Source organism: Quercus lobata, chromosome 4 (genome assembly GCF_001633185.2).
Source record: "Quercus lobata isolate SW786 chromosome 4, ValleyOak3.0 Primary Assembly, whole genome shotgun sequence".
In the NCBI taxonomy this organism is placed as follows: Eukaryota; Viridiplantae; Streptophyta; class Magnoliopsida; order Fagales; family Fagaceae; genus Quercus; species Quercus lobata.
The window spans coordinates 57,525,824-57,597,912 of NC_044907.1; the positions used below are offsets into that span (position 1 = coordinate 57,525,824).

At 33.2% G+C, this 72,089-nt stretch overlaps 2 long non-coding RNA genes across 4 annotated transcripts; one reads left to right on the forward strand and one right to left on the reverse strand.

Moving 5' to 3' along the window:
- Nucleotides 1-5,186: 5,186 nt before the first annotated feature.
- On the reverse strand, nucleotides 5,187-9,208 carry LOC115987228. Its single transcript, XR_004091017.1, has 3 exons — nucleotides 7,814-9,208; nucleotides 6,320-6,383; nucleotides 5,187-5,442 (listed from the first exon to the last, which is right to left on the reverse strand). It is a non-coding gene; the product is annotated as an uncharacterized LOC115987228 (long non-coding RNA).
- On the forward strand, nucleotides 6,876-9,469 carry LOC115987227. 3 transcript variants are annotated; one of them, XR_004091016.1, is made up of 2 exons: nucleotides 6,876-7,711; nucleotides 9,215-9,469. It is a non-coding gene; the product is annotated as an uncharacterized LOC115987227 (long non-coding RNA). The 3 variants fall into 3 exon arrangements; XR_004091015.1 differs by having other exon boundaries at nucleotides 6,877-7,706; XR_004091014.1 differs by having other exon boundaries at nucleotides 6,878-7,694.
- The last annotated feature ends 62,620 nt before the right edge of the window (nucleotides 9,470-72,089 follow it).

The window sequence follows — 72,089 nt, forward strand, 5'->3', positions numbered from 1 at the left end:
ACGGAATATCTGGATTTGCATAGAAATTGAATATTTTGAAATATATAAATTCAACGAGAAATTACGTACATTATATGTACGAAATGTCTGGATTTGCAGAAAAAACGAAAATCCAGAACAGCGTACATTCCACGGGAAATTGTGTAAATTAAATGTACGAACTGTTTGGAATTTCGGATAAATTGACTACCCAGAACTGCGTAAATTCAACGGGAAATTGTGATCATTAACTGTACAGACTGTTTGGATTTCAAATAAATTGAAAATCCAGAACTGCGTAAATTTAATGGGAAATTATGTACATTAAATGTACGGAATGTCTGGTTTTGTGGAGAAATTGAATATCAAAAATTTCGTAAAATCAACGAGAAATTCGGTACATTATATATGTACAGAATGTATGAATTTGTGGAGAAATTGAATATCTAGAACCGCGTAAATTCAACAGGAAATTGTGTACATTATATGTTTGGAATGTTTGGATTTACAGATAAATTGAAAATCCAGAACAGCGTAAATTCCACGAGAAATTGTGTACATTAAATGTACGGAATGTTTGGTTTTGTGGAGAAATTGAATATCGAAAATTTCGGGAATGTCTGGATTTGCAGAAAAATCGAAAATCCAGAACAGCGTACATTCCACGGGAAATTGTGTAAATTAAATGTACGGACTGTTTTGATTTGCGGATAAATTGAATACCCAGAACTGGGTAAATTCAACGGGAAATTGTGATCATTAAATGTACGGACTATCTGGATTTTCAAATAAATTTAAAATCCCGAACTGCATAAATTTAATGGGAAATTGTGTACATTAAATGTACGGAATGTCTGGTTTTGTGGAGAAATTGAATATCAAAAATTTCGTAAATTCAGCGAGAAATTGTGTACATTATATATTTACGGAATGTATGAATTTGTGGAGAAATTGAATATCTAGAACTGCGTAAATTCAACGGGAAATTGTGTACATTAAATGTACGGACTGTCTGGATTTGCAGAAAAATTGAAAATCTAAAACTGAGTAAATTCATCAGGAAATTGTGTACATTAAATGTACGGAAAGTCTGGTTTTGCGAAGAAATTCAAAATCCAAAATTTCGTAAATCTAGCGGGAATTGTGTACATTATATATGTACGGAATATCTGCATTTGCAGAGAAATAAAATATCTTGAAATATATAAATTCAGCGAGAAATTACGTACATTATATGTACGGAATGTTTGGATTTGCTGATAAATCGAAAATCCATAACAGCATACATTCCATAGGAAATTGTGTAAATTAAATGTACGGACTGTTTGGATTTGCGGATAAATTGAATACCCAGAACTGCGTAAATTCAACTGGAAATTGTGGTCATTAAATGTACGGACTGTCTGGATTTTCAAATAAATTGAAAATCCTGAACTCCGTAAATTTAATGGGAAATTGTGTACACTAAATCTACGGAATGTCTGGTTTTGTGGAGAAATTGAATATCGAAAATTTCATAAAATCAGCGACAAATTGTGTACATTATATATGTACGGAATGTATGAATTTGTGGAGAAATTAAATATCTAGAACAGCGTAAATTCAACAGGAAATTGTGTACATTAAATGTAAGGACTATCTGGATTTGCAGATAAATTTGAAATCCAAAACTGAGTAAATTCATCGGGAAATTGTGTACATTAAATGTACGGAAAGTCTGGTTTTGCGGAGAAATTGAAAATCCAAAATTTCATAAATTCAGTTGGAATTGTGTATATTATATATGTACGGAATATCTGGATTTGCTAAGAAATTGAATATCTTGAAATATATAAATTCAACGGGAAATTATGTACATTATATGTACGGAATGTCTAGATTTGCAGAGAAATTGAAAATCCAGAACAGCGTAAATTCCACGAGAAATTGTGTACATTAAATGTACGGACTGTTTGGATTTGCAGATAAATTGATTACCCAAAACTGCGTAAATTCAACAGGAAATTGTGTTCATTAAATGTACGGACTGTCTGGATTTTCAAATAAATTGAAAATCCGGAACTGTGTAAATTTAATTGGAAATTGTGTACATTAAATGTACGGAATGTTTGGTTTTGTGGAGAAATTGAATATCCAAAATTTCGGGAATGTCTGGATTTGCAGAAAAATTGAAAATCCAGAACAGCGTACATTCCACGGGAAATTGTGTAAGTTAAATGTACGGACTGTTTGGATTTGCGGATAAATTGAATACCCAGAACTCCGTAATTTCAACGGGAAATTGTGATAATTAAATGTACGGACTGTCTGGATTTGCAGATAAATTGAAAATCCAAAACTGAGTAAATTCATCAGGAAATTGTGTACATTAAATGTACGGAAAGTCTGGTTTTACGGAGAAATTCAAAATCCAAAATTTCGTAAATTCAGCGCGAATTGTGTACATTATATATGTACGGAATATCTGGATTTGCAGAGAAATTGAATATCTTGAAATATCTAAATTCAAAGAGAAATTACGTACATTATATGTACGGAATGTCTGCATTTGTAGATAAATCGAAAATCCATAACAGCATACATTCCAAGAGAAATTGTGTAAATTAAATGTACGGACTGTTTGGATTTGCGGATAAATTGAATACCCAGAACTGCGTAAATTCAACAAGAAATTGTGATCATTAAATGTACGGACTGTCTGGATTTTCAAATAAATTGAAAATCCTGAACTTCGTAAATTTAATGGGAAATTGTGTGCATTAAATGTACGGAATGTCTGGTTTTGTGGAGAAATTGAATATCAAAAATTTCGTAAAATCAGCGAGAAATTGTGTACATTATATATGTACGGAATGTATGAATTTGTCGAGAAATTGAATATCTAGAACCGTGTAAATTCAACGGGAAATTGTGTACATTAAATGTACGGATTGGATTTGCAGATAAATTGAAAATGCAAAACTGAGTATATTCATCAGGAAATTGTGTACATTAAATGTACGGAAAGTCTGGTTTTGCGGAGAAATTCAAAATCCAAAATTTCGTAAATTCAGTGCGAATTGTGTACATTATATATGTACGGAATATCTGGATTTGTAGAGAAATTGAATATCTTGAAATATATAAATTCAACGAGAAATTACGTACATTATATGTATGGAATGTCTGGATTTGTAGAGAAATTAAATATCCAGAACTATGTAATTTCTACGGGAAATCATGTACATTATATGTACGGAATGACTGGATTTGTAGATAAATTGAATATCCAGAACTGCGTAAATTCAGCGAGAAATTATGTACATTAAATGTACGTAAGGTCCAGATTTCTAGAGAAATTATATATCCATAACTGCATAAATTGAAGTTGAAATTGTGTACATTAGCTGTACGCCATGTTTGGTTTTGCGGAGAAATTAAATATCCAACATTTCGTAAATTAATTGGGAAACTGTGTACATTATATATGTACAGAATGTCTGGATTTGCAGAGAAATTAAATATCCAGAACTATGTAAATTCAACGGGAAATTATGTACGTTATACGTACAGAATGTCTGGATTTGCAGATAAATTTAAAATCGAGAACTGCATAAATTCAACGGGAAATAGTGTACCTTATTTGTATGGAATGTCTACGGAGAAATTGAATATCCAAAATTTCATAAATTCAGCGGGAAATTGTGTACCTTATATATGTACGGCATATTTGGATTTGCAGAAAAATTGAATATCCAGAACTATGTAAATTCAACGTGAAATTATGTACATTATATGTAAGGAATGTTTGGATTTGCAGAGAAATTGAAAATCTAGAATTGCGTAAATTCAACGGGAAATAGTGTACATTATTTGTACGGGTTGTCTGGTTTTGCGGAAAAATTGAATTTCCAAAATTTTGTAAATTTAGCGGGAAATTGTGTACATTATATATGTACGGAATGTCTGGATTTGCAAAGAAATTGAATATCCAAAACCATGTAAATTCAACGGGAAATTATATACGTTATACGTACGGAATGTCTAGATTTGCAGAAAAATTGAAAATTTAGAACTGCGTAAAATTCAACGGGAAATAGTGTACATATTTTGTACGGAATATCTGGTTTTTCGAAGAAATTGAATATCCCAAGTTTCATAAATTCAGCAGGAAATTGTGTACATTATATATGTACGGAATGTCTAGATTCGCAGAGAAATTGAATAACCAGAACTATGTAAATTCAACGAGAAATTATGTACATTATACGTATGGAATGGCTGGATTTGCGAAGAAATTGAATATCCAGAACTGCGTAAATTCAACCGGAAATTATGTACGTTATATGTATGGAATGTCTGAATTTGCAGATAAATTGAAAATCCAGAACTGCGTAAATTCAACGAGAAACAGTGTACATTATTTGTACGGAATGTCTGGGTTTGTGAAGAATTTGAATATCCAAAGTTTCGTAAATTCAGCGGGAAACTGTGTACATTATATATGTTCGGAACGTCTGGATTTGTAGAGAAATTAAATATCCAGAACTATGTAAATTCAACGGGAAATTATGTAAATTATATGTATGAAATGTCTGGATTCGTTGATAAATTGAATATCCAGAACTATGTAAATTAAGAGGGAGATTGTGTACATTAAATGTACGAATTGTCTGGATTTGTAGAGAAATTGAATATCCAGAACTACGTAATTTCAACGGGAAATTGTGTACATTATTTGTACGGAATGTCAGTTTTGCGGAGAAATTGACGATCCAAAATTTCCTAAATTCAGCGTGAAATTGTGTACATTATATTTGTACGAAATGTCTGCATTTGCAGTGAAATTAAATATCCAAAACTATGTAAATTCAACGGGAAATTATGTACATTATACGTACGAAATGACTGGATTTGCAGATAAATTGAATATCCAGAATTGCGTAAATTCAGCAGGAAATTATGTACATTAAATGTACGGAATGTCCGGATTTGAATTGAAATTGAATATCCAGAACTGTGTAAATTTAACAGAAAATTGTGTACATTATATGTACAGTATGTCTAGTTTTGGGGAGAAATTGAATATCCAAAATTTCATAAATTCAGTGGGAAATTGTGTACATTATATATGTACGGAATGTCTGTATTTGCAGAGAACTTGAATATCCAGAACTGTGTAAATTCAATGGGAAATTGTGTACATTAAATGTACGGAATGTCCAGATTTGCAAAGAAATTGAATATTCAAAACTACGTAAATTCTACGAGAAATTGTGTACATATCATTTACGGAATTTCTGGTTTGGCGATGAAATTGAATATCCAGAATTTCGTAAATTCAGTGTCAAATTGTGTACATTATATATGTATGGAATGTCTTTCTTTGCAGAGAAATTGGATATCCAGAACTGTGTAAATTCAATGGGAAATTGTGTACATTAAATGTACGAAATGTCCAGATTTGTAGAGAAATTGAATATCCTGAAATGCGTAAATTCAACGGGAAATTATGTACATTATATGTATGAAATGTTTGTATTTGCAAAGAAATTGAATATCTAGAATTTCGTAAATTTAAGGGGAAATTGTGTACAATAGATGTACAGATTTTCTAGATTTGCTAAAAATTTGAATGTCCTAAATTGCTTAAATTCAGCGGGAAATTTTGTAAATTAGGTGTCTGGATTTGTTGAAAATTGGAATTCTGTAAATACGTTGATTATACAGAATTGCATAAATTTATCGGGAAATTATGTATATTAGATATACAGATTTTCTGGATTTGCAGAAAATTTGAATTATGCAGATACGTTGAATATACATAATTTCGTAAATTCAACGAGAAATTGTGCACATTAGATATACGAAATTTCTGGATTTGAAGTAGATTTGAATTCTGTCGAGTTGCATCTAAGTATTGAACACGTGGTGTGTGTTGTATACACAACGAACCTACATGTCACTAACTGTCATGAATAGGGGCAATTACACGTGGTAGATAATACACCCTATAAAGCTTGAGTATGTATCTACCTTATAAGCCTTGAATGCATACCCATACTCCAAGGACAAGATGCATCCATGGTTTGGGAGGGGTTGACACCTAATCACGGATGTTCGTCATCCGAAGTGCATGAGAAACCTTTGAAACATATTGTATGCACAATATATTTTCATCATGCAGATTAGGAATGTAGACATGTCCACACCTAAAAGGTGTGGCCCAAAGCAAGATACAAAAATGTAGACTTATCCACACCCAAAAGGTATGGCCCAAAGCATAGTGCAAGAAATGAAAACCTAATCTAGGAAAGTAGCTAGACAAGGTTCTAAAAGAGAGTTTAAGGAAAAAGTGTACCTCTTGGAGTGGCTAAACCCTTAGGGTCTATAGATCTATATCTTTTCATTTGCTTCTCTAAAGCCTGATGTGTGCTTCGTCCATCACATGCAAACAAACAAGCATCAAACAAAGGAAGTAGTGAAGCAAAGCAAATAAAAGCATTATATCAACCACATACGAGGGTATGGGCATAAACATATTAAAAGCATCGCACATACAAGGCATTAGACATCGCACAAAAGGATTTTGAAAAGTAGGAAGGATTTCTTGCAATTTTAGAAAGATTTGGGGAAAAATGCCATTTTGGCAATTTTGAGGAAAAATATGGGTCAAAATATGATTTTGAGAAAGTTTTAGGTAAATATAAATATATGACAAGTTTGTTGAAAAAAATGCAAATATAACTAAGTTATGGACCAATATGCAAATATGACATAGTTCCATGACATAATGCGGACATGGCAAATATGATGGCATATTGAATTATTTTGAAAAAGCTAGCCATACACCCTTTTTATTAATATTTGGGCTAAAACTTACTAAAAAGTGAGATGGGTTAATTCTAAAGGTGGACCTGGGCTAGGCTCTAAAAGCTGATGGGCTTGAACTAGTGAATTGAGAGAAGTTCAGAGATCTGAACCCATATCATCCTCGGATTGGGCCTAGGGCCCTCATCTGGCCCAAATCTTACTTAGGGAACCGGTTCGGACCCAGCTAAACGGGTCTGGCCGACCCGCTTCAAAAATCTTTCCCTAACCTACCGTTTACCTCTGGATCTTGAACTTCCAGAGCCTTCACTCTCTCTCACACCCGAGCCTCCATGGCCCAGTACCCGAACTCGTCACTCCGATCACCAGCACCACCACTTCGGTGGTCTTCTCCATCTCCGAACCAAGTCTCTCAACCTCGAAATCTCTCTCTACTCCTCGGATCTGAACCGTCTCTCTGTCTCAGACCACCATGGCCGAAGCCTCTCAAACTCATCACCGCCAACAACGGCGGTGGTTTCACATCTCAGTCTCAACTTCTCTCTAAAACCGAAACCTATAACCTAGCTCGCTCTGGATCGGTCTCACCCTCTCTTCGATCTAAACGAGGCACAGCCTCCTAGCTCCGTCGTGAAGCCCAGCCGCCACCACCACGATGGTGGTTCCCAACCTCTCATCCTTTCTCTCTCTAAACCCGAGCCTAACCCTTCATTTTTATCCGATCTCTCTCTCTAAAACCTAGAACTCAACTTCTCGATCTACCACCTAGGAGAGCCCCAAACGGCGCGTGGAACATGAATCGGTGTTGTGTAGGTTGTTAAAGCCTTCACGGATCTGCCAAGGACCGTGGCCGCGGTGACGCGTGAGATCACATGTGGTGGCGCGTGAGCGCGTGAACAACACAGGTATGACCGAGGGTAAGGTACTGAGATTTTTGTGCTCATGTGCTTTGTGTTTGTGAGGCTTTGTGAGCATGTATTAGAGAGTGTATACACACATATGAAACAGAGGTTTTCGGATTTACCTTTCGTTTTTTGTGATTTTTGGTTGATATTTTTCTCTATCCTGCTTGCTGTGTTGTTGCTTCCCTTTTTGTGATTTAGCCTTTTGTGATTGCTCCGGTTGATGTTTGGCTGCAAAGAAAATGTAGAGAAAATTGGAATCTAAACAAAAACAAAAGTGGGGAAAAAGAATGAGATAGGGATAGAAGAAACTTATTGAAGTTCTTTGTTCTGTCTTCCCTTATAACTGAATTTCTGCACTATTTTGAATTTTTCTGGTTTTTTTTTTTTTTCCCTGTGTTTTGGTGGGATTTTTGGGTTTTTCTCTCTGGGTTTGTCATGGAGGAAAAGGGAGAGAAATGAGAGAGGCTAGAGAGGATTTTCTCTCTGCCCGTTGTAATGAATCAGGAAATAGAATTTTGTATTTGAGGGTATGGCATTGAGGGCGTAGGAGTGAGTGTCCTGGCAGAGTTTGTTAGAGGGGAATGCTCTGGCAGGTCATCAAATGGCAATAATTTTTTTAAAATTGTTTTTGATAAATCTGAGCCTTTCGATTGGTGGGAAAATGTGACATAAAATATCAAATTAATATATATATATATATACATATATTTTTTAAATTTTACGCCTCATGTTAGTCAAATAGATTTTAACTATTGAAATCTATTTATGCATAATATTGGACCTATTAAACTGAACCACTTAACCCATCTCTGCGCTTGATATGAATCAATTTTGCCCCCCTTTGTTTTCTTAAATTTTGCTAGGCAATAAGCACGATTTGGTTCCTTTTTTTTGTCCTCTTGGTTACCTTCTTGTATTGATTTGAAACCCCATCATTGTGCTACACTCGGATTTGCTTATGATTCCCAGAGTAATGACTACAAGGTTGTGAGGATTTGGTTTGATTATCATAAATCCATGATTAAGGTGTACACATTAAGTTTGGATTCATAGGAAATAGTTGAACTTGGAATCTCGTGGAGTCCCAATGTTGTGTACTACCAAATTAACTCTGATATGCCATCCCCGTTTCTTTTTTGTTTTTTTAACCTTTGCTCCTAAATAATTTCAATTGATACTCCCTTAAGAACCGTGTAGTGCTGTCATTTGTAACTTCCAACTTCTTTGTGGTTTTGATGATTGAACTTCTGGGATGTCTTGGATGTTAGAATGGTTGCAATGATCTTCTTGCATCTGCTCAACAAAACATAGGGAGCCATGATGTATGACTTTGTGATATTTGCTTAATTCAAAATTTTTTGTAAATATGTAATGCACAAATTTGCTGCCTTATTGACTCATGGTTTGTTAATGACAATAGAAATTCTACACTTAAACTTACTAGTAATATTAGTACACCAGAACTTTGGTTGTGGATTCATACTTTTGACAATTCTTATTTTGTTGCCCTTTTTTAACAGGCTAAACCTAAAAGCAATAGAGTTTAAGAACAAACCAATTCCAAACTATGACAAATTGGTTGAGCTTTATGGAAAAGATAGAGAAACTGGGAAACAAACCAAGATTGTGGTAAATGTTCATGGGATTTTTTTTTCTTTGTATTTTGGATTTCATGCTCTTTTGTTTTTCCATGTTCTATTTGAGGGCTACATTGTGTTTTGCAGATAAATTTGGTCTTGTTTACACAATAAAAACATCCACAGGAATTGTAATCATTCAAACATATGAATGATTCATATATATATATATATATATATACATAATGTGCAATGTAGACTATGTAGCAATGGTAGAATGAGTTATATCTTTCTTTTAGCCACTTGGCCAACAAATTCAACGTTGAGTTATGATATATAAAAATGACGAAATCTCTAGAAAGGATTGTCATGAGTGACAGACTGAATAGGAAATAGCCAACCCATGAAGTTGATCACTCTTGGTGACGTTCATACCCTTTATATAATATATATATATTCTACAGCTTTTCTTTTTTTTAGAAATATATATTCTACAATTAATCAACTGGAACCTTTTTTGGTCGGTAAGAAGCAGCAATGAAAAAAAAATAGTAATAATAAAACTGTGCTAAGGCATATAATTATTTAATCTAACAAATTAATCATAGACCAGTGTTGCAAGTTCATCTTTAAGTAGGGGGAAATTTGTCTATTTAAATATATTTGATCATCTCCTCTCATTCCCGTCTTTATTTTTAAAACATCTAAATTAGAGGAAGGGCTAATTATTTTCCCCTTTGCTTAATTTTAAAAACATTCAAACAAGGTGGAGGATAACTATTCCCCTTTACTCTCCTCTTCACTATTCTTCTTCCCTCTACTCTTCTCTACTCTACTCCCATCTCCTTCCAAACTTCCAAACATAGCATTAGTTCACCTTGAAACCCTCACTACAAAGCTAAAATGTCCCTTCTAATAAGCCTCTTCCTCCCAGCTCGACAAAGAATAAAGGGATGCCTTGGATATTGCTAAAGAAAACCATATAAGCCTACACCAATTCACTTCAGGCAATCTGAACCTTATGGATTTTTTGTTTTTTTGGTCTCTGTTACTCTGTACTAGGAAATCGACTTGATTTAGAGAGCATTGAAATGGGTCTATCCCTACTACCAATTCTTACCATAGGTAGCTTTTTTTTTTTTTTTTTTTGATGCGACTTACCATAGGTAGCTTAATTACTTCATTTAGCAACTAGATCCTCATATCTTTTTAGCATCATCACCATTGTTTTCTCCTTAAAAATGGTTGATACATATGCTTTAATGTTGGCAGAATTATTAGTTTCTTGTTGCCATATTTAGTGTATAAAACACCATCTAGGTTCCACCAATCTAACCCATAAATAGATGCTGAATCCATCCCCAATTTCAAATTTTAGCAAGGCTCCAGCCTCTTTCCTGAATTTGAGCAGCTTTCACTAAACCCAATGTTGCTCTGGGGAAATATCACAACCTGAAGACTTCTCCCATTCAATAAAATCACTTTTAATCCATGCCACTGATATGGAACTAGCTTGGATAAATAGGTTCCAAATATGTTTCATAATAGCTGCCTTAATCAAATCCTCTACTCTTTTTAGATTTAATTCTCCTTCACATTTAGGAACACACAGATTTCCAAGATATTTTAGCTCCAACAATTATCAATTGCTCCCTTTCAACAATTAGAATTTTGTTCCATCCTATTGATTACTTTCTTTGGGAGAATCAAAATGCTTGTTTAGTAAACTTAAATATGGTCCATAACTAAGGACATTAGCTGCAATCTACAGGGAAATGATTGATGTGTTGAAATCTGTCCAATAGAGGCTTGTAATACTGGACCTTTAATTTCCCTTAGATTAAAGGAACGCCTGAGTACCTCACAGCTAGGGATAAACGTTGTTTTGTTAGTAATAATCAATTTGTCTAAGCATGGGTTCAGTCGATATGCTAGGATTCTAGTTATTCTTTTTTACACTACATTGCAACGTGAGATAGACTTGAAATTAACCATATAATACGGGAAGTGCTAGTTAAATTAAAATTCATTGGCGAAGAAAGATTTAACTGCTGCCACCACTTCATTCTGAACTACTAACCATGCTCTATGGAAAAAACCCAATAGAAAATCTATCTAGACCAGGAGTCTTGTTACCAGTGTGAGAGAATATTGAATTTCAAATCTCCTCATCAATAAACACCCTTTGAAGTGACTCTACCATTGCAATAGAATTCTTAACTGTGAACAAGTGAGATACCATGCTTGGTTTCTCTTCTTCAAACTGCATTGTGATTGTACCAAGTAAATTTTTGTAGAAATCAACAGCCAACCTTTAATCTGTTCTGGATCCTCCATTTTATTCCCTTGATCATCCCATAAGCATTTAAGTGAGTTTCTTGCAATTCTAACTCTGAAAAGTTGTTGGACATAAGAAGCATTTTGTTCCTAAGTTCAACCATTTATTCCTTGAATTTTGTTTGAAGAAGCTTCTTTTGCCGTTAAGTGATGAATGGAAAATACTGACGGTGCTACCGGCAAAAATAAAATATAAATTTATTAACACATAAATTGTCACTTGGATTGACACACAGCCTAAAAAAGGAGAGAGAGAGAGAGAGAGAGAGAGAGCACTTGTAAACATACTCAACCCGGGCAAGAAAGTTTCGAAAAAAATAGCAAAAAAATTCAGAAAATTAAAAAAGCCCTTTTCGGTATTATTTTTAGCCAAAACGGGATGAGATAGGTCGAGAAAGAGAAAAAAAAAATTTAGTCCCGAATTCCGATCATACTCGACCAGGGCAAGAAATTTTCGGAAAAAATAGCAAAATAAATTCAGAAAATTAAAAAAGCCTTTTCCGGCATTATTTTTAGCCAAAACAGAATGAGATAGGCCAATAAAGAGAAAAAAAAATTTTAGTCCCGAATTTCGTTCATACTCGATTCGGGAAAGAAAATTCAAAAAAAAAAAATAGAAAAAAAAAATCAAAAAATTAAAAAACCTCTTTCCGGCATTATTGTTAGCCAAAACGGGTTGAGATAGGCCGAAAAAGAGAGAAAAAAAATTATAGTCCCGAATTCCGTTCATACACGTCCCTGGGAAGAGACTTGCGAAAAAAATAGCAAAAAAATTCAAAAAATAAAAAAACCTCTCTCCGGCATTATTTTTAGCCAAAACGGGATGAGATAGGCCGAAAAAGAAGAAAAAAAAATTTTAGACCCGAATTCCGTCCATACTCGATCCGGGCAAGAAAATACCAAAAAAAATAGAAATCAAAATCAAAAAATTAAAAAACCTCTTCCTGGCATTATTTTTAGCAAAAATGGGATGAGATAGAACGAAAAAGAAAAAAAAAAGTTTTAGTCCCGAATTTCGTTCATACTCGGCCCAGGGAAGAAAATTGCGAAAAAAAAATAGCAAAAAAATTCAAAAAATTAAAAACCCTCTTTCCGGCAATATTTTTAGCCAAGACAATGAGATAAGTCGAGAAAGAGAGAAAAAAAATTTAGTCCGAATTCCGTTCATACTCGGCCCTCGGAAGAAAATTGCGAAAAAAATAGCAAAAAAATACAAAAAATTAAAAAACCTCTTTCCGGTATTATTTTTAGCCAAAATGGGATGAGATAGGCCGAGAAAGAGCGAAAAAAATTTTAGTCCCGAATTCCGTTCATACTCGACCCCAGCAAGAAAATTTCGAAAAAAATAGCAAAAAAATTCAAAAAATTAAAAAACCTCATTCCGGCATTATTTCTAGGGAAAACGGAATGAGATAGGCCGAGAAAGAGGAAAAAAAATTTTAGTCCCGAATTCCATTCATTCTCGACCCGAGCAAGAAAATTCCGAAAAAAATAGCAAAAAAAATCAAAAAATTAAAAACCCCATTTCCAGCATTATTTTTAGCCAAAACAGGATTAGATAGGCCGAGAAAGAGAAAAAAAAAAAAAAAATTAGCCTAGAATTCTGTTCCTACCCAACCCGTGCTAGAAAATTCCAAAAAAAATAGCAAAAAAATTCAAAAAATTAAAAAAGTTAATTCCGGCATTATTTCTATCCGAAACAGTTTTGAGAGTGGCCGAGAAAGTGAGAAAAAAATTTTAGTCCCGAATTCCGTTCATACTCGACCCGGGAAAGAAAGTTCCGAAAAAAATAGCAAAAAAATTCAAAAAATTAAAAAACCCCTTTCCGGCATTATATTTAGCCAAAACGGGATGAGATAGGCCGAGAAAGAGAAAAAAAAAATTTAGTCCCGAATTCCGTTCATACTCGATCCGGGAAAGAAAACTCCAAAAAAAATAGAAAAACAAATCAAAAAACCTCTTTCCGACATTATTTTTAGCTAAAATGGAATGAGATAGGCCGAAAAAGAGAGAAAAAAATTTTAGTCCCGAATTCCATTCATACTCGTCTTCAGGAAGAAAATTGCTAAAGAAATAGCAAAAAAATTCAAAAAATTAAAAAACCTCTCTCCGGCATTATTTTTAGCCAAACGGGATGGGATAGGCTTAGAAAGAGAGAAAAAACTTTTAGTCCCGAATTCTGTTCCTACCCAACCCAAGCTAGAAAATTCCAAAAATAAAAAGCAAAAAAATTCAAAAAAAAAAAGTTAATTCCGGCATTATTTCTATCCAAAAATGGGTTGAGAGTGGCTGAGAAAGAGAGAAAAAAATTTTAGTCCAGAGTTCCGTTCAAACTCGACCCGAGCAAGAAAATTCCGAAAAAAATAGCAAAAAAATTCAAAAAATTAAAAAACCTTATTCCGGCATTATTTTTAGCTAAAACGGGATGAGATAGGCCGAGAAAGACAGAAAAAAATTTTAGTCCCGAATTCTGTTCCCACCCAACCCGAGCTAGAAAATTCCAAAAAAAAGAGCAAAAAAATTCAAATAATTGAAAAACCTCTTTCCGGCATTATTTTTAGCCAAAACGGGATGAGATATGCCGAGAAAGAGCGAAAAAAATTTTAGTCCCGAATTCCGTTCATACTCGACCTCGGCAAGAAAATTCCGAAAAAAATAGCAAAAAAATTCAAAAAATTAAAAAACCTAATTCCGGCAATATTTCTAGGGAAAACGGAATGAGATAGACCGAGAAAGAGGCAAAAAAATTTTAGTCCCGAATTCCATTCATTCTCGACTTGGGCAAGAAAATTCCGAAAAAAATAGCAAAAATTTTCAAAAAATTAAAAAACCCCTTTCCGGCATTATTTTTAGCCAAAACGGGATGAGATAGGCCGGGAAAGAGAGAAAAATTTTAGTCCCGAATTTCATTCATACTCGTCCCCAGGAAGAAAATTGCAAAAAAAATAGCAAAAAAATTCAAAAAATAAAAAAACCTCTCTCTGGCATTATTTTTAGCCAAAACGGGATGAGATAGGCCAAAAAAGAGAAAAAAAAAATTTTAAACCCGAATTCTGTTCATACTCGATCCGGGTAAGAAAATACCAAAAAAAAATAGAAATAAAAATCAAAAAATTAAAAAAACCTCTTTCCTGCATTATTTTTAGCAAAAATGGGATGAGATAGGCCGAAAAAGGGAAAAAAAAAAGTTTTAGTCCTGAATTTCGTTCATACTAGGCCCAGGGAAGAAAATTACGAAATAAAATAGCAAAAAAATTCAAAAAATTAAAAACCCTCTTTCCGGCAATATTTTTAGCCAAGACGGGATGAGATAGGCCTAGAAAGAGAGAGAAAAATTTTATTCCCGAATTCTATTCATACTCGACCCTGAGAAGAAAATTGCGAAAAAAATAGCAAAAGAATTCAAAAAATTAAAAAACCTCTTTCCGGCATTATTTTTAGCCAAAACGGGATGAGAAAGGTCAAGAAAGAGCGAAAAAAATTCTAGTCCCGAATTCCGTTCATACTCGACCCCGGCAAGAAAATTCCAAAAAAAATAGCAAAAAAATTCAAAAAATTAAGAAACCTCTCTCCGGTATTATTTTTAGCCAAAGAGGATGAGATAGGCCAAGAAAGCGAGAAAAAAAATTTTAGTCCCGAATTCCGTTCATACTCGACCCCCGACAAGAAAATTCCGAAAAAAAACAAGCAAAAAAATTCAAAAATCTCATTCTGGCATTATTTTCTTGGGAAAACGGAATGAGAAAGAGGAAACAAAATTTTAGTCCCGAATTCCATTCATTCTCGACCCGAGCAAGAAAATTCCAAAAAAATAGCAAAAAAATTCAAAAAATTAAAAAACCCCTTTCCAGCATTATTTTTAGCCAAAACAGGATTAGATAGGCCGAGAAAGAGAAAAAAAAAAAATTTAGCCCATAATTCTGTTCCTACCCAACCCGTGCTAGAAAGTTCCAAAACAAATAACAAAAAAATTCAAAAATTAAAAAAGTTAATTCCAGCATTATTTCTATCTGAAACGGTTTGAGAGTGGCTGAGAAAGTGAGAAAAAAATTTTAGTCCCGAATTTCGTTCATACTCGACCCGGGCAAGAAAGTTCCGAAAAAAATAGCAAAAAAATTCAAAAAATTAAAAAACCCCTTTTCGGCATTATTTTTAGCCAAAACGGGATGAGATAGACCGACAAAGAGAAAAAAAAAATTTAGTCCCGAATTCCGTTCATACTCAATCCGGGAAAGAAAACTCCAAAAAAAATAGAAAAAAAAAATCAAAAAATTGAAAAACCCCTTTCCGGCATTATTTTTAGCCAAAACGGGATGAGATGGGCCGAAAAAGAGAAAAAAAAATTTAGTCCCGAATTCCATTCATACTCGTCTCCAGGAAGAAAATTGCGAAAGAAATAGCAAAAAAATTCAAAAAATTAAAAAACCTCTCTCTGGAATTATTTTTAGCCAAACGGGATGAGATAGGCCTAGAAAGAGAGAAAAAACATTTAGTCCCGAATTCTGTTCCTACCCAACCCAAGCTAGAAAATTCCAAAAAAAAAAAGCAAAAAATTTCAAAAAATTAAAAAAGTTAATTCTGGCATTATTTCTATCCAAAAATGGGTTGAGAGTGGCTGAGAAAGAGAGAAAAAAATTTTAGTCCAGAGTTCCGTTCATACTCGACCCAGGCAAGAAAATTCCGAAAAAAATAGCAAAAAAATTCAAAAAATTAAAAAACCTTATTCCGGCATTATTTTTAGCCAAAACGGGATGAGATAGGCTGAGAAAGACAGAAAAAAATTTTAGTCCCGAATTTTGTTCCCACCCAACCCGAGGTAAAAAATTCCCAAAAAAGTAGCAAAAAAATTCAAAAAATTGAAAAACCTCTTTCTGGCATTATTTTTAGCCAAAACGGGATGAGATATGCCAAGAAAGAGCAAAAAAAATTTAAGTCCCGAATTCCGTTCATACTCGACCCCCGGCAAGAAAATTCCGAAAAAAATAGCAAAAAAATTCAAAAAATTAAAAAACCTAATTCCGGCATTATTTCTAGGGAAAACGGAATGAGATAGACCGAGAAAGAGGAAAAAAAATTTTAGCCCCGAATTCCATTCATTCTCGACTCGAGCAAGAAAATTCCAAAAAAAATAGCAAAAAAATTCAAAAAATTAAAAAACCCCTTTCCGGCATTATTTTTAGCCAAAACGGGATGAGATAGGTCGGGAAAGAGTGAAAAATTTTAGTCCCGAATTTATTTCATACTTGTCCCCGGGAAGAAAATTGCGGAAAAAATAGCAAAAAAATTCAAAAAATAAAAAAACCTCTATCTGGCATTATTTTTAGCCAAAACGGGATGAGATAGGCCAAAAAAGAGAAAGAAAAAATTTTGACCCGAATTCTGTTCATAGTCGATCCGGGCAAGAAAATACCAAAAAAAATAGAAATAAAAATCAAAAAATTAAAAAACCTCTTTCCGGCATTATTTTTAGCAAAAACGGGATGAGATAGGCCGAAAAAGAGAAAAAAAAAGTTTTAGTCCCGAATTTCGTTCATACTAGGCCCGGGGAAGAAAATTGCGAAATAAAATAGCAAAAAAATTCAAAAAATTAAAAAACCTCTCTCTGGCATTATTTTTAGCCAAACGGGATGAGATAGGCCGAGAAAGAGCGAAAAAAATTTTAGTCCCGAATTCCGTTCATACTCGACCCCCGGCAAGAAAATTTCGAGAAAAAAAAAAAAGCAAAAAAATTCAAAAAATTAAAAAACCTCATTCCGGCATTATGTTCTAGGGAAAACGGAATGAGATAGGCCGAGAAAGAGGAAACAAAATTTTAGTCCCGAATTCCATTAATTCTGGACCCGAGCAAGAAAATTCCGAAAAAATAGAAAAAAAATTCAAAAAATTAAAAAACCCCTTTCCAGCATTATTTTTAGGCAAAACAGGATTAGATAGGCTGAGAAAGAGAAAAAAAAAATAAATTTTAGCCCAAAATTCTGTTCCTACCCAACCCGTGCTCGAAAATTCCAAAACAAATAGCAAAAAAATTCAAAAATTAAAAAAGTTAATTCCGGCATTATTTCTATCCGAAACTGTTTGAGAGTGGCCGAGAAAGTGAGAAAAAAATTTTAGTCCCGAATTTCGTTCATACTCGACCCGGGCAAGAAAGTTCCGAAAAAAATAGCAAAAAAATTCAAAAAATTAAAAAGCCCCTTCCCGGCATTATTTTTAGCCAAAACAGGATGAGATAGGCCGAGAAAGAGAAAAAAAAAATTTAGTCCCGAATTCCATTCATACTCGATCCGGGAAAGAAAATTCCAAAAAAAATAGAAAAAAAAATCAAAAAATTAAAAAACCTCTTTCCGGCATTATTTTTAGCCAAAACGGGATGAGATTGGCCAAAAAAGAGAGAAAAAAATTTTAGTCCCGAATTCCATTCACACTCGTCCCCAGGAAGAAAATTGCAAAAAAAATAGCAAAAAAAATTCAAAAAATGAAAAAACCTCTCTCCGGCATTATTTTTAGCCAAACGGGATGAGATAGGCCTAGAAAGAGAGAAAAAACTTTTAGTCCCGAATTCTGTTCCTACCCAACCCAAGCTAGAAAATTCTAAAAAAAAAAAATAGCAAAAAAATTAAAAAAATTAACAAAGTTAATTCCGACGTTATTTCTATCCAAAAATGGGTTGAGAGTTGCTGAGAAAGAGCGAAAAAAAATTTAGTCCAGAGTTCCGTTCATACTCGACCCGAGCAAGAAAATTCCGAAAAAAAAAAGCAAAAAAATTCAAAAAATTAAAAAACCTTATTCCGGCATTATTTTTAGCAAAAACGGGATGAGATAGGTCGAAAAAGAGAAAAAGAAAGTTTTAGTCCCGAATTTCATTCATACTCGGCCCGAGGAAGAAAATTGAGAAATAAAATAGCAAAAAAATTCAAAAAATTAAAAACCCTCTTTCCGGCATATTTTTTTGCCAAAACGGGATGAGATAGGCCGAGAAAGAGCGAAAAAAATTTTAGTCCCGAATTCCGTTCATACATGACCCCGGCAAGAAAATTACAAAAAAAAAAAGCAAAAAAATTCAAAAAATTAAAAACCTCATTCCGGCATTATTTCTAGGGAAAACGGAATGAGATAGGCCGAGAAAGAGGAAGAAAAATTTTAGTCCCGAATTCCATTCATTCTCGACCGGAGCAAGAAAATTCCGAAAAAAATAGCAAAAAAATTCAAAAAATTAAAAAAACCCTTTCCAGCATTATTTTTAGCCAAAACAGGATTCGATAGGCCGAGAAAGGAAAAAAAAAAATATTTTAGCCCAGAATTCTGTTCCTACTCGATCCGGGCAAGAAAATACCAAAAAAAAATAGAAATAAAAATCAAAAAATTAAAAAACCTCTTTCCGGTATTATTTTTAGCAAAAACGGGATGAGATAGGCCGAAAAAGAGAAAAAAAAAGTTTTAGCCCCAAATTTCGTTCATACTCGGCCCGGGGAAGAAAATTGCGAAATAAAATAGAAAAAAAATTCAAAAAATTAAAAACCCTTTTTCCGGCAATATTTTTAGCCAAGACGGAATGAGATAGGCCTAGAAAGAGAGAGAAAAATTTTAGCCCCGAATTCCATTCATACTCGTCCCGAGGAAGAAAATTGATAAAAAAATTGCAATAAAATTCAAAAAATTAAAAAACCTCTCTCCGGCATTATTTATAGCCAAATGGGATGAGATAGGCCCGAATTCTGTTCCCACCCAACCCAAGCTAGAAAATTCCAAAAGAAAATAGCAAAAAAATTCATAAAATTAAGAAAGTTAATTCCGGCATTATTTCTATCCAAAAATGGGTTAAGAGTGGCTGAGAAAGAAAGAAAAAAATTTTAGTCCTGAGTTCCGTTCATACTCCACCCGGGCAAGAAAATTCCGAAAAAAATTGCAAAAAAATTCAAAAATTTTAAAAACCTTATTCCGGCATTATTTTTAGCCAAAACGAGATGAGATAGGCCGAGAAAGACAGAAAAAAATTTTAGTCCCGAATTCTGTTCCAACCCAACCCGAGCTAGAAAATTCCAAATAAAATAGCAAAAAAATTCAAAAAATTGAGAAACCTCTTTCAGGCATTCTTTTTAGCCAAAACGGGATGAGATATGCCGAGAAAGAGCGAAAAAAATTTTAGTCCCGAATTCCGTTCAAAGTCGACCCCGGCAAGAAAATTCCGAAAAAAAAATAGCAAAAAAATTCAAAAAATGAAAAAACCTCATTCCGGCGTTATTTCTAGGGAAAACGGGATGAGATAGACCGAGAAAGAGGAAAAAAAATTTTAGACCCGAATTCCATTCATTCTCGACTCGGGCAAGAAAATTCCGAAAACAATAGCAAAAAAGTTCAAAAAATTAAAAAACCCCTTTCCGGCATTATTTCTAGCCAAAACGGGATGAGATAGGCCGGGAAAGAGAAAAAAATTTTAGTCTCGAATTCCGTTCATACTCGTCCCGGGGAAGAAAATTGCGAAAAAAATAGCAATAAAATTCAAAAAATTAAAAAGCCCCTTTCCGGCATTATTTCTAGCCAAAACGGGATGAGATAGGCCGGGAAAGAGAAAAAAATTTTAGTCTCGAATTCCGTTCATACTCGTCCCCGAGAAGAAAATTGCGAAAAAAATAGCAAAAAAATCAAAAAATTAAAAACCCTCTTTCCGGAAATATTTTTAGCCAAGACGGGATGAGATAGGCCTAGAAAGAGAGAAAAATTTTAGTCCCGAATTCCGTTCATACTCGGCCCTGGGAAGAAAATTGTGAAAAAAATAGCAAAAAAATTCAAAAAACTAAAAAACCTCTTTCCGGCATTACTTTTAGCCAAAATGGGATGAGATAGGCCGAGAAAGAGCGAAAAAAAAATTTAGTCCCGAATTCCATTCATTCTCAACCCGAGCAAGAAAATTCCGAAAAAAAAGCAAAAAAATTCAAAAAATTAAAAAACCCCTTTCCAGCATTATTTTTAGCCAAAACAGGATTAGATAGGCCGAGAAAGAAAAAAAAAAAAAAATAGCCCAGAATTCTGTTCCTACTCGATCCAGGCAAGAAAATACCAAAAAAAATAGAAATAAAAATCAAAAAATTAAAAACCTCTTTCCGGCAAACTTTATTCCGGCATTATTTCTATCCAAAACGGGTTGAGAGAGGCCGAGAAAGAAAAAAAAAAAAATTTAGTCCCGAATTCCTTTCCTAGTTGAGCCGGGCTTCCATTTCAAAAAAAAAATAGCTAAAAAATTCAAAAAACTGAAAAACATCATTCTGACGCAATTTCTATACAAACCGGGATGAGATAGGTTGAGAAAGAGAGAAAAAAAATTTTAGTCCCGAATTCCGTTCTCTCTCTACCCGAGCAAGAAAATTCTGAAAAAAATAGCAAAAAAATTCAAAAAATTAAAAAAACTCTTTGTTGCAATATTTTTAGGCAAAACGTGATGTGATAGGCTGAGAAAGACAGAAAAAAAAAATTTTAGTCCCAAATTCTGTTCCTACCCAACCCAAGCTAGAAAATTAAAAAAAAAAAATAGCAAAAAAATTCAAAAAACTAAAAAACTTAATTCTAGCTTTATTTATCGCCAAAACGAGATGAGATAGGCCAAGAAAGAGAGAAAAAAAATTTAGTCCCGAATTCCGATCCTACCCGAACCGAGCTTCCATTTCCATAAAAGTTAGCTAAAAAATTCAAAAAATTGTAAAACATCATTCTGACGCTATTTCTATACAAATTGGGATGAGACAGACTGAGAAAGAGAGAAAAATATTTTAGACTCAAATTCCATTCTTACTCGACCCAGGTAAGAAAATTTCGAAAAAAATAGAAAAAAATAAAAAAACCTCTTTCTGGCATTATTTTTAGCCAAAACGGGATGAGATAGCCCGAGAAAGAGAGAAAAATAATTTAGTCCCGAATTCTGTTCATACTCGACCCTGGCAAGAAAATTTCGAAAAAAATAGCAAAAAAATTCAAAAAGTCAAAAAACCTCTTTCTGGCATTATTTTTTGGCAAAATGGGATGGGATAGGCCGAGAAAGAGAAAAAAAAAATTTTAGTCCCGAATTCCGTTCATAGTCGACTCGGGCAAGAAAATTCCCAAAAAAATAGCAAAAAAATTCAAAAAATAAAAAAACCTCTTTCCGGCATTATTTTTAACCAAAACGGAATGAGATAGGCCGAGAAAGCGAGAAAAAAATTTTATTCCTGAATTCTGTTCCTACCCAACCCAAGCTAGAAAATTAAAAAAAATAAATAAAATAGGAAAGAAAATTCAAAAAACTAAAAAACTTAATTCTGGCATTATTTATCACCAAAACGGGATGAGATAGGCCCAGAAAGAGAGAAAAAAATTTTAGTCCCGAATTCCGTTTCTACCCGAGCCGGGCTTCCATTTCCATAAAAATTAGCTAAAAAATTCAAACAATTGTAAAACATCATTCCGACGCAATTTCTATACAAATCGGGATGAGATAGGCGGAGAAAGAGAAAAAAAAAAATTTTCGTCTCGAATTCCATTCATACTCGACCCGGGCAAGAAAATTCCGAAAAAAATAGAGAAAAATTTAAAAAACCTCTTTCTGGCATTATTTTTAGCCAAAACGGGATGAGATAGGCCGAGAAAGAGAGAAAAATATTTTAGTCCCGAATTTCGTTCATACTCGACCCTAGCAAGAAAATTCCAAAAAAATAGCAAAAAAATTCAAAAAATAAAAAAACCTCTTTTCGGCATTATTTTTAACCAAAACGGGGATGAGATAGGCCGAGAAAGCGAGAAAAAAATTTTATTCCCGAATTCCGTTCATAATCTACCCGGGCAAGAAAATTTCGAAAAAAATAGCAAAAAAATTCAAAAAATAAAAAAACCTCTTTGTGGTATTATTTTTAGCCAAAATGGGATGAGATAGGCCGAGAAAGTGCGAAAAAAATTTTAGTCCCGAATTCCGTTCATACTCGACTTGGGCAAGAAAATTCCTAAAAAAAAAGCAAAACAATTCAAAAAATTAGAAAACCTCTTTCCGGCATTATTTTTAGCCAAAAAGGGATGAGATAGGCCTAGAAAGAGAGAAAAAAATTTTAGTCCCGAATTTTGTTCCTACCCAACCCGAGCTAGAAAATTCCAAAATAAATAGCAAGAAAATTAAAAAAATTAAAAAACTTTATTCCGGCATTATTTCTATCCAAAACGGGTTGAGAGAGGCCGAGAAAGAGAAAAAAGAAATTTAGTCCCGAATTCCGTTCCTACCTAAGCCGGGCTTCTTTTTAAAAAAAAATAGCTAAAAAATTCAAAAAACTGAAAAACATCATTCTGACGCAATTTCTATACAAACTGGTATGAGATAGGTTGAGAAATAGAGCAAAAAAATTTTAGTCCCGAATTCCATTCACACTCGACCCAGGCAAGAAAATTCCGAAAAAAAAAGCAAAAATATTCAAAAAATTAAAAAACCTCTTTGCGGCATTATTTTTAGGCAAAACGGGATGTGATTGGCCGAGAAAGGCAGAAAAAAATTTTATTCCCGAATTCTGTTCGTAGTCGACTCGGGCAATAAAATTCCCAAAAAAAGAGCAAAAAAAATTCAAAAAATAAAAAAACCTCTTTCCGGCATTATTTTTAACCAAAACGGGATGAGATAGGCCGAGAAAGCGAGAAAAAAATTTTATTCCCCAATTCCGTCCATAATCGACCCGACTAAGAAAATTCCGAAAAAAATATCAAAAAAATTCAAAAAATTAAAAAACTTAATTCCGGCATTATGTCTATCCAAAACGGGTTGAGAGAGGCCGAGAAAGAGGAAAAAGAAATTTAGTCCTGAATTCCATTCCTACCTAAGCCAGGCTTCTTTTTTAAAAAAAAAAAAATAGTTAAAAAATTTAAAAAACTCAAAAACATCATTCTGACGCAATTTCTATACAAACCGGGATGAGATAGGTTGAGAGAGAGAGCAAAAGAATTTTAGTCCCGAATTTCATTCACACTCGACCCGGGCAAGAAAATTCCGAAAAAAATAGCAAAAATATTCATAAAATTAAAAAACCTCTTTGCGGCATTATTTTTAGGCAAAACGGGATGTGATTGGCCAAGAAAGGCAAAAAAAATTTTATTCCCGAATTCTATTCCTACCCAACCCAAGCTAGAAAATTAAAAAAAAAAAAAAAAGGAAAAAAATTCAAAAAACTAAAAAACTTAATTCTGGCATTATTTATCACCAAAACGGGATGAGATAGGCCCAGAAAGAGAGAAAAAAATTTTAGTCCCGAATTCCGTTTCTACCCGAGCCGGGCTTCCATTTCCATAAAAATTAGCTAAAAAATTCAAAAAATTGTAAAACATCATTTCGACGAAATTTCTATACAAATCGGGATGAGATAGGCTGAGAAAGAGAGAAAAAAAATTTAGTCTCGAATTCCATTCATTCTCGACCCGGGCAAGAAAATTCCGAAAAAAATAGAAAAAAAATTAAAAAACAACCTTCTGTCATTATTTTTAGCCAAAACGGGATGAAATAGGCTGAGAAAGAGAGAAAAATATTTTAGTCCCGAATTTCGTTCATTCTAGACCCTAGCCAGAAAATTCCAAAAAAATAGCAAAAAAATTCAAAAAATTAAAAAACCTTTTTCCGGCATTATTTTTTGCAAAACGGGATGAGATTGGCTGAGAAAGAGAAAAAACAATTTTAGTCCCGAATACTGTTCATAGTCGACTCGGGCAATAAAATTCCCAAAAAAATAGCAAAAAAAATTCAAAAAATTAAAAAAAAAAAAACCTCTTTCCGGCATTATTTTTAACCAAAACGAGATGAGATAGGCCGAGAAAGCGAGAAAAAAATTTTATTCCCGATTTCCGTTCATAATCAACCCGGGCAAGAAAATTCCGAAAAAAATAGCAAAAAAATTCAAAAAATTAAAAAACCTCTTTGTGGTATTATTTTTAGCCAAAATGAGATGAGATAGAACGAGGAAGTGCGAAAAAAATTTTAGTCCCGAATTCCGTTCATACTCGACCCGGGCAAGAAAATTCCTAAAAAAATAGCAAAAAAATTCAAAAAATGAAAAAATCACTTTCCGGCATTAGTTTTAGCCAAAAAGGGACGAGATAGGCCCAGAAAGGGAGAAAAAAATTTTAGTCCTGAATTTTGTTCCTACCCAACCCGAGCTAGAAAATTCCAAAATAAATAGCAAGAAAATTAAAAAAATTAAAAAAATTTATTCCGGCATTATTTCTATCCAAAACGGGTTGAGGGAGGCCGAGAAAGAGAAAAAAGAAATTTAGTCCCGAATTCCGTTCCTACCTACGCCGGGCTTCTTTTTAAAAAAAAATAGCTAAAAAATTCAAAAAACTGAAAAACATCATTCTGACGCAATTTCTATACAAACCGGGATGAGATAGGTTGAGAAAGAGAGCAAAAAAATTTTAGTCCCGAATTCCATTCACACTTGACCCGAGCAAGAAAATTCCGAAAAAAATAGGAAAAATATTTAAAAATTAAAAAACCTCTTTGCGGCATTATTTTTAGGCAAAACGGGATGTGATTGGCCGAGAAAGGCAGAAAAAAATTTTATTCCCGAATTCTGTTCCTACCAAACCCAAGCTTGAAAATTAAAAAAAAAAATAAAATAGGAAAAAAATTCAAAAAACTAAAAAACTTAATTCTGGCATTATTTATCACCAAAACGGGATGAGATAGGCCCAGAAAGAGAGAAAAAAGTTTTAGTCCCGAATTCCGTTTCTACCCGAGCCGGGCTTCCATTTCCATAAAAATTAGCTAAAAAATTCAAAATATTGTAAAACATCATTCCGACGCAATTTCTATACAAATCGGGATGAGATAGGCAGAGAGAGAGAAAAAAAAATTTTAGTCTCGAATTCCATTCATACTCGACCCGGGCAAGAAAATTCAGAAAAAAATAGAGAAAAATTTAAAAAAACTCTTTCTGGCATTATTTTTAGCCAAAACGGGATGAGATAGGCCGAGAAAGAGAGAAAAATATTTTAGTCCCGAATTTCGTTCATACTCGACCCTAGCAAGAAAATTCCAAAAAAAAGAGCAAAAAAAATTCAAAAAATAAAAAAACCTCTTTCCGGCATTATTTTTAACCAAAACGGGATGAGATAGGCCGAGAAAGTGAGAAAAAAAATTTATTCCCGAATTCCGTTCATAATGGACCCGGGCAAGAAAATTTCGAAAAAAATAGCAAAAAAATTCAAAAAATAAAAAAACCTCTTTGTGGTATTATTTTTAGCCAAAATGGGATGAGATAGGCCGAGAAAGTGCGAAAAAAATTTAAGTCTCGAATTCCGTTCATACTCGACTCGGGCAAGAAAATTCCTAAAAAAATAGCAAGAAAATTCAAAAAATTAAAAAACCTCTTTCTGGCATTATTTTTAGCCAAAAAGGGATGAGATAGGCCTAGAAAGAGAGAAAAAAAATTTTAGTCCCGAATTTTATTCCTACCCAACCCGAGCTAGGAAATTCCAAAATAAATAGCAAGAAAATTCAAAAAATTAAAAAACTTTATTCCGGCATTATTTCTATCCAAAACGGGTTGAGAGAGGCCGGGAAAGAGAAAAAAGAAATTTAGTCCCGAATTCCGTTCCTACCTAAGCCGGGCTTCTTTTTAAAAATAAAATAGCTAAAAAATTCAAAAAACTGAAAAACATCATTCTGACGCAATTTCTATACAAACCGGGATGAGATAGGTTGAGAAAGAGAGCAAAAAAATTTTAGTCCCGAATTAAATTCACACTCGACCCAGGCAAGAAAATTTCGAAAAAAAAAGCAAAAATATTCAAAAAATTAAAAAACCTCTTTGCGGCATTATTTTTAGGCAAAACGGGATGTGATTGGCCGAGAAAGGCAAAAAAAAATTTTATTCCCGAATTCTGTTCGTAGTCGACTCGGGCAATAAAATTCCCAAAAAAAGAGCAAAAAAAATTCAAAAAATAAAAAAAACCTCTTTTTGGCCTTATTTTTAACCAAAACGGGATGAGATAGGCCGAGAAAGCGAGAAAAAAATTTTATTCCCCAATTCCGTCCATAATCGACCCGACTAAGAAAATTCCGAAAAAAATATCAAAAAAATTCAAAAAATTAAAAAACTTAATTCCGGGATTATTTCTATCCAAAACGGGTTGAGAGAGGCCGAGAAAGAGGAAAAAGAAATTTAGTCCCGAATTCCATTCCTAACTAAGCCAGGCTTCTTTTTAAAAAAAAATAGTTAAAAAATTCAAAAAACTGAAAAACATCATTCTGACGCAATTTCTATACAAACCGGGATGAGATAGGTTGAGAGAGAGAGCAAAAGAATTTTAGTCCCGAATTCCATTCACACTCGACCCGGGCAAGAAAATTCCGAAAAAAATAGCAAAAATATTCAAAAAATTAAAAAACCTCTTTGCGGCATTATTTTTAGGCAAAACGGGATGTGATTGGCCAAGAAAGGCAAAAAAAAATTTTATTCCCGAATTCTATTCCTACCCAACCCAAGCTAGAAAATTAAAAAAAAAAAAATAGGAAAAAAATTCAAAAAACTAAAAAACTTAATTCTGGCATTATTTATCTTCAAAACGGGATGAGAAAGGCCCAGAAAGAGAGAAAAAAATTTTAGTCCCGAATTCCGTTTCTACCCGAGCCGGGCTTCCATTTCCATAGAAATTAGCTAAAAAATTCAAAAAATTGTAAAACATCATTCCGACACAATTTCTATATAAATCGGGATGAGATAGGCTGAGAAAGAGAGAAAAAAATTTAGTCTCGAATTCTATTCATTCTCGACCCGGGCAAGAAAATTCCGAAAAAAATAAAATAAAAATTTAAAAACCACTTTCTGGCATTATTTTTAGCCAAAACGGGATGAGATAGGCCGAGAAAGAGAGAAAAATATTTTAGTCCCGAATTTCGTTCATACTCGACCCTAGCAAGAAAATTCCAAAAAAATAGCAAAAAAAATTCAAAAAATAAAAAAACCTCTTTCTAGCATTATTTTTAACCAAAACGGGATGAGATAGGCTGAGAAAGTGAGAAAAAAATTTTATTCCCGAATTCCGTTCATAATGGACCCGGGCAAGAAAATTCCGAAAAAAATAGCAAAAAAATTCAAAAAATAAAAAAACCTCTTTGTGGTATTATTTTTAGGCAAAATGGGATGAGATAGGCCGAGAAAGTGCGAAAAAAATTTTATTCCCGAATTCCGTTCATAATCGACCTGGGCAAGAAAATTCCGAAAAAAATAGCAAAAAAATTCAAAAAATTAAAAAACCTCTTTGTGGTATTATTTTTAGCCAAATTGGATGAGATAGGCCAAGAAAGTACGAAAAAAATTTTAGTCCCGAATTCCGTTCATACACGACCCGGGCAAGAAAATTCCTAAAAAAATGGCAAAAAAAAAAAAAAAAAAAATTAAAAAACCTCTTTCCGGCATTAGTTTTAGCCAAAAAGGGATGAGATAGGCCCAGAAAGAGAGAAAAAAATTTTAGTCCTGAATTTTGTTCCTACCCAACCCGAGCTAGAAAATTCCAAAATAAATAGCAAGAAAATTCAAAAAGTTTAAAAACTTTATTCCGGCATTATTTCTATCCAAAACGGGTTGAGAGAGGCCGAGAAAGAGAAAAAAGAAATTTAGTCCCGAATTCCGTTCCTACCTAAGCCGGGCTTCTTTTTAAAAACAAATAGCTAAAAAATTCAAAAAACTGAAAAACATCATTCTGACGCAATTTCTATACAAACCGGGATGAGATAGGTTGAGAAAGAGAGCAAAAAAATTTTAGTTCCGAATTCCATTCACACTCGACCCGGGCAAGAAAATTCTGAAAAAAATAGGAAAAATATTCAAAAAATTAAAAAACCTCTTTGCGGCATTATTTTTAGGCAAAACGGGATGTGATTGGCCGAGAAAGGCAGAAAAAAATTTTATTCCCAAATTCTGTTCCTACCCAACCCAAGCTAGAAAATTAAAAAAATAAAATAAAATAGGAAAAAAATTCAAAAAACTAAAAAACTTAATTCTGGCATTATTTAACACCAAAACGGGATGAGATAGGCCTAGAAAGAGAGAAAAAAATTTTAGTCCCGAATTCCGTTTCTACCCGAGCCGGGCTTCCATTTCCATATAAAAATTAGCTAAAAAATTCAAAAAATTGTAAAACATCAATCCGACACAATTTCTATACAAATCGGGATGAGATAGGCTGAGAAAGAGAAAAAAAAATTTTAGTCTCGAATTCCATTCATACTTGACACGGGCAAGAAAATTCCGAAAAAAATAGAGAAAAATTTAAAAAACCTCTTTCTGGCATTATTTTTAGCCAAAACGGGATGAGATAGGCCGAGAAAGAGAGAAAAATATTTTAGTCCCGAATTTCGTTCATACTCGACCCTAGCTAGAAAATTCCAAAATAAATAGCAAGAAAATTAAAAAAATTAAAAAACTTTATTCCGGCATTATTTCTATCCAAAACGGGTTGAGAGAGGCCGAGAAAGAGAAAAAAGAAATTTAGTCCCGAATTCCGTTCCTACCTAAGCCGGGCTTCTTTTTAAAAAAAAAATAGCTAAAAAATTCAAAAAACTAAAAAACATCATTCTGACGCAATTTCTATACAAACCGGGATGAGATAGGTTGAGAAAGAGGGCAAAAAAATTTTAGTGCCGAATTCCATTCACACTCGACCCGGGCAAGAAAATTCCAAAAAGAAAAAGCAAAAATATTCAAAAAATTAAAAAACCTCTTTGCGGCATTATTTTTAGGCAAAACGGGATGTGATTGGCCGAGAAAGGCAGAAAAAAATTTTATTCCCAAATTCTGTTCGTAGTCGACTCGGGCAATAAAATTCCCAAAAAAAGAACAAAAAAAATTCAAAAAAAAAAAAAACCTATTTCCGGCATTATTTTTAAACAAAACGGGATGAGATAGGCTGTGAAAGCGAGAAAAAAATTTTATTCCCCAATTCCGTCCATAATCGATCCGACTAAGAAAATTCCGAAAAAAATATCAAAAAAATTCAAAAAATTAAAAAACTTAATTCCGGCATTATTTCTATCCAAAACGGGTTGAGAAAGGCCGAGAAAGAGGAAAAAGAAATTTAGTCCCGAATTCCATTCCTACCTAAGCCCGGCTTCTTTTTAAAAAGAAATCGTTAAAAAATTCAAAAAACTGAAAACCATCATTCTGACGCAATTTCTATACAAATCGGGATGAGATAGGTTGAGAGAGAGAGCAAAAGAATTTTAGTCACGAATTCCATTCACACTCGACCCGGGCAAGAAAATTCCGAAAAAAATTGCAAAAATATTCAAAAAATTAAAAAACCTCTTTGCGGCGTTATTTTTAGGCAAAACGGGATGTGATTGGCCGAGAAAGGCAGAAAAAAATTTTATTCCCGAATTCTGTTCGTAGTCGACTCGGGCAATAAAATTCCAAAAAAAAGAGCAAAACAAATTCAAAAAAAAAAAAAACCTCTTTCCGACATTATTTTTAACCAAAACGGGATGAGATAGGCCGTGAAAGCGAGAAAAAAATTTTATTTCTCAATTCCGTCCATAATCGATCGGACTAAGAAAATTCCGAAAAAAATTCAAAAAATTAAAAAACTTAATTCCGGCATTATTTCTATCCAAAACGGGTTGAGAGAGCCCGAGAAAGAGGAAAAAGAAATTTAGTCCCGAATTCCATTCACACTCGACCCGGGCAAGAAAATTTTGAAAAAAATTAGTAAAAATATTCATAAAATTAAAAAACCTCTTTGCGGCATTATTTTTAGGCAAAACGGGATGTGATTGGCCAAGAAAGGCAAAAAAAAATTTTATTCTCGAATTCTATTCCTACCCATCCCAAGCTAGAAAATTAAAAAAAAAAATAGGAAAAAAATTCAAAAAACTAAAAAACTTAATTCTGGCATTATTTATCACCAAAACGGGATGAGATAGGCCCAGAAAGAGAGAAAAAAATTTTAGTCCCGAATTCCGTTTCTACCCGAGCCGGGCTTCCATTTCCATATAAAAATTAGCTAAAAAATTCAAAAAATTGTAAAACATCATTCCGACACAATTTCTATACAAATCGGGATGAGAAAGGCTGAGAAAGAGAAAAAAAAAATTTTAGTCTCGAATTCCATTCATACTTGACACGGGCATGAAAATTCCGAAAAAAATAGAGAAAAATTTAAAAAACCTCTTTCTGGCATTATTTTTAGCCAAAACGGGATGAGATAGGCCGAGAAAGAGAGAAAAATATTTTAGTCCCGAATTTCGTTCATACTCGACCCTAGCTAGAAAATTCCAAAATAAATAGCAAGAAAATTAAAAAAATTAAAAAACCTTATTCCGGCATTATTTCTATCCAAAACGGGTTGAGAGAGGCCGAGAAAGAGAAAAAAGAAATTTAGTCCCGAATTCCGTTCCTACCTAAGCCGGGCTTCTTTTTTTAAAAAAAATAGCTAAAAAATTCAAAAAACTAAAAAACATCATTCTGACGCAATTTCTATACAAACCGGGATGAGATAGGTTGAGAAAGAGGGCAAAAAAATTTTAGTGCCGAATTCCATTCACACTCGACCCGGGCAAGAAAATTCCAAAAAGAAAAAGCAAAAATATTCAAAAAATTAAAAAAACCTCTTTGCGGCATTATTTTTAGGCAAAACGGGATGTGATTGGCCGAGAAAGGCAGAAAAAAATTTTATTCCCAAATTTTGTTCGTACCCATCCCAAGCTAGAAAATTAAAAAAAAAAAAAAAGGAAAAAAATTCAAAAAACTAAAAAACTTAATTCTGGCATTATTTATCACCAAAACGGGATGAGATAGGCCCAGAAAGAGAGAAAAAAATTTTAGTCCCGAATTCCGTTTCTACCCGAGCCGGGCTTCCATTTCCATAAAAATTAGCTAAAAAATTCAAAAAATTGTAAAACATCATTCCGACGCAATTTCTATACAAATCGGGATGAGATAGGCTGAGAAAGAGAGAAAAAAAATTTAGTCTCGAATTCCATTCATTCTCGACCCGGGCAAGAAAATTCCGAAAAAAATAGAATAAAAATTAAAAAACCACTTTCTGGCATTATTTTTAGCCAAAACGGGATGAAATAGGCCGAGAAAGAGAGAAAAATATTTTAGTCCCGAATTTCGTTCATACTCGACCCTAGCCAGAAAATTCCAAAAAAATAGCAAAAAATTCAAAAAATTAAAAAACCTTTTCCGGCATTATTTTTTGCAAAAAGGATGAGATTGGCTGAGAAAGAGAAAAAAAAATTTTAGTCCCGAATTCTGTTCATAGTCAACTCGGGCAATAAAATTCCCAAAAAAATAGCAAAAAAAATTCAAAAAAAAAAAAAAACCTCTTTCCGGCATTATTTTTAACCAAAACGGGATGAGATAGGCCGAGAAAGCGAGAAAAAAATTTTATTCCCGAATTCCGTTCATAATCGACCCGGGCAAGAAAATTCCGAAAAAAATAGCAAAAAAATTCAAAAAATTAAAAAACCTCTTTGTGGTATTATTTTTAGCCAAAATGGGATGAGATAGGCCGAGAAAGTGCGAAAAAAATTTTAGTCCCGAATTCCGTTCATACTCGACCCGGGCAAGAAAATTCCTAAAAAAATAGCAAAAAAATTCAAAAAATTAAAAAACCTCTTTCCGGCATTAGTTTTAGCCAAAAAGGGATGAGATAGGCCCAGAAAGAGAGAAAAAAAATTTAGTCCTGAATTTTGTTCCTACCCAACCCGAGCTAGAAAATTCCAAAATAAATAGCAAGAAAATTCAAAAAATTTAAAAACTTTATTCCGGCATTATTTCTATCCAAAACGGGTTGAGAGAGGCCGAGAAAGAGAAAAAAGAAATTTAGTACCGAATTCCGTTCCTACCTAAGCCGGGCTTCTTTTTAAAAACAAATAGCTAAAAAATTCAAAAAACTGAAAAACATCATTCTGACGCAATTTCTATACAAACCGGGATGAGATAGGTTGAGAAAGAGAGCAAAAAAAATTTTAGTCCCGAATTCCATTCACACTCGACCCGGGCAAGAAAATTCTGAAAAAAATAGGAAAAATATTCAAAAAATTAAAAAACCTCTTTGCGGCATTATTTTTAGGCAAAACGGGATGTGATTGGCCGAGAAAGGCAGAAAAAAATTTTATTCCCGAATTCTGTTCCTACCCAACCCAAGCTAGAAAATTAAAAAAATAAAATAAAATAGGAAAAAAATTCAAAAAACTAAAAAACTTAATTCTGGCATTATTTATCACCAAAACGGGATGAGATCGGCCCAGAAAGAGAGAAAAAAATTTTAGTCCCGAATTCCGTTTCTACCCGAGCCGGGCTTCCATTTCCATATAAAAATTAGCTAAAAAATTCAAAAAATTGTAAAACATCATTCCGACACAATTTCTATACAAATCGGGATGAGATAGGCTGAGAAAGAGAAAAAAAAATTTTAGTCTCGAATTCCATTCATACTTGACCCGGGCAAGAAAATTCTGAAAAAAATAGAGAAAAATTTAAAAAACCTCTTTCTGGCATTATTTTTAGCCAAAACGAGATGAGATAGGCCGAGAAAGAGAGAAAAATATTTTAGTCCCGAATTTCGTTCATACTCGACCCTAGCTAGAAAATTCCAAAATAAATAGCAAGAAAATTAAAAAAATTAAAAAACTTTATTCCGGCATTATTTCTATCCAAAACGGGTTGAGAGAGGCCGAGAAAGAGAAAAAAGAAATTTAGTCCCGAATTCCGTTCCTACCTAAGCCGGGCTTCTTTTTAAAAAAAAAATAGCTAAAAAATTCAAAAAACTAAAAAACATCATTCTGACGCAATTTCTATACAAACCGGGACGAGATAGGTTGAGAAAGAGAGCAAAAAAATTTTAGTCCCGAATTCCATTCACACTCGACCCGGGCAAGAAAATTCCGAAAAAAAAAAGCAAAAATATTCAAAAAATTAAAAAACCTCTTTGCGGCATTATTTTTAGGCAAAACGGGATGTGATTGGCCGAGAAAGGCAGAAAAAAATTTTATTCCCGAATTCTGTTCGTAGTCGACTCGGGCAATAAAATTCCCAAAAAAAGAGCAAAAAAAATTCAAAAAAAAAAAAAACCTCTTTCCGACATTATTTTTAACCAAAACGGGATGAGATAGGCCGTGAAAGCGAGAAAAAAATTTTATTCCCCAATTCTGTCCATAATCGATCCGACTAAGAAAATTCCGAAAAAAATATCAAAAAAATTCAAAAAATTAAAAAACTTAATTCCGGCATTATTTCTATCCAAAACGGGTTGAGAGAGGCCGAGAAAGAGGAAAAAGAAATTTAGTCCCGAATTCCATTCCTAACAAAGCCCGGCTTGTTTTTAAAAAAAATAGTTAAAAAATTCAAAAAACTGAAAAACATCATTCTGACGCAATTTCTATACAAACCGGGATGAGATAGGTTGAGAGAGAGAGCAAAAGAATTTTATTCCCGAATTCCGTTCACACTCGACCCGGGCAAGAAAATTCCGAAAAAAATAGCAAAAATATTCATAAAATTAAAAAACCTCTTTGCGGTATTATTTTTAGGCAAAACGGGATGTGATTGGCCAAGAAAGGCAAAAAAAAATTTTATTCCCGAATTCTATTCCTACCCAACCCAAGCTAGAAAATTAAAAAAGGAAAAAAGGAAAAAAATTCAAAAAACTAAAAAACTTAATTCTGGCATTATTTATCACAAAAACGGGATGGGATAGGCCCAGAAAGAGAGAAAAAAATTTTAGTCCCGAATTCCGTTTCTACCCGAGCCGGGCTTCCATTTCCATAAAAATTAGCTAAAAAATTCAAAAAATTGTAAAACATCATTCCGACGCAATTTCTATACAAATCGGGATGAGATGGCTGAGAAAGAGAGAAAAAAAATTTAGTCTCGAATTCCATTCATTCTCGACCCGGGCAAGAAAATTCTGAAAAAAATAGAAAAAAAACTAAAAAAAACCACTTTCTGGCATTATTTTTAGCCAAAACGGGATGAAATAGGCCGAGAAAGAGAGAAAAATATTTTAGTCCCGAATTTCGTTCATACTCAACCCTAGCCAGAAAATTCCAAAAAAATAGCAAAACAATTCAAAAAATTAAAAAACCTTTTTCCGGCATTATTTTTTGCAAAACGGAATGAGATTGGCTGAGAAAGAGAAAAAAAAATTTTAGTCCCGAATTCTATTCATAGTCGACTCAGGCAATAAAATTCCCAAAAAAATAGCAAAAAAAATTCAAAAAATAAAAAAAAAAAACCTCTTTCCGGCATTATTTTTAACCAAAACGGGGATGAGATAGGCCGAGAAAGCGAAAAAAAAATTTTATTCCCGAATTCCGTTCATAATTGACCCGGGCAAGAAAATTCCGAAAAAAATAGCAAAAAAATTCAAAAAATTAAAAAACCTCTTTGTGGTATTATTTTTAGCCAAAATGGGATGAGATAGGCCAAGAAAGTGCGAAAAACATTTTAGTCCCGAATTCCGTTCATACTCGACCCGGGCAAGAAAATTCCTAAAAAAATAGCAAAAAAAAAATTAAAAAAATTAAAAAACCTCTTTCCAGCATTAGTTTTAGCCAAAAAGGGATGAGATAGGCCCAGAAAGAGAGAAAAAAATTTTAGTCCTGAATTTTGTTCCTACCCAACCCGAGCTAGAAAATTCCAAAATAAATAGAAAGAAAATTCAAAAAATTTAAAAACTTTATTCCGGCATTATTTCTATCCAAAACGGGTTGAGAGAGACCGAGAAAGAGAAAAAAGAAATTTAGTACCGAATTCCGTTCCTACCTAAGCCGGGCTTCTTTTTAAAAACAAATAGCTAAAAAATTCAAAAAATTGAAAAACATCATTCTGACGCAATTTCTATACAAACCGGGATGAGATAGGTTGAGAAAGAGAGCAAAAAAAATTTTAGTCCCGAATTCCATTCACACTCGACCCGGGCAAGAAAATTCCGAAAAAAATAGGAAAAATATTCAAAAAATTAAAAAACCTCTTTGCGGCATTATTTTTAGGCAACACGGGATGAGATTGGCCGAGAAAAGCAAAAAAAAATTTTATTCCCGAATTCTATTCCTACCCAACCCAAGCTAGAAAATTAAAAAAAAAAAAAAAAGGAAAAAAATTCGAAAAACTAAAAAACTTAATTCTGGCATTATTTATCACCAAAACGGGATGAGATAGGCCCAGAAAGAGAGAAAAAAATTTTAGTCCCGAATTCCATTTCTACCCGAGCCGGGCTTCCATTTCCATAAAAATTAGCTAAAAAATTCAAAAAATTGTAAAACATCATTCCGACGCAATTTCTATACAAATCAGGATGAGATAGGCTGAGAAAGAGAGAAAAAAAATTTAGTCTCGAATTCCATTCATTCTCGACCCGGGCAACAAAATTCCGAAAAAAATAGAAAAAAAATTAAAAAACCACTTTCTAGCATTATTTTTAGCCAAAACGGGATGAAATAGGCCGAGAAAGAGAGAAAAATATTTTAGTCCCGAATTCTGTTCATAGTCGACTCGGGCAATAAAATTCCCAAAAAAATAGCAAAAAAAATTCAAAAAATAAAAAAAAAACCTCTTTCCGGCATTATTTTTAACCAAAACGGGGATGAGATAGGCCGAGAAAGCGAGAAAAAAATTTTATTCCCGAATTCCGTTCATAATCGACCCGGGCAAGAAAATTCCGAAAAAAATAGCAAAAAAATTCAAAAAATTAAAAAACCTCTTTGTGGTATTATTTTTAGCCAAAATGGGATGAGATAGGCCCAGAAAGAAAGAAAAAAATTTTAGTCCTGAATTTTGTTCCTACCCAACCCGAGCTAGAAAATTCCAAAATAAATAGCAAGAAAGTTCAAAAAATTAAAAAACTTTATTCCGGCATTATTTCTATCCAAAATGGGTTGAGAGAGGCCGAGAAAGAGAAAAAAGAAATTTAGTCCCGAATTCCGTTCCTACCTAAGCTGGGCTTCTTTTTAAAAAAAAAATAGCTAAAAAATTCAAAAAACTGAAAAACATCATTCTGACGCAATTTCTATACAAACCGGGATGAGATAGGTTGAGAAAGAGAGCAAAAAAATTTTAGTCCCGAACTCCATTCACACTCGACCCGGGCAAGAAAATTCCGAAAAAAATAGCAAAATTATTCAAAAAATTAAAAAACCTCTTTGCGGCATTATTTTTAGGCAAAACGGGATGTGATTGGCCGAGAAAGGCAGAAAAAAATTTTATTCCCGAATTCTGTTCCTACCCAACCCAAGCTAGAAAATTAAAAAAAATAAATAAAATAGGAAAAAAATTCAAAAAACTAAAAAACTTAATTCTGGCATTATTTATCACCAAAACGGGATGAGATAGGCCCAGAAAGAGAGAAAAAAATTTTAGTCCCGAATTCCGTTTCTACCCGAGCCGGGCTTCCATTTCCATAAAAATTAGCTAAAAAATTCAAAAAATTGTAAAACATCATTCCGACGCTATTTCTATACAAATTGGGATGAGATAGGCTGAGAAAGAGAAAAAAAAATTTTAGTCTCGAATTCCATTCATACTCGACCCGGGCAAGAAAATTACGAAAAAAATTAAAAAAACCTCTTTCTGGCAATATTTTTAGCCAAAACGGGATGAGATTGGCCGAGAAAGAGAGAACAATATTTTAGTCTCGAATTTCGTTCATACTCGACCCGTGCAAGAAAATTCCGAAAAAAATAGAAAAAAAATTAAAAAACCTCTTTCCGGCATTATTTTTAGCCAAAACGGGAAGAGATAGGCCGAGAAAGAGAAAAAAATATTTTAGTCCCGAATTTCGTTCATACTCGACCCTGGCAAGAAAATTACAAAAAAATAGCAAAAAAATTCAAAAAATTAAGAAACCTCTTTCCGGCATTATTTTTTGGCAAAACAGGATGTGATAGGCTGAGAAAGAGAGCAAAAACTTTAGTCCCGAATTCTGTTCATAGTAGACTCGGGCAATAAAATTCCCAAAAAAATAGCAAAAAAAATTCAAAATATAAAAAAACCTCTTTTTGGCATTATTTTTAACCAAAACGGGATGAGATAGGCCGAGAAGGTGAAAAAAAAAATTTTATTCCCGAATTCCGTTCATAATCGACCCGGGCAAGAAAATTACGAAAAAAATAGCAAAAAAATTCAAAAAATTTAAAAACCTCTTTCCGGCCTTATTTTTAGCCAAAAAGGGATGAGATAGGCCCAGAAAGAGAGAAAAAAATTTTAGTCTCGAATTCCGTTTCTATCCGAGCCGGGCTTCCATTTCCATAAAAATTAGCTAAAAAATTCAAAAAATTGTAAAACATCATTCCGACGCAATTTCTATACAAATCGGGATGAGATAGGCTGAGAAAGAGAAAAAAAAAATTTAGTCTCGAATTCCATTCATTCTCGACCCGGGTAAGAAAATTCCGAAAAAAATAGAAAAAAAATTAAAAAACCACTTTCTGGCATTATTTTTTGCCAAAACGGGATGAAATAGGCCGAGAAAGAGAGAAAAATATTTTAGTCCCGAATTTCGTTCATACTCGACCCTAGCCAGAAAATTCCAAAAAAATAGCAAAAAAATTCAAAAAATTAAAAAACTTTTTCCGGCATTATTTTTTGCAAAACGGAATGAGATTGGCTGAGAAAGAGAAAAAAAAATTGGTCCTGAATTCTGTTCATAGTCGTCTCGGGCAATAAAATTCCCAAAAAAATAGCAAAAAAATTTCAAAAAAAAAAAAAAAAAACCTCTTTCCGGCATTATTTTTAACCAAAACGGGGATGAGATAGGCCGAGAAAGCGAGAAAAAAATTTTAGTCCCGAATTCCGTTCATACTCGACCCGGGCAAAAAAATTCCTAAAAAATTAGCAAAAAAATTAAAAAACCTCTTTCCAGCATTAGTTTTAGCCAAAAAGGGAAGAGATAGGCCCAGAAAGAAAGAAAAAAAATATTAGTTCTGAATTTTGTTCCTACCCAACCCGAGCTAGAAAATTCCAAAATAAATAGCAAGAGAATTCAAAAAATTTAAAAACTTTATTCCGGCATTATTTCTAACCAAAACGGGTTGAGAGAGGCCGACAAAGAGAAAAAAGAAATTTAGACGCGAATTCCGTTCCTACCTAAGCTGGGCTTCTTTTTAAAAACAAATAGCTAAAAAATTCAAAAAACTGAAAAACATCATTCTGACGCAATTTCTATACAAACCGGGATGAGATAGGTTGGGAAAGAGAGCAAAAAAATTTTAGTCCCGAATTCCATTCACACTCGACCCGGGCAAGAAAATTCCGAAAAAAATAGGAAAAATATTCAAAAAATTAAAAAACCTCTTTGCGGCATTATTTTTAGGCAAAACGGGATGTGATTGGCCGAGAAAGGCAGAAATATTTTTTTTTTCCCGAATTCTGTTCCTACCCAACCCAAGCTAGAAAATTAAAAAAATAAAATAAAATAGGAAAAAAATTCAAAAAACTAAAAAACTTAATTCTGGCATTATTTATCACCAAAACGGGATGAGATAGGCCCAGAAAGAGAGAAAAAAATTTTAGTCCCGAATTCCGTTTCTACCCGAGCCAGGCTTCCATTTCCATAAAAATTAGCTAAAAAATTCAAAAAATTGTAAAACAACATTCCGACGCAATTTCTATACAAATCGGGATGAGATAGGCTAAGAAAGTGAAAAAAAAAATTTTAGTCTCGAATTCCATTCATACTCGACCCGGGCAAGAAAATTCCGAAAAAAATAGAAAAAAATTAAAAAACCTCTTTCTGGCATTATTTTTAGCCAAAACAGGATGAGATAGGCCGAGAAAGAGAGAAAAATATTTTAGTCCCGAATTTCGTTCATACTCGACCCGGGCAAGAAAATTCCTAAAAAAATAGCAAAAAAATTCAAAAAATTAAAAAACCTCTTTCCGGCCTTATTTTTAGCCAAAAAGGGATGAGATAGGCCAAGAAAGAGAGAAAAAAATTTTAGTCCCGAATTCCGTTTCTACCCGAGCCGGGCTTCCATTTCCATAAAAATTAGCTAAAAAATTCAAAAAATTGTAAAACATCATTTCGACGCAATTTCTATACAAATCGGGATGAGATAGGCTGAGAAAGGGAGAAAAAAAATTTAGTCTCGAATTCTATTCATTCTCGACCCGGGCAAGAAAATTCCGAAAAAAATAGAAAAAAAATTAAAAAACAACTTTCTGGCATTATTTTTAGCCAAAACGGGATGAAATAGGCCGAGAAAGAGAGAAAAATATTTTAGTCCCGAATTTCGTTCATACTCAACCCTAGCCAGAAAATTCCAAAAAAATAGCAAAACAATTCAAAAAATTAAAAAACCTCTTTCCGGCATTATTTTTTGGCAAAACAGGATGAGATAGGCTGAGAAAGAGAGCAAAAACTTTACTCCCGAATTCTGTTCATAGTAGACTCGGGCAATAAAATTCCCAAAAAAATAGCAAAAAAAATTCAAAATATAAAAAAACCTCTTTTTGGCATTATTTTTAACCAAAACGGGATGAGATAGGCCGAGAAGGTGAAAAAAAAAATTTTATTCCCGAATTCCGTTCATAATCGACCCGGGCAAGAAAATTCCGAAAAAAATAGCAAAACAATTCAAAAAATTAAAAAACCTCTTTGTGGTATTATTTTTAGGCAAAATGGGATGAGATAGGCCGAGAAAGTGCGAAAAAAATTTTAGTCCCGAATTCCGTTCATACTCGACCCGGGCAAGAAAATTCCTAAAAAAATAGCAAAAAAATTCAAAAAATTTAAAAACCTCTTTCCGGCCTTATTTTTAGCGAAAAAGGGATGAGATAGGCCCAGAAAGAGAGAAAAAAATTTTAGTCTCGAATTCCGTTTCTACCCGAGCCGGGCTTCCATTTCCATAAAAATTAGCTAAAAAATTCAGAAAATTGTAAAACATCATTCCGACGCAATTTCTATACAAATCGGGATGAGATAGGCTGAGAAAGAGAGAAAAAAAATTTAGTCTCGAATTCCATTCATTCTCGACCCGGGCAAGAAAATTCCGAAAAAAATAGAAAAAAAATTAAAAAACCACTTTCTGGCATTATTTTTAGCCAAAACGGGATGAAATAGGCCGAGAAAGAGAGAAAAATATTTTAGTCCCGAATTTCGTTCATACTCGACCCTAGCCAGAAAATTCCAAAAAAATAGCAAAAAAATTCAAAAAATTAAAAAACTTTTTCCGGCATTATTTTTTGCAAAACGGAATGAGATTGGCTGAGAAAGCGAGAAAAAAATTTTATTCCCGAATTTCGTTCATAATCGACCCGGGCAAGAAAATTCCAAAAAAAATAGCAAAAAAATTCAAAAAATTAAAGAACCTCTTTGTGGTATTATTTTTAGCCAAAATGGGATGAGATAGGCCAAGAAAGTGCGAAAAAAATTTTAGTCGCGAATTCCGTTCGTACTCGACCCGGGCAAGAAAATTCCTAAAAAAATAGCAAAAAAATTAAAAAAATTAAAAAACCTCTTTCCGGCTTTAGTTTTAGCCAAAAAGGGATGAGATAGGCCCAGAAAGAAAGAAAAAAAATTTTAGTCCTGAATTTTGTTCCTTCCCAACCCGAGCTAGAAAATTCCAAAATAAATAGCAAGAGAATTCAAAAAATTTAAAAACTTTATTCCGCCATTATTTCTATCCAAAACGGGTTGAGAGAGGCCGATAAAGAGAAAAAAGAAATTTAGTCCCGAATTCCGTTCCTACCTAAGCTGTGCTTCTTTTTAAAAACAAATAGCTAAAAAATTCAAAAAACTGACAAACATCATTCTGACGCAATTTCTATACAAACCGGGATGAGATAGGTTGGGAAAGAGAGCAAAAAAATTTTAGTCCCGAATTCCATTCACACTCGACCCGGGCAAGAAAATTTCGAAAAAAATAGGAAAAATATTCAAAAAATTAAAAAACCTCTTTGCGGCATTATTTTTAGGCAAAACGGGATGTGATTGGCCGAGAAAGGCAGAAAAAAATTTTATTCCCGAATTCTGTTCCTACCCAACCCAAGCTAGAAAATTAAAAAAATAAAATAAAATAGGAAAAAAATTCAAAAAACTAAAAAACTTAATTCTGGCATTATTTATCACCAAAACGGGATGAGATAGGCCCAGAAAGAGAGAAAAAAATTTTAGTCCCGAATTCCGTTTCTACCCGAGCTAGGCTTCCATTTCCATAAAAATTAGCTAAAAAATTCAAAAAATTGCAAAACATCATTCCGACGCAATTTCTATACAAATCGGGATGAGATAGGCTGAGAAAGAGAAAAAAAAAATTTAGTCTCGAATTCCATTTATACTCGACCCGAGCAAGAAAATTACGAAAAAAATAGAACAAAAATTAAAAAACCACTTTCTGGCATTATTTTTAGCCAAAACGGGATGAGATAGGCCGAGAAAGAGAGAAAAATATTTTAGTCCCGAATTTCGTTCATACTCAACCCGGGAAAGAAAATTCCGAAAAAAATAGTAAAAAAATTAAAAAACCTCTTTCTGGCATTATTTTTAGCCAAAACGGGATGAGATAGGCCGAGAAAGAGAGAAAAATATTTTAGTCCCGAATTTCGTTCATACTCGACCCTGGCAAGAAAATTACAAAAAAATAGCAAAAAAATTCAAAAAATTAAGAAACCTCTTTCCGGCATTATTTTTTGGCAAAACAGGATGAGATAGGCTTAGAAAGAGAGCAAAAATTTTAGTCCCGAATTCTGTTCGTAGCAAACTCGGGCAATAAAATTCCCAAAAAAATAGCAAAAAAAATTCAAAAAATAAAAAAACCTCTTTTCGAAATTATTTTTAACCAAAACGGGATGAGATAGGCCGAGAAGGTGAAAAAAAAAATTTATTCCCGAATTCCGTTCATAATCGACCCGGGCAAGAAAATTCCGAAAAAAATAGCAAAAAAATTCAAAAAATTAAAAAACCACTTTGTGGTATTATTTTTAGCCAAAATGGGATGAGATAGGCTGAGAAAGTGCGAAAAAAATTTTAGTCCCGAATTCTGTTCATACTCGACCCGGGCAAGAAAATTCCTAAAAAAATAGCAAAAAAATTCAAAAAATTTAAAAACCTCTTTCCGGCCTTATTTTTAGCCAAAAAGGGATGAGATAGGACCAAAAAGAGAGAAAAAAAATTTAGTCCCGAATTTTGTTCCTACCCAACCCGAGCTAGAAAAGTCCAAAATAAATAGCAAGAAAATTGAAAAAATTAAAAAACTTTATTCCGGCATTATTTCTATCTAAAACGGGTGGAGAGAGGCCGAGAAAGAGAAAAAAAAAATTTAGCCCCGAATTCCGTTCCTACCTAAGCCGGGATTCCAATTCAAAAAAAAAAAAAAGCTAAAAAATTCAAAAAACTGAAAAACATCATTCTGACGCAATTTCTATACAAACCGGGATGAGATTGGTTGGGAAAGAGAGCAAAAAAATTTTAGTCCCGAATTCCATTCACACTCGACCCGGGCAAGAAAATTCCGAAAAAAATAGGAAAAATATTCAAAAAATTAAAAAACCTCTTTGCGGCATTATTTTTAGGCAAAACGGGATGTGATTGGCTGAGAAAGGCAGAAAAAAATTTTATTCCCGAATTCTGTTCCAACCCAACCCAAGCTAGAAAATTAAAAAAATAAAATAAAATAGGAAAAATATTCAAAAAACTAAAAAACTTAATTCTGGCATTATTTATCACCAAAACGGGATGAGATAGGCCCAGAAAGAGAGAAAAAAATTTTAGTCCCGAATTTCGTTTCTACCCGAGCTAGGCTTCCATTTCCATAAAAATTAGCTAAAAAATTCAAAAAATTGTAAAACAACATTCCGATGCAATTTCTATACAAATCGGGATGAGATAGGCCAAGAAAGAGAAAAAAAAATTTTAGTCTCGAATTCCATTCATACTCGACCCGGGCAAGAAAATTCCGAAAAAAATAGAAAAAAATTAAAAAACCTCTTTCTGGCATTATTTTTAGCCAAAACGGGATGAGATAGGCCGAGAAAGAGAGAAAAATATTTTAGTCCCGAATTTCGTTCATACTCGACCCGGGCAAGAAAATTCCTAAAAAAATAGCAAAAAAATTCAAAAAATTAAAAAACCTCTTTCCGGCCTTATTTTTAGCCAAAAAGGGATGAGATAGGCCCAGAAAGAGAGAAAAAAATTTTCGTCCCGAATTCCGTTTCTACCCGAGCCGGGCTTCCATTTCCATAAAAATTAGCTAAAAAATTCAAAAAATTGTAAAACATCATTTCGACGCAATTTCTATACAAATCGGGATGAGATAGGCTGAGAAAGAGAGAAAAAAATTTAGTCTCGAATTCTATTCATTCTTGACCCGGGCAAGAAAATTCCGAAAAAAATAGAAAAAAAAATTAAAAAACCACTTTCTGGCATTATTTTTAGCCAAAACGGGATGAAATAGGCCGAGATAGAGAGAAAAATATTTTAGTCCCGAATTTCGTTCATACTCGACCCTAGCCAGAAAATTCCAAAAAAATAGCAAAAAAATTCAAAAACCTTTTTCCGGCATTATTTTTTGCAAAACGGAATGAGATTGGCTGAGAAAGAGAAAAAAAAATTTTAGTCCCGAATTCTATTCATAGTCGACTCGGGCAATAAAATTCCCAAAAAGATAGCAAAACAAATTCTAAAAATAAAAAAAAAAACCTCTTTCCGGCATTATTTTTAACCAAAACGGGGATGAGATAGGCCGAGAAAGCGATAAAAAAATTTTATTCCCGAATTCCGTTCATAAACGACCCGGGCAAGAAAATTCCGAAAAAAATAGCAAAAAAATTCAAAAAATTAAAGAACCTCTTTGTGGTTTTATTTTTAGCCAAAATGGGATGAGATAGGCCAAGAAAGTGCGAAAAAAATTTTAGTCCCGAATTCCGTTCATACTCGACCCGGGCAAGAAAATTCCTAAAAAAATAGCAAAAAAATTAAAAAACCTCTTTCCGGCATTAGTTTTAGCCAAAAAGGGATGAGATAGGCCCAGAAAGAAAGAAAAAAAAATTTTAGTCCTGAATTTTGTTCCTACCCAACCCGAGCTAGAAAATTCCAAAACAAATAGCAAGAAAATTCAAAAAATTAAAAAACTTTATTCCGGCATTATTTCTATCCAAAATGGGTTGAGAGAGGCTGAGAAAGAGAAAAAAGAAATTTAGTCCTGAATTCCGTTCCTACCTAAGCCGGGCTTCTTTTTAAAAAAAAATTGCTAAGAAATTCAAAAAACTGAAAAACATCATTCTGACGCAATTTCTATACAAACCGGGATGAGATAGGTTGAGAAAGAGAGCAAAAAAATTTTAGTCCCGAATTCCATTCACACTTGACCCGGGCAAGAAAATTCCGAAGAAAATAGCAAAATTATTCAAAAAATTAAAAAACCTCTTTGCGGCATTATTTTTAGGCAAAACGGGATGTGATTGGTCGAGAAAGGCAGAAAAAAATTTTATTCCCGAATTCTGTTCCTACCCAACTCAAGCTAGAAAATTAAAAAAAAAAATAAAATAGGAAAAATATTCAAAAAACTAAAAAACTTAATTCTGGCATTATTTATCACCAAAACGGGATGAGATAGGCCCAGAAAGAGGGAAAAAAATTTTAGTCCCGAATTCCGTTTCTACCCGAGCTAGGCTTCCATTTCCATAAAAATTAGCTAAAAAATTCAAAAAATTGTAAAACAACATTCCGACGCAATTTCTATACAAATCGGGATGAGATAGGCTAAGAAAGAGAAAAAAAAATTTTAGTCTCGAATTCCATTCATACTCGACCCGGGCAAGAAAATTCCGAAAAAAATAGAAAAAAATTAAAAAACCTCTTTCTGGCATTATTTTTAGCCAAAACGGGATGAGATAGGCCGAGAAAGAGAGAAAAATATTTTACTCCCGAATTTCGTTCATACTCGACCCGGGCAAGAAAATTCCTAAAAAAATAGCAAAAAAATTCAAAAAATTAAAAAACCTCTTTCCGGCCTTATTTTTAGCCAAAAAGGGATGAGATAGGCCCAGAAAGAGAGAAAAAAATTTTCGTCCCGAATTCCGTTTCTACCCGAGCCGGGCTTCCATTTCCATAAAAATTAGCTAAAAAATTCAAAAAATTGTAAAACATCATTTCGACGCAATTTCTATACAAATCGGGATGAGATAGGAGATTCATCCATTTTGGCTAAATAATACAACAAGAGGTTCTTTAAATTTTTTGAATTTTTTTGCTATTTTTTTCGGAATTTTCTTTGCTTGGGTCGAATATGAACGGAATTCGGGAATAAAATTTTTTTTTCATTCAGCTTTCTCGGCTATCTCATCCCGTTTTGGGTTAAAATATGCGGGAAAGAGGTCTTTTTTTTTTTTTTTGAATTTTTTCTGCTATTTTTTAGGGAATTTTATTGCCCGAGTCGACTATGAATAGAATTCGGGACTAAATTTTTTTTTTTTTCTCTTTCTCAGCCAATCTCATTCCATTGTGCAAAAAATAATGCCGGAAAAAGGTTTTTGAATTTTTTTGCTATTTTTTTGGAATTTTCTGGCTAGGTTCGAGTATGAACGAAATTCGGGACTAAAATATTTTTCTCTCTTTCTCGACCCGGGCAAGAAAATTCCAAAAAAAATAGCAAAATTATTCAAAAAATTAAAAAACCTCTTTGCGGCATTATTTTTAGGCAAAACGGGATGTGATTGGCCGAGAAAGGCAGAAAAAAATTTTATTCCCGAATTCTGTTCCTACCCAACCCAAGCTAGAAAATTAAAAAAAATAAATAAAATAGGAAAAAAATTCAAAAAACTAAAAAACTTAATTCTGGCATTATTTATCACCAAAACGGGATGAGATAGGCCCAGAAAGAGAGAAAAAAATTTTAGTCCCGAATTCCGTTTCTACCCGAGCCGGGCTTCCATTTCCATAAAAATTAGCTAAAAAATTCAAAAAATTGTAAAACATCATTCCGACGCTATTTCTATACAAATTGGGATGAGATAGGCTGAGAAAGAGAAAAAAAAATTTTAGTCTCGAATTCCATTCATACTCGACCCGGGCAAGAAAATTACGAAAAAAATTAAAAAAACCTCTTTCTGGCAATATTTTTAGCCAAAACGGGATGAGATTGGCCGAGAAAGAGAGAACAATATTTTAGTCTCGAATTTCGTTCATACTCGACCCGTGCAAGAAAATTCCGAAAAAAATAGAAAAAAAATTAAAAAACCTCTTTCCGGCATTATTTTTAGCCAAAACGGGAAGAGATAGGCCGAGAAAGAGAAAAAAATATTTTAGTCCCGAATTTCGTTCATACTCGACCCTGGCAAGAAAATTACAAAAAAATAGCAAAAAAATTCAAAAAATTAAGAAACCTCTTTCCGGCATTATTTTTTGGCAAAACAGGATGTGATAGGCTGAGAAAGAGAGCAAAAACTTTAGTCCCGAATTCTGTTCATAGTAGACTCGGGCAATAAAATTCCCAAAAAAATAGCAAAAAAAATTCAAAATATAAAAAAACCTCTTTTTGGCATTATTTTTAACCAAAACGGGATGAGATAGGCCGAGAAGGTGAAAAAAAAAATTTTATTCCCGAATTCCGTTCATAATCGACCCGGGCAAGAAAATTCCGAAAAAAATAGCAAAAAAATTCAAAAAATTTAAAAACCTCTTTCCGGCCTTATTTTTAGCCAAAAAGGGATGAGATAGGCCCAGAAAGAAAGAAAAAAAATTTTAGTCCTGAATTTTGTTCCTTCCCAACCCGAGCTAGAAAATTCCAAAATAAATAGCAAGAGAATTCAAAAAATTTAAAAACTTTATTCCGCCATTATTTCTATCCAAAACGGGTTGAGAGAGGCCGATAAAGAGAAAAAAGAAATTTAGTCCCGAATTCCGTTCCTACCTAAGCTGTGCTTCTTTTTAAAAACAAATAGCTAAAAAATTCAAAAAACTGACAAACATCATTCTGACGCAATTTCTATACAAACCGGGATGAGATAGGTTGGGAAAGAGAGCAAAAAAATTTTAGTCCCGAATTCCATTCACACTCGACCCGGGCAAGAAAATTTCGAAAAAAATAGGAAAAATATTCAAAAAATTAAAAAACCTCTTTGCGGCATTATTTTTAGGCAAAACGGGATGTGATTGGCCGAGAAAGGCAGAAAAAAATTTTATTCCCGAATTCTGTTCCTACCCAACCCAAGCTAGAAAATTAAAAAAATAAAATAAAATAGGAAAAAAATTCAAAAAACTAAAAAACTTAATTCTGGCATTATTTATCACCAAAACGGGATGAGATAGGCCCAGAAAGAGAGAAAAAAATTTTAGTCCCGAATTCCGTTTCTACCCGAGCTAGGCTTCCATTTCCATAAAAATTAGCTAAAAAATTCAAAAAATTGCAAAACATCATTCCGACGCAATTTCTATACAAATCGGGATGAGATAGGCTGAGAAAGAGAAAAAAAAAATTTAGTCTCGAATTCCATTTATACTCGACCCGAGCAAGAAAATTACGAAAAAAATAGAACAAAAATTAAAAAACCACTTTCTGGCATTATTTTTAGCCAAAACGGGATGAGATAGGCCGAGAAAGAGAGAAAAATATTTTAGTCCCGAATTTCGTTCATACTCAACCCGGGAAAGAAAATTCCGAAAAAAATAGTAAAAAAATTAAAAAACCTCTTTCTGGCATTATTTTTAGCCAAAACGGGATGAGATAGGCCGAGAAAGAGAGAAAAATATTTTAGTCCCGAATTTCGTTCATACTCGACCCTGGCAAGAAAATTACAAAAAAATAGCAAAAAAATTCAAAAAATTAAGAAACCTCTTTCCGGCATTATTTTTTGGCAAAACAGGATGAGATAGGCTTAGAAAGAGAGCAAAAATTTTAGTCCCGAATTCTGTTCGTAGCAAACTCGGGCAATAAAATTCCCAAAAAAATAGCAAAAAAAATTCAAAAAATAAAAAAACCTCTTTTCGACATTATTTTTAACCAAAACGGGATGAGATAGGCCGAGAAGGTGAAAAAAAAAATTTATTCCCGAATTCCGTTCATAATCGACCCGGGCAAGAAAATTCCGAAAAAAATAGCAAAAAAATTCAAAAAATTAAAAAACCACTTTGTGGTATTATTTTTAGCCAAAATGGGATGAGATAGGCTGAGAAAGTGCGAAAAAAATTTTAGTCCCGAATTCTGTTCATACTCGACCCGGGCAAGAAAATTCCTAAAAAAATAGCAAAAAAATTCAAAAAATTTAAAAACCTCTTTCCGGCCTTATTTTTAGCCAAAAAGGGATGAGATAGGACCAAAAAGAGAGAAAAAAAATTTAGTCCCGAATTTTGTTCCTACCCAACCCGAGCTAGAAAAGTCCAAAATAAATAGCAAGAAAATTGAAAAAATTAAAAAACTTTATTCCGGCATTATTTCTATCCAAAACGGGTGGAGAGTAGTCCCGAATTTCGTTCATACTCGACCCTAGCCAGAAAATTCCAAAAAAAATAGCAAAAAAATTCAAAAACCTTTTTCCGGCATTATTTTTTGCAAAACGGAATGAGATTGGCTGAGAAAGAGAAAAAAAAAATTTAGTCCCGAATTCTATTCATAGTCGACTCGGGCAATAAAATTCCCAAAAAGATAGCAAAACAAATTCTAAAAATAAAAAAAAAAAAACCTCTTTCCGGCATTATTTTTAACCAAAACGGGGATGAGATAGGCCGAGAAAGCGATAAAAAAATTTTATTCCCGAATTCCGTTCATAATCGACCCGGGCAAGAAAATTCCGAAAAAAATAGCAAAAAAATTCAAAAAATTAAAGAACCTCTTTGTGGTTTTATTTTTAGCCAGAATGGGATGAGATAGGCCAAGAAAGTTCGAAAAAAATTTTAGTCCCGAATTCCGTTCATACTCGACCCGGGCAAGAAAATTCCTAAAAAAAAATTAAAAAAATTAAAAAACCTCTTTCCGGCATTAGTTTTAGCCAAAAAGGGATGAGATAGGCCCAGAAAGAAAGAAAAAAAAATTTTGGTCCTAAATTTTGTTCCTACCCAACCCGAGCTAGAAAATTCCAAAATAAATAGCAAGAAAATTCAAAAAATTAAAAAACTTTATTCCGGCATTATTTCTATCCAAAATGGGTTGAGAGAGGCCGAGAAAGAGAAAAGAAATTTAGTCCCGAATTCCGTTCCTACCTAAGCCGGGCTTCTTTTTAAAAAAAAAATAGCTAAAAAATTCAAAAAACTGAAAAACATCATTCTGACGCAATTTCTATACAAACCGGGATGAGATAGGTTGAGAAAGAGAGCAAAAAAATTTTAGTCCCGAATTCCATTCACAATCGACCCGGGCAAGAAAATTCCGAAAAAAATAGCAAAAAAATTCAAGAAATTAAAGAACCTCTTTGTGGTATTATTTTTAGCCAAAATGGGATGAGATAGGCCAAGAAAGTGCGAAAAAAATTTTAGTCCCGAATTCCGTTCATACTCGACCCGGGAAAGAAAATTCCTAAAAAAATAGCAAAAAAATTAAAAAAATTAAAAAACCTCTTTCCAGCATTAGTTTTAGCCAAAAAGGGATAAGATAGGCCCAGAAGGAAAGAAAAAAAAATTTTAGTCCTGAATTTTGTTCCTACCCAACCCGAGCTAGAAAATTCCAAAATAAATAGCAAGAAAATTCAAAAAATTAAAAAACTTTATTCCGGTATTATTTCCATCCAAAATGGGTTGAGAGAGGCCAAGAAAGAGAAAAAAGAAATTTAGTCCCGAATTCCGTTCCTACCTAAGCCGGGCTTCCTTTTAAAAGAAAATAGCTAAAAAAGTCAAAAAACTGAAAAACATCATCCTGACGCAATTTCTATACAAACCGGGATGAGATAGGTTGAGAAAGAGAGCAAAAAAAATTTAGTCCCGAATTCCATTCACACTTGACCCGGGCAAGAAAATTTCGAAAAAAATTCAAAAAACTAAAAAACTTAATTCTGGCATTATTTATCACCAAAACGGGATGAGATAGGCCCAGAAAGAGAGAAAAAAATTTTAGTCCCGAATTCCGTTTCTACCCATGCCGGGCTTCCATTTCCATAAAAATTAGCTAAAAAATTCAAAAAATTGTAAAACATCATTCCGACGCAATTTCTATACAAATCGGGATGAGATAGGCTGAGAAAGAGAAAAAAAAAAAATTTAGTCTCGAATTCCATTTATACTCGACCCGGGCAAGAAAATTACGAAAAAAATAGAAAAAAAATTAAAAAACCTCTTTCTGGCATTATTTTTAGCCAAAACGGGATGAGATAGGCCGAGAAAGAGAAAAAAATATTTTAGTCCCGAATTTCGTTCATACTCGACCCGGGCAAGAAAATTCCGAAAAAAATAGTAAAAAAATTAAAAAACCTCTTTCTGGCATTATTTTTAGCCAAAACGGGATGAGATAGGCCGAGAAAGAGAGAAAAATATTTTAGTCCTGAATTTCGTTCATACTCGACCGTGGCAAGAAAATTACAAAAAAATAGCAAAAAAATTCAAAAAATTAGGAAACCTCTTTCCGACATTATTTTATGGCAAAACAGGATGAGATAGGCTGAGAAAGAGAGCAAAAATTTTAGTCCCGAATTCTGTTCGTAGCAGACTCGGGCAATAAAATTCCCAAAAAAATAGCAAAAAAAATTCAAAAAATAAAAAAACCTCTTTTCGGCATTATTTTTATCCAAAACGGGATGAGATAGGCCGAGAAGGTGAAAAAAAAATTTATTCCCGAATTCCGTTCATAATCGACCCGGGCAAGAAAATTGCGAAAAAAATTGCAAAAAAATTCAAAAAATTAAAAAACCTCTTTGTGGTATTATTTTTAGCCAAAATGGGATGAGATAGGCTGAGAAAGTGCGAAAAAAATTTTAGTCCCGAATTCCGTTCATACTCGACCCGGGCAAGAAAATTCCTAAAAAAATAGCAAAAAAATTCAAAAAATTTAAAAACCTCTTTCCGGCCTTATTTTTAGCCAAAAAGGGATGAGATAGGACCAAAAAGAGAGAAAAAAAATTTAGTCCCGAATTTTGTTCCTACCCAACCCGAGCTAGAAAAGTCCAAAATAAATAGCAAGAAAATTGAAAAGATTAAAAAACTTTATTCCGGCATTATTTCTATCTAAAACGGGTGGAGAGAGGCCGAGAAAGAGAAAAAAAAAAATTTAGCCCCGAATTCCGTTCCTACCTGAGCCGGGATTCCAATTCAAAAAAAAAAAAAAAGCTAAAAAATTCCAAAAAACTGAAAAACATCATTCTGACGCAATTTCTATACAAACCGGATGAGATAGGTTGGGAAAGAGAGCAAAAAATTTAAGTCCCGAAATTCCCATTCACACCGTCAGCCCGGCACAAAGAAAATTCCGAAAAAAATAGGAAAATATTCAAAAAATTAAAAACCTCTTTGCGGCATAATTTTAGGCAAACGGGAATGTGATTGGCCGAGAAAGGCAAGAAAAAAATTTTTTTTAATTCCCGAATTCTGTTCCCAACCCAACCCAAGCTAGAAAATTAAAAAAATAAAAAAAAATAGGAAAAATATTCAAAAAACTAAAAAACTTAATTCTGGCATTATTTATACACCAAACGGGATGAGAGTAGGCCCAAAAGAGAAAAAAATTTAGTCCCGAATTCCGTTTCTACCCATGCCGGGCTTCCATTTCCATAAAAATTAGCTAAAAAATTCAAAAAATTGTAAAACATCATTTCGACGCAATTTCTATACAAATCGGGATGAGATAGGCTGAGAAAGAGAGAAAAAAATTTAGTCTCGAATTCCATTCATACTCGACCCGTGCAAGAAAATTCCGAAAAAAATAGAAAAAAATTAAAAAACCTCTTTCTGGTATTATTTTTAGCCAAAACGGGATGAGATAGGCCGAGAAAGAGAGAAAAATATTTTAGTCACGAATTTCGTTCATACTCGACCCGGGCAAGAAAATTCCTAAAAAAATAGCAAAAAAATTCAAAAAATTAAAAAACCTCTTTCCGGCCTTATTTTTAGCCAAAAAGGGATGAGATAGGCCCAGAAAGAGAGAAAAAAATTTTAGTCCCGAATTTCGTTTCTACCCGAGCCAGGCTTCCATTTCCATAAAAATTAGCTAAAAAATTCAAAAAATTGTAAAACATCATTTCGACGCAATTTCTATACAAATCGGGATGAGATAGGCTGAGAAAGAGAGAAAAAAATTTAGTCTCGAATTCTATTCATTCTTGACCCGGGCAAGAAAAAATAGAAAAAAAATTAAAAAACCACTTTCTGGCATTATTTTTAGCCAAAACGGGATGAGATAGGCCGAGAAAGAGAGAGAAATATTTTAGTCCCGAATTTCGTTCATACTCGACCCTAGCCAGAAAATTCCAAAAAAATAGCAAAAAAATTCAAAAACCTTTTTCCGGCATTATTTTTTGCAAAACGGAATGAGATTGGCTGAGAAAGAGAAAAAAAAATTTTAGTCCCGAATTCTGTTCATAGTTGACTCGGGCAATAAAATTCCCAAAAAAATAGCAAAACAAATTCTAAAAATAAAAAAAAAAAACCTCTTTCTGGCATTATTTTTAACCAAAACGGGGATGAGATAGGCCGAGAAAGCCAGAAAAAAATTTTATTCCCGAATTCCGTTCATAATCGACCTGGGCAAGAAAATTCCGAAAAAAATAGCAAAAAAATTCAAAAAATTAAAGAACCTCTTTGCGGTATTATTTTTAGCCAAAATGGGATTAGATAGGCCAAGAAAGTGCGAAAAAAATTTTAGTCCCGAATTCCGTTCATACTCGACCCGGGCAAGAAAATTACTAAAAAAATAGCAAAAAAATTAAAAAAAATTAAAAAACCTCTTTCCGGCATTAGTTTTAGCCAGAAAGGGATGAGATAGGCCCAGAAAGAAAGAAAAAAAAATTTTAGTCCTGAATTTTGTTCCTACCCAACCCAAGCTAGAAAATTCCAAAATAAATAGCAAGAAAATTCAAAAAATTAAAAAACTTTATTCCGGCATTATTTCTATCCAAAATGGGTTGAGAGAGGCCGAGAAAGAGAAAAAAGAAATTTAGTCCCGAATTCCGTTCCTACCTAAGCCGGGCTTCTTTTTAAAAAAAAATTGCTAAAAAATTCAAAAAACTGAAAAACATCATTCTGACGCAATTTCTATACAAACCGGGATGAGATAGGTTGAGAAAGAGAGCAAAAAAATTTTAGTCCCGAATTCCATTCACAATCGACCTGGGCAAGAAAATTCCGAAAAAAATTGCAAAAAAATTCAAAAAATTAAAGAACCTCTTTGTGGTATTATTTTTAGCCAAAATGGGATGAGATAGGCCAAGAAAGTGCGAAAAAAATTTTAGTCCCGAATTCCGTTCATACTCGACCCGGGCAAGAAAATTCCTAAAAAAATAGCAAAAAAATTAAAAAAACCTCTTTCCAGCATTAGTTTTAGCCAAAAAGGGATTAGATAGGCCCAGAAAGAAAGAAAAAAAAAATTTTAGTCCTGAATTTTGTTCCTACCCAACCCGAGCTAGAAAATTCCAAAATAAATAGCAAGAAAATTCAAAAAATTAAAAAACTTTATTCCGGTATTATTTCTATCCAAAATGGGTTGAGAGAGGCCGAGAAAGAGAAAAAAGAAATTTAGTCCCGAATTCCGTTCCTACCTAAGCCGGGCTTCCTTTTAAAAGAAAATAGCTAAAAAAGTCAAAAAACTGAAAAACATCATCCTAACGCAATTTCTATACAAACCGGGATGAGATAGGTTGAGAAAGAGAACAAAAAAATTTTAGTCCCGAATTCCATTCACACTTGACCCGTACAAGAAAATTTCGAAAAAAATAGCAAAATTATTCAAAAAATTAAAAAACCTCTTTGCGGCATTATTTTTAGGCAAAACGGGATGTGATTGGTCGAGAAAGGCAGAAAAAAATTTTATTCCCGAATTCTGTTCCTACCCAACTCAAGCTAGAAAATTAAAAAAATAAAATAAAATAGGAAAAAAATTCAAAAAACTAAAAAACTTAATTCTGGCATTATTTATCACCAAAACGGGATGAGATAGGCCCAGAAAGAGAGAAAAAAATTTTAGTCCCGAATTCCGTTTCTACCCATGCCGGGCTTCCATTTCCATAAAAATTAGCTAAAAAATTCAAAAAATTGTAAAACATCATTTCGACGCAATTTCTATACAAATCGGGATGAGATAGGCTGAGAAAGAGAGAAAAAAATTTAGTCTCGAATTCCATTCATACTCGACCCGTGCAAGAAAATTCCGAAAAAAATAGAAAAAAATTAAAAAACCTCTTTCTGGTATTATTTTTAGCCAAAACGGGATGAGATAGGCCGAGAAAGAGAGAAAAATATTTTAGTCACGAATTTCGTTCATACTCGACCCGGGCAAGAAAATTCCTAAAAAAATAGCAAAAAAATTCAAAAAATTAAAAAACCTCTTTCCGGCCTTATTTTTAGCCAAAAAGGGATGAGATAGGCCCAGAAAGAGAAAAAAATTTTAGTCCCGAATTTCGTTTCTACCCGAGCCAGGCTTCCATTTCCATAAAAATTAGCTAAAAAATTCAAAAAATTGTAAAACATCATTTCGACGCAATTTCTATACAAATCGGGATGAGATAGGCTGAGAAAGAGAGAAAAAAATTTAGTCTCGAATTCTATTCATTCTTGACCCGGGCAAGAAAAAATAGAAAAAAAATTAAAAAACCACTTTCTGGCATTATTTTTAGCCAAAACGGGATGAAATAGGCCGAGAAAGAGAGAAAAATATTTTAGTCCCGAATTTCGTTCATACTCGACCCTAGCCAGAAAATTCCAAAAAAATAGCAAAAAAATTCAAAAACCTTTTTCCGGCATTATTTTTTGCAAAACGGAATGAGATTGGCTGAGAAAGAGAAAAAAAAATTTTAGTCCCGAATTCTGTTCATAGTTGACTCGGGCAATAAAATTCCCAAAAAAATAGCAAAACAAATTCTAAAAATAAAAAAAAAAAACCTCTTTCTGGCATTATTTTTAACCAAAACGGGGATGAGATAGGCCGAGAAAGCCAGAAAAAAATTTTATTCCCGAATTCCGTTCATAATCGACCTGGGCAAGAAAATTCCGAAAAAAATAGCAAAAAAATTCAAAAAATTAAAGAACCTCTTTGCGGTATTATTTTTAGCCAAAATGGGATTAGATAGGCCAAGAAAGTGCGAAAAAAATTTTAGTCCCGAATTCCGTTCATACTCGACCCGGGCAAGAAAATTACTAAAAAAATAGCAAAAAAATTAAAAAAAATTAAAAAACCTCTTTCCGGCATTAGTTTTAGCCAAAAAGGGATGAGATAGGCCCAGAAAGAAAGAAAAAAAAATTTTAGTCCTGAATTTTGTTCCTACCCAACCCGAGCTAGAAAATTCCAAAATAAATAGCAAGAAAATTCAAAAAATTAAAAAACTTTATTCCGGCATTATTTCTATCCAAAATGGGTTGAGAGAGGCCGAGAAAGAGAAAAAAGAAATTTAGTCCCGAATTCCGTTCCTACCTAAGCCGGGCTTCTTTTTAAAAAAAAATTGCTAAAAAATTCAAAAAACTGAAAAACATCATTCTGACGCAATTTCTATACAAACCGGGATGAGATAGGTTGAGAAAGAGAGCAAAAAAATTTTAGTCCCGAATTCCATTCACAATCGACCCGGGCAAGAAAATTCCGAAAAAAATTGCAAAAAAATTCAAAAAATTAAAGAACCTCTTTGTGGTATTATTTTTAGCCAAAATGGGATGAGATAGGCCAAGAAAGTGCGAAAAAAATTTTAGTCCCGAATTCCGTTCATACTCGACCCGGGCAAGAAAATTCCTAAAAAAATAGCAAAAAAATTAAAAAAACCTCTTTCCAGCATTAGTTTTAGCCAAAAAGGGATTAGATAGGCCCAGAAAGAAAGAAAAAAAAATTTTAGTCCTGAATTTTGTTCCTACCCAACCCGAGCTAGAAAATTCCAAAATAAATAGCAAGAAAATTCAAAAAATTAAAAAACTTTATTCCGGTATTATTTCATCCAAAATGGGTTGAGAGAGGCCGAGAAAGAGAAAAAAGAAATTTAGTCCCGAATTCCGTTCCTACCTAAGCCGGGCTTCCTTTTAAAAGAAAATAGCTAAAAAAGTCAAAAAACTGAAAAACATCATCCTGACGCAATTTCTATACAAACCGGGATGAGATAGGTTGAGAAAGAGAGCAAAAAAATTTTAGTCCCGAATTCCATTCACACTTGACCCGGGCAAGAAAATTTCGAAAAAAATAGCAAAATTATTCAAAAAATTAAAAAACCTCTTTGCGGCATTATTTTTAGGCAAAACGGGATGTGATTGGTCGAGAAAGGCAGAAAAAAATTTTATTCCCGAATTCTGTTCCTACCCAACTCAAGCTAGAAAATTAAAAAAATAAAATAAAATAGGAAAAAAATTCAAAAAACTAAAAAACTTAATTCTGGCATTATTTATCACCAAAACGGGATGAGATAGGCCCAGAAAGAGAGAAAAAAATTTTAGTCCCGAATTCCGTTTCTACCCATGCCGGGCTTCCATTTCCATAAAAATTAGCTAAAAAATTCAAAAAATTGTAAAACATCATTCCGACGCAATTTCTATACAAATCGGGATGAGATAGGCTGAGAAAGAGAAAAAAAAAATTTAGTCTCGAATTCCATTTATACTCGACCCGGGCAAGAAAATTACGAAAAAAATAGAAAAAAAATTAAAAAACCTCTTTCTGGCATTATTTTTAGCCAAAACGGGATGAGATAGGCCGAGAAAGAGAAAAAAATATTTTAGTCCCGAATTTCGTTCATACTCGACCCGGGCAAGAAAATTCCGAAAAAAATAGTAAAAAAATTAAAAAACCTCTTTCTGGCATTATTTTTAGCCAAAACGGGATGAGATAGGCCGAGAAAGAGAGAAAAATATTTTAGTCCCGAATTTCGTTCATACTCGACCCTGGCAAGAAAATTACAAAAAAATAGCAAAAAAATTCAAAAAATTAAGAAACCTCTTTCCGGCATTATTTTTTGGCAAAACAGGATGAGATAGGCTGAGAAAGAGAGCAAAAATTTTAGTCCCGAATTCTGTTCGTAGCAGACTCGGGCAATAAAATTCCCAAAAAAATAGCAAAAAAAATTCAAAAAATAAAAAAACCTCTTTTCGGCATTATTTTTAACCAAAACGGGATGAGATAGGCCGAGAAGGTGAAAAAAAAATTTATTCCCGAATTCCGTTCATAATCGACCCGGGCAAGAAAATTCCGAAAAAAATAGCAAAAAAATTCAAAAAATTAAAAAACCTCTTTGTGGTATTATTTTTAGCCAAAATGGGATGAGATAGGCTGAGAAAGTGCGAAAAAAATTTTAGTCCCGAATTCCGTTCATACTCGACCCGGGCAAGAAAATTCCTAAAAAAATAGCAAAAAAATTCAAAAAATTTAAAAACCTCTTTCCGGCCTTATTTTTAGCCAAAAAGGGATGAGATAGGACCAAAAAGAGAGAAAAAAAATTTAGTCCCGAATTTTGTTCCTACCCAACCCGAGCTAGAAAATTCCAAAATAAATAGCAAGAAAATTGAAAAAATTAAAAAACTTTATTCCGGCATTATTTCTATCTAAAACGGGTGGAGAGAGGCCGAGAAAGAGAAAAAAAAAATTTAGCCCCGAATTCCGTTCCTACCTAAGCCGGGATTCCAATTCAAAAAAAAAAAAAAGCTAAAAAATTCAAAAAACTGAAAAACATCATTCTGACGCAATTTCTATACAAACCGGGATGAGATTGGTTGGGAAAGAGAGCAAAAAAATTTTAGTCCCGAATTCCATTCACACTCGACCCGGGCAAGAAAATTCCGAAAAAAATAGGAAAAATATTCAAAAAATTAAAAAACCTCTTTGCGGCATTATTTTTAGGCAAAACGGGATGTGATTGGCCGAGAAAGGCAGAAAAAAATTTTATTCCCGAATTCTGTTCCTACCCAACCCAAGCTAGAAAATTAAAAAAATAAAATAAAATAGGAAAAATATTCAAAAAACTAAAAAACTTAATTTTGGCATTATTTATCACCAAAACGGGATGAGATAGGCCCAGAAAGAGAGAAAAAAATTTTAGTCCCGAATTCCGTTTCTACCCGAGCTAGGCTTCCATTTCCAAAAAAATTAGCTAAAAAATTCAAAAAATTGTAAAACAACATTCCGACGCAATTTCTATACAAATCGGGATGAGATAGGCTAAGAAAGAGAAAAAAAAATTTTAGTCTCGAATTCCATTCATACTCGACCCGGGCAAGAAAATTCCGAAAAAAATAGAAAAAAATTAAAAAACCTCTTTCTGGCATTATTTTTAGCCAAAACGGGATGAGATAGGCCGAGAAAGAGAGAAAAATATTTTACTCCCGAATTTCGTTCATACTCGACCCGGGCAAGAAAATTCCTAAAAAAATAGCAAAAAAATTCAAAAAATTAAAAAACCTCTTTCCGGCCTTATTTTTAGCCAAAAAGGGATGAGATAGGCCCAGAAAGAGAGAAAAAAATTTTCGTCCCGAATTCCGTTTCTACCCGAGCCGGGCTTCCATTTCCATAAAAATTAGCTAAAAAATTCAAAAAATTGTAAAACATCATTTCGACGCAATTTCTATACAAATCGGGATGAGATAGGCTGAGAAAGAGAGAAAAAAATTTAGTCTCGAATTCTATTCATTCTTGACCCGGGCAAGAAAATTCCGAAAAAAATAGAAAAAAAATTAAAAAACCACTTTCTGGCATTATTTTTTGCCAAAACGGGATGAAATAGGCCGAGAAAGAGAGAAAAATATTTTAGTCCCGAATTTCGTTCATACTCGACCCTAGCCAGAAAATTCCAAAAAAAATAGCAAAAAAATTCAAAAACCTTTTTCCGGCATTATTTTTTGCAAAACGGAATGAGATTGGCTGAGAAAGAGAAAAAAAAATTTTAGTCCCGAATTCTATTCATAGTCGACTCGGGCAATAAAATTCCCAAAAAGATAGCAAAACAAATTCTAAAAATAAAAAAAAAAACCTCTTTCCGGCATTATTTTTAACCAAAACGGGGATGAGATAGGCCGAGAAAGCGATAAAAAAATTTTATTCCCGAATTCCGTTCATAAACGACCCGGGCAAGAAAATTCCGAAAAAAATAGCAAAAAAATTCAAAAAATTAAAGAACCTCTTTGTGGTTTTATTTTTAGCCAAAATGGGATGAGATAGGCCAAGAAAGTGCGAAAAAAATTTTAGTCCCGAATTCCGTTCATACTCGACCCGGGCAAGAAAATTCCTAAAAAAAAATTAAAAAAATTAAAAAACCTCTTTCCGGCATTAGTTTTAGCCAAAAAGGGATGAGATAGGCCCAGAAAGAAAGAAAAAAAAATTTTAGTCCTAAATTTTGTTCCTACCCAACCCGAGCTAGAAAATTCCAAAATAAATAGCAAGAAAATTCAAAAAATTAAAAAACTTTATTCTGGCATTATTTCTATCCAAAATGGGTTGAGAGAGGCCGAGAAAGAGAAAAAAGAAATTTAGTCCCGAATTCCGTTCCTACCTAAGCCGGGCTTCTTTTTAAAAAAAAATAGCTAAAAAATTCAAAAAACTGAAAAACATCATTCTGACGCAATTTCTATACAAACCGGGATGAGATAGGTTGAGAAAGAGAGCAAAAACATTTTAGTCCCGAATTCCATTCACAATCGACCCGGGCAAGAAAATTCCGAAAAAAATAGCAAAAAAATTCAAAAAATTAAAGAACCTCTTTGTGGTATTATTTTTAGCCAAAATGGGATGAGATAGGCCAAGAAAGTGCGAAAAAAATTTTAGTCCCGAATTCCGTTCATACTAGACCCGGGCAAGAAAATTCCTAAAAAAATAGCAAAAAAATTAAAAAACCTCTTTCCGGCATTAGTTTTAGCCAAAAAGGGATGAGATAGGCCCAGAAAGAAAGAAAAAAAAATTTTAGTCCTGAATTTTGTTCCTACCCAACCCGAGCTAGAAAATTCCAAAATAAATAGCAAGAAAATTCAAAAAATTAAAAAACTTTATTCCGGCATTATTTCTATCCAAAATGGGTTGAGAGAGGCCGAGAAAGAGAAAAAAGAAATTTAGTCCCGAATTCCGTTCCTACCTAAGCCGGGCTTCCTTTTAAAAGAAAATAGCTAAAAAAGTCAAAAAACTGAAAAACATCATCCTGACGCAATTTCTATACAAACCGGGATGAGATAGGTTGAGAAAGAGAGCAAAAAAATTTTAGTCCCGAATTCCATTCACACTTGACCCGGGCAAGAAAATTCCGAAAAAAATAGCAAAATTATTCAAAAAATTAAAAAACCTCTTTGCGGCATTATTTTTAGGCAAAACGGGATGTGATTGGTCGAGAAAGGCAGAAAAAAATTTTATTCCCGAATTCTGTTCCTACCCAACTCAAGCTAGAAAATTAAAAAAATAAAATAAAATAGGAAAAAAATTCAAAAAACTAAAAAACTTAATTCTGGCATTATTTATCACCAAAACGGGATGAGATAGGCCCAGAAAGAGAGAAAAAAATTTTAGTCCCGAATTCCGTTTCTACCCGACCTAGGCTTCCATTTCCATAAAAAATTAGCCAAAAAATTCAAAAAATTGTAAAACAACATTCCGACGCAATTTCTATACAAATCGGGATGAGATAGGCTAAGAAAGAGAAAAAAAAAATTTTAGTCTCGAATTCCATTCATACTCGACCCGGGCAAGAAAATTCCGAAAAAAATAGAAAAAAATTAAAACACCTCTTTCTGGCATTATTTTTAGCCAAAACGGGATGAGATAGGCCGAGAAAGAGAGAAAAATATTTTAGTCCCGAATTTCGTTCATACTCGACCCGGGCAAGAAAATTCCTAAAAAAATAGCAAAAAAATTCAAAAAATTAAAAAACCTCTTTCCGGCATTATTTTTAGCCAAAAAGGGATGAGATAGGCCCAGAAAAGAGAGAAAAAAATTTTAGTCCCGAATTCCGTTTCTACCCGAGCCGGGCTTCCATTTCCATAAAAATTAGCTAAAAAATTCAAAAAATTGTAAAACATCATTTCGACGCAATTTCTATACAAATCGGGATGAGATAGGCTGAGAAAGAGAGAAAAAAATTTAGTCTCGAATTCTATTCATTCTTGACCCGGGCAAGAAAATTCCGAAAAAAATAGAAAAAAAATTAAAAAACCACTTTCTGGCATTATTTTTTGCCAAAACGGGATGAAATAGGCCGAGAAAGAGAGAAAAATATTTTAGTCCCGAATTTCGTTCATACTCGACCCTAGCCAGAAAATTCCAAAAAAAATAGCAAAAAAATTCAAAAACCTTTTTCCGGCATTATTTTTTGCAAAACGGAATGAGATTGGCTGAGAAAGAGAAAAAAAAAATTTAGTCCCGAATTCTATTCATAGTCGACTCGGGCAATAAAATTCCCAAAAAGATAGCAAAACAAATTCTAAAAATAAAAAAAAAAAAACCTCTTTCCGGCATTATTTTTAACCAAAACGGGGATGAGATAGGCCGAGAAAGCGATAAAAAAATTTTATTCCCGAATTCCGTTCATAATCGACCCGGGCAAGAAAATTCCGAAAAAAATAGCAAAAAAATTCAAAAAATTAAAGAACCTCTTTGTGGTTTTATTTTTAGCCAGAATGGGATGAGATAGGCCAAGAAAGTTCGAAAAAAATTTTAGTCCCGAATTCCGTTCATACTCGACCCGGGCAAGAAAATTCCTAAAAAAAAATTAAAAAAATTAAAAAACCTCTTTCCGGCATTAGTTTTAGCCAAAAAGGGATGAGATAGGCCCAGAAAGAAAGAAAAAAAAATTTTGGTCCTAAATTTTGTTCCTACCCAACCCGAGCTAGAAAATTCCAAAATAAATAGCAAGAAAATTCAAAAAATTAAAAAACTTTATTCCGGCATTATTTCTATCCAAAATGGGTTGAGAGAGGCCGAGAAAGAGAAAAGAAATTTAGTCCCGAATTCCGTTCCTACCTAAGCCGGGCTTCTTTTTAAAAAAAAAATAGCTAAAAAATTCAAAAAACTGAAAAACATCATTCTGACGCAATTTCTATACAAACCGGGATGAGATAGGTTGAGAAAGAGAGCAAAAAAATTTTAGTCCCGAATTCCATTCACAATCGACCCGGGCAAGAAAATTCCGAAAAAAATAGCAAAAAAATTCAAGAAATTAAAGAACCTCTTTGTGGTATTATTTTTAGCCAAAATGGGATGAGATAGGCCAAGAAAGTGCGAAAAAAATTTTAGTCCCGAATTCCGTTCATACTCGACCCGGGAAAGAAAATTCCTAAAAAAATAGCAAAAAAATTAAAAAAATTAAAAAACCTCTTTCCAGCATTAGTTTTAGCCAAAAAGGGATAAGATAGGCCCAGAAGGAAAGAAAAAAAAATTTTAGTCCTGAATTTTGTTCCTACCCAACCCGAGCTAGAAAATTCCAAAATAAATAGCAAGAAAATTCAAAAAATTAAAAAACTTTATTCCGGTATTATTTCCATCCAAAATGGGTTGAGAGAGGCCAAGAAAGAGAAAAAAGAAATTTAGTCCCGAATTCCGTTCCTACCTAAGCCGGGCTTCCTTTTAAAAGAAAATAGCTAAAAAAGTCAAAAAACTGAAAAACATCATCCTGACGCAATTTCTATACAAACCGGGATGAGATAGGTTGAGAAAGAGAGCAAAAAAAATTTAGTCCCGAATTCCATTCACACTTGACCCGGGCAAGAAAATTTCGAAAAAAATAGCAAAATTATTCAAAAAATTAAAAAACCTCTTTGCGGCATTATTTTTAGGCAAAACGGGATGTGATTGGTCGAGAAAGGCAGAAAAAAATTTTATTCCCGAATTCTGTTCCTACCCAACTCAAGCTAGAAAATTAAAAAAATAAAATAAAATAGGAAAAAAATTCAAAAAACTAAAAAACTTAATTTTGGCATTATTTATCACCAAAACGGGATGAGATAGGCCCAGAAAGAGAGAAAAAAATTTTAGTCCCGAATTCCGTTTCTACCCAAGCCGGGCTTCCATTTCCATAAAAATTAGCTAAAAAATTCAAAAAACTGTAAAACATCATTCCGACGCAATTTCTATACAAATCGGGATGAGATAGGCTGAGAAAGAGAAAAAAAAATTTTAGTCTCGAATTCCATTTATACTCGACCCGGGCAAGAAAATTACGAAAAAAATAGAAAAAAAATTAAAAAACCTCTTTCTGGCATTATTTTTAACCAAAACGGGATGAGATAGGCCGAGAAAGAGAAAGAAATATTTTAGTCCCGAATTTCGTTCATACTCGACCCGGGCAAGAAAATTCCGAAAAAAATAGTAAAAAAATTAAAAAACCTCTTTCTGGCATTATTTTTAGCCAAAACGGGATGAGATAGGCCAAGAAAGAGAGAAAAATATTTTAGTCCCGAATTTCGTTCGTACTCGACCCTGGCAAGAAAATTACAAAAAAATAGCAAAAAAATTCAAAAAATTAAGAAACCTCTTTCCGGCATTATTTTTTGGCAAAACAGGATGAGATAGGCTGAGAAAGAGAGCAAAAATTTTAGTCCCGAATTCTGTTCGTAGTAGACTCGGGCAATAAAATTCCCAAAAAAATAGCAAAAAAAATTCAAAAAATAAAAAAACCTCTTTTCGGCATTATTTTTAACCAAAACGGAATGAGATAGGCCGAGAAGGTGAAAAAAAAATTTTATTCCCGAATTCCGTTCATAATCGACCCGGGCAAGAAAATTCCGAAAAAAAGTAGCAAAAAAATTAAAAAAATTAAAAAACCTCTTTGTGGTATTATTTTTAGCCAAAATGGGATGAGATAGGCTGAGAAAGTGCGAAAAAAATTTTAGTCCCGAATTCCGTTCATACTCGACCCGGGCAAGAAAATTCCTAAAAAAATAGCAAAAAAATTCAAAAAATTTAAAAACCTCTTTCCGGCCTTATTTTTAGCCAAAAAGGGATGAGATAGGCCCAAAAAGAGAGAAAAAATTTTAGTCCCGAATTTTGTTCCTACCCAACCCGAGCTAGAAAATTAAAAAAAAAAAAGCAAAAAAATTCAAAAAACTAAAAAACTTAATTCTAGCATTATTTATCGCCAAAACGGGATGAGATAGGCTAAGAAAGAGAAAAAAAAAAATTTAGTCCCGAATTCTGTTCCTACCCGAACCGAGCTTCCATTTCCATAAAAATTAGCTAAAAAATTCAAAAAATTGTAAAACATCATTCCGACGCAATTTCTATACAAATCGGGATGAGATAGGCTGAGAAAGAGAAAAAAAAAAAATTTAGTCTCGAATTCCATTCATACTTGACCCGGGCAAGAAAATTCCGAAAAAAATAGAGAAAATTTTAAAAAACCTCTTTCTGGGATTATTTTTAGCCAAAACGGGATGAGATAGGCTGAGAAAGAGAGAAAAATATTTTAGTCCCGAATTTCGTTCATACTCGACCCTAGCTAGAAAATTCCAAAATACATAGCAAGAAAATTCAAAAAATTAAAAAACTTTATTCCGGCATTATTTCTATCCAAAACGGGTTGAGAGAGGCCGAGAAAGAGAAAAAAGAAATTTAGTCCCGAATTCCGTTCCTACCTAAGCCGGGCTTCTTTTTAAAAAAAATAGCTAAAAAATTCAAAAAACTAAAAAACATCATTCTGACGCAATTTCTATACAAACCGGGATGAGATAGGTTAAGAAAGAGAGCAAAAAAAATTTAGTCCCGAATTCCATTCACACTCGACCCGGGCAAGAAAATTCCAAAAAAAAAGCAAAAATATTCAGAAAATTAAAAAACCTCTTTGCGGCATTATTTTTAGGCAAAACGGGATGTGATTGGCCGAGAAAGGCAGAAAAAAAGTTTTATTCCCGAATTCTGTTCGTAGTCGACTCGGGCAATAAAATTCCCAACAAAAGAGCAAAAAAAATTCAAAAAATAAAAAAACCTCTTTCCGGCATTATTTTTAACCAAAACGGGATGAGATAGGCCGTGAAAGCGAGAAAAAAATTTTGATTCCCCAATTCCGTCCATAATCGACCCGACTAAGAAAATTCCAAAAAAAATATCAAAAAAATTCAAAAAATTAAAAAACTTAATTCCGGCATTATTTCTATCCAAAACGGGTTGAGAGAGGCCGAGAAAGAGGAAAAAGAAATTTAGTCCCGAATTCCATTCCTACCTAAGCCAGGCTTCTTTTTAAAAAAAAATACTTAAAAAATTCAAAAAACTGAAAAACATCATTCTGACGCAATTTCTATACAAACCGGGATGAGATAGGTTGAGAGAGAGAGCAAAAGAATTTTAGTCCTGAATTCCATTCACACTCGACCCCGGCAAGAAAATTCCGAAAAAAATAGCAAAAATATTCATAAAATTAAAAAACACTTTGCGGCATTATTTTTAGGCAAAACGGGATGTGATTGGCCAAGAAAGGCAAAAAAAAATTTTATTCCCAATTCTATTCCTACCCAACCGAAGCTAGAAAATTTAAAAAAAAAAAAGGAAAAAAAATTCAAAAAACTAAAAAATTTAATTCTGGCATTATTTATCACCAAAACGGGATGAGATAGGCCCAGAAAGAGAGAAAAAAATTTTAGTCCCGAATTCCGTTTCTACCTTAGCCGGGCTTCCATTTCCATAAAAATTAGCTAAAAAATTCAAAAAATTGTAAAACATCATTCCGACGCAATTTCTATACAAATCGGGATGAGAGATAGGCTGAGAAAGAGAAAAAAAAAAATTTAGTCTCGAATTCCATTCATTCTCAACCAGGGCAAGAAAATTCCGAAAAAAATAGAAAAAAAATTAAAAAACCACTTTCTGGCATTATTTTTAGCCAAAACGGGATGAAATAGGCCGAGAAAGAGAGAAAAATATTTTAGTCCCGAATTTCGTTCACACCCGACCCTAGCCAGAAAATTCCAAAAAAATAGCAAAAAAATTCAAAAAATTAAAAAACCTTTTTCCGGCATTATTTTTTGCAAAACGGAATGAGATTGGCTGAGAAAGAGAAAAAAAAATTTTAGTCCCGAATTCTGTTCATAGTCGACACGGGCAATAAAATTCCCAAAAAAATAGCAAAAAAAATTCAAAAAAAAAAAAAAAAACCTCTTTCCGGCATTATTTTTAACCAAAACGGGTTTGAGATAGGCCGAGAAAGCGAGAAAAAAATTTTATTCTCGAATTCTGTTCATAATCGACCCGGGCAAGAAAATTCCGAAAAAAATAGCAAAAAAATTCAAAAAATTAAAAAACCACTTTCCGGCATTATTTTTTGGCAAAACAGGATAAGATAGGCTGAGAAAGAGAGCAAAAATTTTAGTCCCGAATTCTGTTCATAGTAGACTCGGGCAATAAAATTCCCAAAAAAATAGCAAAAAAAATTCAAAAAATAAAAAAACCTCTTTTCGGCATTATTTTTAACCAAAATGGGATGAGATAGGCCAAGAAGGCGAAAAAAAAATTTTATTCCCGAATTCCGTTCATAATCGACCCGGGCAAGAAAATTCAGAAAAAAATAGCAAAAAAATTCAAAAAATTAAAAAACCTCTTTGTGGTATTATTTTTAGCCAAAATGGGATGAGATAGGCCAAGAAAGTGCGAAAAAAAATTTAGTCCCGAATTCCGTTCATACTCGACCCGGGCAAGAAAATTCCTAAAAAAATAGCAAAAAAAAAAAAAATTAAAAAACCACTTTCCGACATTAGTTTTAGCCAAAAAGGGATGAGATAGGCCTAGAAAGAGAAAAAAAAATTTTAGTCTCGAATTCCATTCATACTCGACCCGGGCAAGAAAATTCCGAAAAAAATAGAAAAAAAAAATTAAAAAACCTCTTTCTGGCATTATTTTTAGCCAAAACAGGATGAGATAGGCCGAGAAAGAGAGAAAAATATTTTAGTCCCGAATTTCGTTCATACTCGACCCGGGCCAGAAAATTCCGAAAAAAATAGAAAAAAAATTAAAAAACCTCTTTCTGGCATTATTTTTATCCAAAACGGGATGAGATAGGCCGAGAAAGAGAGAAAAATATTTTAGTCCCGAATTTCGTTCATACTCGACCCTGGCAAGAAAATTACAAAAAAATAGCAAAAAAATTCAAAAAATTAAAAAACCACTTTCCGGCATTATTTTTTGGCAAAACAGGATGAGATAGGCTGAGAAAGAGAGCAAAAATTTTAGTCCCGAATTCTGTTCATTGTAGACTCGGGCAATAAAATTCCCAAAAAAATAGCAAAACAAATTCAAAAAATAAAAAAACCTCTTTTCGGCATTATTTTTAACCAAAACGGGATGAGATAGGCCAAGAAGGCGAAAAAAAAATTTTATTCCCGAATTCCGTTCATAATCGACCCGGGCAAGAAAATTCCGAAAAAAATAGCAAAAAAATTCAAAAAATTAAAAAACCTCTTTTTGGTATTATTTTTAGCCAAAATGGGATGAGATAGGCCGAGAAAGTGCGAAAAAAATTTTAGTCCCGAATTCCGTTCATACTCGACCCGGGCAAGAAAATTCCTAAAAAAATAGCAAAAAAATTCAAAAAATGTAAAAACCTCTTTCCGGCCTTATTTTTAGCCAAAAAGGGATGAGATAGGCCCAAAAAGAGAGAAAAAAATTTTTAGTCCCGAATTTTGTTCCTACCCAACCCGAGCTAGAAAAGTCCAAAATAAATAGCAAGAAAATTCAAAAAATTAAAAAACTTTATTCCGGCATTATTTCTATCCAAAACGGGTGGAGAGAGACCGAGAAAGAGAAAAAAAAAAAATTTAGTCCCGAATTCCGTTCCTACCTGAGCCGGGATTCCATTTCAAAAAAAAAAAAAGCTAAAAAATTCAAAAAACAGAAAAACATCATTCTGACGCAATTTCTATACAAACCGGGATGAGATAGGTGTTGAGAAAGAGAAAAAAAAATTTAGTCCCGAATTCCGTTCACACTCGACCTGAGCAAGAAAATTCCGAAAAAAATAGCAAAAAAATTCAAAAAATTAAAAAACCTCTTTGTGGCATTATTTTTAGGCAAAACGTGATGTTATAGGTTGAGAAAGACAGAAAAAGATTTTAGTTCCGAATTCTGTTTCTACCCAACCCAAGCTAGAAAATTAAAAAAAAAAATAGCAAAAAAATTCAAAAAACTAAAAAACTTAATTCTAGCATTATTTATCGCCAAAACGGGATGAGATAGGCCAAGAAAGAGAAAAAAAAATTTAGTCCCGAATTCTGTTCCTACCCGAACCGAGCTTCCATTTCCATAAAAATTAGCTAAAAAATTCAAAAAATTGTAAAACATCATTCTGATGCTATTTCTATACAAATCGGGATGAGATAGGCTGAGAAAGAGAGAAAAATATTTTACACTCGAATTCCATTCTTACTCGACCCGGGCAAGAAAATTTCGAAAAAAGTAGAAAAAAATAAAAAAATAAAAACCTCTTTCTGGCATTATTTTTAGCCAAAACGGGATGAGATAGGCCGAGAAAGAGTGAAAAATATTTTAGTCCCGAATTCCGTTCATAGTCGACTCGGGCAAGAAAATTCCCAAAAAAATAGCAAAAAAATTCAAAAAATAAAAAAACCTCTTTCCGACATTATTTTTAACCAAAACGAGATGAGATAGGCCGAGAAAGCGAGAAAAAAATTTTATTCCCTAATTCCGTCCATAATCGACCCGAGTAAGAAAATTCCGAAAAAAATATCAAAAAAATTCAAAAAATTAAAAAACTTAATTCCGGCATTATTTCTATCCGAAACGGGTTCAGAGAGGCCGAGAAAGAGAAAAAAGAAATTTAGTCCCGAATTCCGTTCCTACCTAAGCCGGGCTTCTTTTTAAAAAAAAATAGCTAAAAAATTCAAAAAACTGAAAAACATCATTCTGACGCAATTTCTATACAAACCGGGATGAGATAGGTTGAGAAAGAGAGCAAAAAAATTTTAGTCCCGAATTCCATTCACACTCGACCAGGGCAAGAAAATTCCGAAAAATATAGCAAAAATATTCAAAAAATTAAAAAACCTCTTTGCGGCAATATTTTTAGGCAAAACGGGATGTGATAGGCCGAGAAAGACAGAAAAAAATTTTAGTCCCGAATTCTGTTCCTACCCGACCCAAGCTAGAAAATTAAAAAAAAAAAATAGCAAAAAAATTCAAAAAACTAAAGAACTTAATTCTGGCATTATTTATCGCCAAAACGGGATGAGATAGGCCAAGAAAGAGAAAAAAAAAAATTTTAGTCCAGAATTCCGTTCCTACCCGAGCCGGGCTTCCATTTCCATAAAAATTAGATAAAAAATTCAAAAAATTGTAAAACATCATTCTAACGCTATTTTATACAAATCGGGATGAGATAGGCTGAGAAAGAGAAAAAGAAAATTTTAGTCTCGAAGTCCATTCATACTCGATCTAGGCAAGAAAATTTCAAAAAAATAAAAATAAAAAAACCTCTTTCTGGCATTATTTTTAGTCAAAACGGGATGAGATAGGCCAAGAAAGAGAGAAGAATATTTTAGTCCCGAATTTTGTTCATACTCGACCCTGGAAAGAAAATTACGAAAAATATAGCAAAAAAATTCAAAAAATTAAAAAACCTCTTTCTCCGCTATATTTTTTGGCAAAATGGGATGAGATAGGCCGAGAAAGAGAAAAAAAAAATTTAGTCCCGAATTCCGCTCATAGTCAACTCAGGCAAGAAAATTCCCAAAAAAATAGCAAAAAAATTCAAAAAATAAAAAAACCTCTTTCCGGCATTATTTTTAACCAAAACAGGATGAGATAGGCCGAGAAAGCGAGAAAAAAAATTTATTCCCTAATTCCGTTCATAATCGACCCGGGAAAGAAAATTCCGAAAAAAATAGCAAAAAAATTCAAAAAATTAAAAAACCTCTTTGTGGTATTTTTTTTAGCCAAAACGGGATGAGATAGGCCGAGAAAGTGAGAAAAAATTTTAGTCCCGAATTCCATTCGTACTCGACCCGAGCAAGAAAATTCCAAAAAAAATAGAAAAAAAATTAAAAAACCACTTCCGGCATTATTTTTTGCCAAAACGGGATGAGATTGGCCAAGAAAGAGAGGAAAAAAAATTTAGTCCGGAATTCCGATCATACTCGACCCGGACAAGAAAATTCTGAAAGAAATAGAAAAAGAAATCAAAAAAATTAAAAAACCTCTTTCTGGCATTTTTTTTAGCCAAAACGGAATGAGATAGGTCGAAAGAAAGAAAAAAATTTTAGTCCCGAATTCCTTTCATACTCGACCCAAACCAGAAAATTCCGAAAGAAATAGCAAAAAAATTCAGAAAATTAAAAAACCTCTTTCCGGCATTATGTTTAGCCAAAACGGGATGAGATAGGCCGAGAAAGAGAAAAAAAAGATTTTAATCCCGAACTTTGTTCCTACCCAACCCGAGCTAGAAAATTCTAAAAAAAATAGCAAGAAAATTCAAAAAATTAAAAAACTTAATTACGGCATTATTTCTATCCAAAACGGGTTGAGATAGGCCTAGAAAGAGAGAAAAAAATTTTAGTCCCGAATTACGTTCATACTCGACCAGGGGAAGAAAATTCCAAAAAAAAAATCGCAAAAAAAATCAGAAAATTAAAAAACCTCTTTCCAGCATTATTTTTAGACAAAACGGGATAAGATAGGCCGTGAAAGAGAAGAAAAAAATTTAGTCCTGAATTCCGTTCATACTCGACCCGGGAAAGAAAATTTCGAAAAAATAGCAAAAAAATGCAAAAAATTAAAAAATCTCTTTCCGGCATTATTTTTAGCCAAACGGGATGCGATAGGCCGAGAAAGAGAAAAAAAAAAATTTAGCCCCAAATTTCGTTCATACTTGACCCGTGCAAGAAAATTCCGAAAAAAAAAGGCAAAAAAATTCAAAAAAATTAAAAAACCTCTTTCCTGTGTTATTTTTAGCCGAAACGGGATGAGATAGGACGAGAAAGAGAGAAAAACATTTTAGTCCCGAATTCCGTTCCTACCCGAGCCGGGCTTCCATTTCCATAAAAATTAGCTAAAAAATTCAAAAAATTGTAAAACATCATTCTGACGCTATTTTTATACAAACCAAGATGAGATAGGCTGAGAAAGAGAAATAAAAATTTAGTCTCAAATTCCATTCATACTCGACCCGGGCAAGAAAATTCCGAAAAACATAGAAAAAAAAATAAAAAAATTTAAAAAACCTCTTTCCGGCATTATTTTTAGCCAAAACGGGATGAAGATAGGCCGAGAAAGAGAGAAAAATATTTTACTCCCGAATCTTGTTCATACTTGACCCTGGCAAGAAAATTCCGAAAAAAATAGCAAAAAAAAATCAAAAAATTGAAAAACCTCTTTTCGGTATTATTTTTTGGCAAAACGGGATGAGATAGGCCGAGAAAGGGAAAAAAAATTTTAGTCCCGAATTCCGTTCATAGTCGACCCAGGCAAGAAAATTCCCAAAAAAATAGCAAAAAAATTCAAAAAATTAAAAAACCTCTTTCCTGCATTATTTTTAACCAAAACGGG